The sequence below is a fragment of the Sminthopsis crassicaudata genome, chromosome 2 (genome assembly GCF_048593235.1).
Source record: "Sminthopsis crassicaudata isolate SCR6 chromosome 2, ASM4859323v1, whole genome shotgun sequence".
Classification (NCBI taxonomy): Eukaryota; Metazoa; Chordata; class Mammalia; order Dasyuromorphia; family Dasyuridae; genus Sminthopsis; species Sminthopsis crassicaudata.
The window spans coordinates 565,430,079-565,502,167 of record NC_133618.1 but is presented as its reverse complement, the minus strand read 5'-3'; the positions used below and the strand labels follow the sequence as shown (position 1 = coordinate 565,502,167).

The 72,089-nt window shown below is 38.7% G+C and overlaps 2 protein-coding genes across 5 annotated transcripts; both read right to left on the bottom strand.

Moving 5' to 3' along the window:
• Positions 1-33,785: 33,785 nt before the first annotated feature.
• Positions 33,786-45,309, bottom strand: ISG20 (interferon stimulated exonuclease gene 20). Its single transcript, XM_074295120.1, has 3 exons — positions 45,073-45,309; positions 39,283-39,483; positions 33,786-34,059 (listed from the first exon to the last, which is right to left on the bottom strand). The coding sequence occupies exons 1-3, from the start codon at positions 45,307-45,309 to the stop codon at positions 33,973-33,975; spliced, it is 525 nt and encodes a 174-aa protein (XP_074151221.1). The 3' UTR covers positions 33,786-33,972.
• On the bottom strand, positions 33,786-62,098 carry AEN (apoptosis enhancing nuclease). 4 transcript variants are annotated; one of them, XR_012486999.1, is made up of 7 exons: positions 62,003-62,098; positions 56,286-56,901; positions 54,897-55,100; positions 53,586-53,781; positions 45,073-45,334; positions 39,283-39,483; positions 33,786-34,059 (listed from the first exon to the last, which is right to left on the bottom strand). XR_012486999.1 is itself a non-coding variant. In XM_074295116.1 (4 exons), exons 1-4 carry the CDS (start codon positions 62,035-62,037, stop codon positions 53,578-53,580), a joined length of 1,059 nt encoding a protein of 352 aa, XP_074151217.1. In that variant the 5' UTR covers positions 62,038-62,098; the 3' UTR covers positions 50,684-53,577. The 4 variants fall into 4 exon arrangements, 3 of the variants coding, with proteins under 3 accessions (XP_074151217.1, XP_074151218.1, XP_074151220.1); XM_074295116.1 differs by lacking the exons at positions 33,786-34,059; positions 39,283-39,483; positions 45,073-45,334 and having other exon boundaries at positions 50,684-53,781; XM_074295117.1 differs by lacking the exons at positions 33,786-34,059; positions 39,283-39,483; positions 45,073-45,334; positions 62,003-62,098 and adding an exon at positions 60,755-61,624 and having other exon boundaries at positions 50,684-53,781.
• Positions 62,099-72,089: the final 9,991 nt, after the last annotated feature.

Sequence of the window (72,089 nt, the reverse complement as noted above, 5' to 3'; positions counted from 1 at the left end):
GTAGGATTCCTTCTTATTTTTCCAAATAGTTTTGCATAATATTGAGATTAATTGTTCTTTAAATGTTTGGTAAAATTCACATGTAAATCCATCTGGTCCTGAAGATTTTTTTCTTAGGGAGTTGATTAATAGCTTGTTTAATTCCTTTTTCTAAAATGGGAATATTTAAGTAATTTATTTCATCCTCTGTTAATCTAGGATATCTATATTTTTGCAAATATTCCTCCATTTCATTTAGATTATCGTATTTATTGACATACAATTGGGCAAAATAGCTCCTAATTATTGTTCCAATTTCCTCTTCATTGGTGGAAAGTTTATCCTTTTAATTTTTGATGCTAACAATTTGATTTTCTTCTTTCCTTTTTCAGATCAAATTAACTACAGATTTACCTGTTTTAATGTTTTTTTAAATAAAACCAGTTCTTAGTTTTGTTTATTAGTTCAATAATTTTTTTTACTTTCAATTTTATTAATCTTCCATTTTATTTTCAGAATTTCAAATTTGGTATTTAATTGGAGATTTTAAATTTGGTTTTTTTTCTAGCCTTTTTAGTTGCATACCCAATTCATTGATATTCTCTTTCTCTGTTTTATGCAAGTAGGCATCTAGAGATATAAAACTTCCCCTAAGAACTGCTTTTGCTGCATCCCATTTAATATATTGTCTCATTACTGTCATTCTCTTGGATGGAATTATCAATTGTGTCTAATTTGTTATTTCACTCACTTATTATTTAGGATCAGATTATTTAGTTTCCAATTAATTTTTGGTCTATTTCCCTCGGATTCTTTGTTACATGTGATTTTTATTGCATCATGATCTGAAAAAGAGACATTTTCCATTTAGGCCTTTTTGCATTTGATTTTGAGGGTTTTATGCCCCAATACATGATCATTTTTTGTGTAGGTTCCATGAACCGCCAAGAAAAAAGTATGCTCCTTTCTGTCTCTATTCGATTTTCTCCAAAGATCAATCATACCTAACTTTTCTAAAATTCTATTTATCTCCTTAATTTCTTTGATTTATCTAGTTCTAAGAGAGCAAGATTGAGATCCTCCACTAGTATAGTTTTGCTGTCTTTTTCTTCTTGCAGTTCTCTTAACTTCTCCTCTAGGAATTTGCATGCTATACCACTTGGTGCATATATGTTTAGTATTGATATTACTTTATTACCTATAGTATTCTTTAGCAAGACAAAGTTTCCTTCCTTATCTCTTTTAATTAGATCTATTTTTGCTTTTACTTAATCTGAGCTCAGGATTGCTACCCCGGCTTTTTTTTTTTAACTTCACCTGAAACATAATAGATTCTGCTCCAGCCTTTTACCTTTACTCTGTATTATCTCTCTGCTTTAAATGTGTTTCTTGTAAACAACATATTGTAGGATTCTGGCTTTTAATCCAGTACTTTCATTTTATGGGAAAGTTCATCCAATTCACATTCACAGTTAAAATGACTAATTCTGTATTTCCCATCATCTTATTTTCCCCAAGTTATACTTTTCTCTTTCCTTTCCCCCTTTCCCTCCTCTCCAGTATTTTGATTCTGACTACCACTTCTCTCAAATAGGTCCTCCTCTTTCTTATACCTTTTCCTAACTACTTCTGTTTTCCCTTCTATTACCCTCCCCCTGTCCTTTCCTCTTTCTCCTCCCACTTCCCTACAGTAGGGTGAAATAAATTTCTCTGTGAAGCCAAATGTATCTGATATTCTCTCTTTGAGACAAATCTGATGAAAGTGAGATTCACCCAATGTTCATCCCCTCCCTTTTTCCCCTCAATTATGATGTCTTCTTTGCCTTTTTGTGAGATGTAATTTACTTCATTTTACTTCCATTTTCTTCTTCCAGTACAATTCCCTTTCCACTTCTACTTTCTTTTTTTTTTATATTATCACAATAAAATCAAATTATAGCTGAACCCTCTAAGGATACCCATAATAGAGACATAGTTCTTAAGAGTTCTTTCCTTTTTACCTTTTTATACTTCTCTTGAATTCTATGTTTGAAGATCAAATTTTATGTTTATCTCTGGTCTTTTTATAAGAAATAAATGAAATTCAGGGCAGCTAGGTGGTGCAGTGGATAAACCACCAGCCCTGAAGTTGGGAGGACTTAAGTTTAAATCTGACTTCAGACATTTAACACTTCCTAGGTATGTAACCCTGGGCAAGTCACTTAACTCCAATTACTTCAAGATAAAAGTAGAAAGAAAGAAAGAAAGAAAGAAAGAAAGAAAGAAAGAAAGAAAGAAAGAAAGAAAGAAAGAAAGAAAGAAAGAAAGAAAGAAAGAAAGAAAGAAAGAAAGAAAGAAAGAAAGAAAGAAAGAAAGAAAGAAAGAAAGAAAGAAAGAAAGAAAGAAAGAAAGAAAGAAAGAAAGAAAGAAAGAAAGAAAGAAAGAAAGAAAGAAAGAAAGAAAGAAAGAAAGAAAGAAAGAAAGAAAGGAAGAAGAAAGGAAGGAAAGAAGGAAGGAAGGAAGGAAGGAAGGAAGGAAGGAAGGAAGGAAGGAAGGAAGGAAGGAAGGAAGGAAGGAAGGAAGGAAGGAAGGAAGGAAGGAGGAAGGAAGGAAGGAAGGAAGGAAGGAAGGAAGGAAGGAAGGAAGGAAGGAAGGAAGAAGAAAAAAAGAAATGAAAAGAAGAAAGAAAGAAAGAAGTAAAATTCTTCTGTATCATTGAATATCCATCTTCTTCCCTGAAAGATAATGCTCAGTTTTGCTGGATAGTTAATTCTTGGCTGTAATCCAAGTTCCTTTGCCTTCAGAATATCAGATCCTTCAATCCTTTAAGGTGGAAGCTGCTAGATCCTGAGTAATCCAGATTGTGGCTCCTTAATATTTGAATTGTTTCTTTTTGGCTGCTTGCAACATTTTCTCTTTGATCCAATAATTCTGAAATTTAGTTGTGATATTTCTTGGAGTTTTCATTTAGGGATCTCTTTCAGGAGGTGTTGGTGAATTCTTTCAACAGCTATTTTACCCTCTGGTTCTAGGATATGAGAGTAGTTTTCCTTGATGAGTTCCTGAAAGATGATGTCTAGGCTCATTTTTTTTTAATCATGGTTTTAAGAAAGTCTAATATTCCATTAGATTGTTTCTCCTAAATCTATTTTCTAAGTCAGTTGTTTTTCCAATGAAGCATTTTACATGTTCTTCTATTTTTCTTTTTTTGTTGTTGTTGTTTTCTTTGACTGATTCATTTCCATTTGTGCCATTCTAATTTTTAGTGAATTATTTTCTTCAATTAGGTTTTTTTTAAGCAATTTGGCCAGTTGAATTTTTAAATGATTATTTTGTTCAATGGATTTTTTGTGTTTCACAAATTCCATTTTTCAAGGAGTTATTTTCTTTTTGTCAAATCTATTTTGTAAGGAGTTATATGCTTTTTCCATTTCACTAAATCTATTTTGTAAGTAGTTTTCTTCAAATAATTTCAGTATTTCCTTTTCCAAATTCTCCTGCAATGTTTTTATTTCTTTTCCCCATTTTTCTTCTAACTCTCTTTTAAGATCCTTTTTTGAATTCTTCCAAGAAAGCCTTATGATATGGGAACCAACTTACATTATCCTTTGGGGCTTCATATGGAGATTATCTGCTTTTAGTATATTCAGAGTTTGAGGTCTGTTCTTTTCTTTCTTCATTAAAAACTATCTATGATCAGAGTTCTTTTTGCTTTTTTACTCATTTTTTTTAAAAGGTTGAGCTCTGCTTTTTGGGCAAAGGAGAGATTGTTCAAGCTTCCTCTGCAGGTTACAGTGGCTGTGCTGGGTCATTACTGACTAACTTCTGATGCTGGATGGGTGTGGCCAGGTCTTACATTATTCTGGGAATCAGGGGTTATTTGACTTTTGCATTTGTGTTGAATGTCTCACAGCTAATCTTCTGATCTACTGGCTTGCAACCAGGACAGGTAACCAACACTGCTGTAGCAGAAGATATTTTGAAAGAACTGAAGAAAAAGTCTATTATATTCCTCCCGGTGTATTCTTTTTATGGTTCATTTCTTCATAGTTCATTTGTATGTTATCTTTTCCATTACATTGGGAGCTTTGTATAAGGGACTGTCTCTTTATCTTTTTTTATATCCTCAGGGTTTAATGCAATATCTAGCACATAGTGAATTTGATAAACTACAGTGACTCCCAATTGCCTCCAGAATCAAATATAAACTCTGTCTAGCTTCAAAGCTTTTCACAACCTAGCTCTCTCAACAGGTACTGTTCAATTCAGTGACACTCTTCCTTGGTTGTCCCATGAACAAGATATTCCAATCATTTTCTCTGGCCATCTCCCATATCTGGAATGCTCTCCTTCCTGTCTACCTACTGTGTTCCCTGGCTTCCTTTAAGTCATGACTAAAATCTTATCTTCTACAGAAAGCCTCTCCTAACTCCTCTTAATTCTAGTGCCTTCTCTCTTTAATTATTCCTTATTTATTCTTTATGAAGCTTGTTTGTTGTTTGTAGCTACTCTTTTGTCTCTGTGTATAGGGATTTAATATTTATTAACTAGTTGCCTGACAAGGGCAAATCATAAGCTAAAGTTATTTCCTTATCAAGGAATAATTAATAAAATAAAAATGAGGGAAAATAATATATACTACTTGTTTTATAGGGTGACTGAAAAGATTAAATGAATTTGTGCACGTAAAGTATGTTTTAAAGTATTATTTCATAGTAAACTCACATTTCTAGGTCTATACCATTTTGAGGTTGAGGAAGAATTTAGAAGCAAGACAATGTTAGTTTTCACTTTGCTTTTTTCTTCTAGTGAAGAGTGTAAGCTCCTTGAAGAGAAGGACTATTTGGAATTGTTTTTGTTTTTCCCTCCCACAAGTTTTTTTTTTTTTTTTTTTCCCTTTCTATCCTCAACTTTTGGACACAATGTCTTGAACAGAGAAGGCACTTAATTAATGCTGAATTAAATTGAACTGTGCCCCAGATCCTGTTTGGTCCATTTCCCAGACTTCTTCCTGTCCCATCTCTCCACTTTGGACCTCCTGCAGTTCAGAAAGAAGTTATGCTGACTCACATGACTGGATAAGATGAGATCTGGAAATGTTAATGTACTGCGCTGCCCTTATCCACCTCCCTTTCCTTCTTCCTCCTATGTTTTTCTTTTTTTATTTTTTTGGGGATGCTTCTTTTCAAATCCAAAGCGACGTTTGGGTTCAGCCATGGTTAAGAGGGCAAGACTACGGTTAACTATACAGAGAAAGAAGACACTTTGGGGATCATCTAGAACCGACCTCTCATTTTACAGCTGAGGAAACTGAGGCACAAAGAAATGACACGTCTTACTCAAGTCGTTGTCAGAGGTAGGATTCCCATCCTTTCTTTTTGTTCCCTCAAGCCCTTGAATCCCAGCTATAACCCATCTTGCCCTTCAAAACTTCAGGTTCAGTCCTCAGCTGCAGTATGGGGTTTGGGCAGCTCTGCAGCTGTGCAAACAGCCCACAAGGCACTCCCCAGAAGTGGCTGCATCTCTACGTGGGACTAAAGGTTAAATTCTCCCCGACGCTGCCCAGGGTCTCTGAGGCAAGGAGCACCAAGGTGCCAGTGCCTGGACCCGGTGCTCTCCGTGCTCTTTACTCTGCCCGTGTGTGACTCATCTGAAATCCTGGCCAATCCCATCTGGAAAGAACAAGGAGCTAGGGGAGGGGTCAGCGAGCCGGGACAGAGGCCGCTGTCTCTGGGTCTGAGTGGGGCTTTGTGAGTAAGCCAGTCCCAGAGCCTCGGTGGCTAACACTGTGTTTTCTTTTTCCAGCCACAATCTTTTTCCAGGGGATTATTATTAGCAGAGGCAACAATGCCCCTAATGACTCAGAGACTGACTGGGGCTGCCCAAGGAGTGTGCCAGGAAGCCAACGAGTCGCGGGGCCGCACACACTACTCAGCAAATAATTACTTTGGAAAGGAAGCAAGTCCCAGGGAGGAGTGGCCAGACCCAGGACTCCAGCCGGCTGCCTAGTGAAGTCAGAGGCAATGTCTGCAGCCCAGGGGTCCCTTTGAATACTTCCCGGGATTCTGACTTTGAAAGAGGCACAGTCCTTCTGATCTATTTCTCTCCCTCCTCCCCAGTTCTACATCACCTGTGCCAAAGTGATTTCCTTTTTTTAGTTTTGGACAACGCCCCCTCCTCCGCCCCTGCAATAAGGTATCCCTAGATAAAACGTTAGAGCTGGAAGAGAGTTTAAAGCTCACCAGCCCAACCAGAGTGCTCTAAGAATGGAAAGAACACTGAATTTGGAATCAGAAGACTAAAGTGTGACTTTCAACTCCGCAACATCTGTGAGATCCTGGGTAAATCTCTTCAGTATCTTTGTGCCTCATTTATCAAATAAGGATGATAAACTCTAAGATCCCTGTCACTAGATAGAAATCTTAAGAACTTTCTCATTTTACCAAGAAGGCCAGAAAATTTCCAAATGTCACACAGCCAAAATTAAAATTTTGATTTTTAAAAACTCTAAAAATAACTCTGTGGAGACAAAACAGTGGTCCAGATGTGAAGAGAGCTTAATTTTAGGTTTTAAGTTCTTGTGGTAGCCAAGAGACTACTTTGTGAAACTAGGATAAATTGGATCTCCTTTCAATTTGTTTTACAAGTATTTATTAAGCAAGCACTTCCATGTGCCAGGTGCTGGGGAAACAAAGATAAAGTCACAGTAGCCCCTGTCGTCAATGAATAAGTCTAAGAATAAAAATGATGATATTTCATTTTTATATTGTATTTTAAAGTTTACAACACATTCCACTCATGACCAACTTGCAGGATAGATAGCCTATGTTTTATTAGGCCCATTTTACAGATGCAGAAACAGGTTCAGAAAAGTTAAGTGACTCATCCAGGATTACACAGTCGATGTCAGAGTGGAGATTTTGGATAAGTTCAGTCTGTGACCTTGGATAAATCATCAGTTCTGGATCTCCTGATTCATCTATCACATTTTCCATTATTCATGCTTAACTGTATGTGATTGTATCTCTGTGTACTAGTTAACTTTAGGGCTGTTGTTCCTTTACTTAAAAGGTAATTTGCGTTGATTCAAAATTTTAAAATTCTGACTTGCCTCAAATTTAACTAAATAGTTAAGTATATGCCAAATGTTGATTATCATCAATCAACAAACATTTGTGAAACACACTACTACATAGTGTGCCAGACACTATGTTAAGTGCTACAAAGGTAGGGATATTAGGAATTGCAATCTCAAGTGTTTTATAAACACTTTGCAAAATAAAGCATTATATAAATGTATTATCATTATTATTAGCCTATAGTTGCCAGGCTGCCAAGCTGAAGATGACTTCATTCCCTGAGTTTTCTAATGTACTCCTGCTGAGCTTAAGCCGTGTTTATACAGCAATACAAGGATGTACTGGTCAATATTTAACAACTGGCTGGGGATGTGTGGTGGAAATGTACTGCAGATCACAATTATAAGTTAAATTTACATTATTAAAATTTTCTCCATCACTTTTTAAAAACAAATATATATATATATATATATATATATATATATATATATATATATATATATATATATATATATATATGTATATAAAACTTGGCAGCTAGATGACTCAGTGAACTGGCCTCAGATACTTACTATTTATATGATCCTGGGCAAGTCACTTAATCTTGTTTGTCTCAGTTCTTCAGCTGTAAAACGGGATGGAGAAGGAAATGATAATATCTTCACTGTGACATTTTTAAAAGTTTGAGAGATGTAATTTCCAGGTAATTAATCATTTTATTAATAATGTTAGCATTTTGTTAATAAAAGAGGTCAGTGGCATTCTCAAATGCCAGAGACCCCTCATGGTGGTAGACTCACAGTTTAGATGTCCTTAGAAGAGTGGTGTTCCTGAGGGTGGCAATCAACTCTGATTAACTCTTAATGAGAGGCAGACTTTATAAAGAGAAATGAGGTCACTCCAGTGAGGGACTTTAAGAGTGACATTATGTCACTTTTGCACAAAGAGACTATCTCTTTACTCAGAGCACCCCTAGAACTGGGCAGTCTGGACAAAGGATCTATCTCCACTCAAACTAGCTTTAGTGGAATAAAATGGACAGGATTCACCTTGTAAGGCTGAGTGGGATCTGACCATGAATAAAGAGAAACTTAGTTCAACCTTCAGAAAGTGAACTTTTAAAATGAGAACTTTAGGGGCAGCTAGGTGGCGCACTGGATAGAGCATCAGCCCTGAAGTCAAGAGGACCCAAATTCAAATGTGGTCTCAGACACTTAACACTTCCTAGCTGTATAGTCATAAATGTGCAAACATGCTCCCCCAACATGTAGAAGGCATAATCTCCCTTTCCTTTTGCCTTACTCTAGTTTCTGGGGAAGGGAAGGGGATTTTCATAAATTAGTTGAATTTCTGGGGAATACTGTTACTTTCTGAAGTTTGGATCAGAAGTCAGCAAGCAAACTATGGCCCATAGACTAGATATGGTCTCATCTTGGTTTTGTATACCTGTGAGCTAAGAATGGCCTTTACATATTTAAATAAAGTTTCATTAATTTAAAAATATAATAATTAGTCTTGGATCACAGGTGAACAAAAACAGACATTAAGCCAGATTTGTTACTCCAGCTATAATTTGTTGACACCCAGGACAAGAAAATCAACAATGCAGTAAATCTAGCCCTGATTGTAGCTAGCTGATTTCAGAGGTGTAAGTGCTCACATTAAAAATTTAATAGTCAGTGGTTCCAGAAAACTCTTATCAAAAGTGAAAAAGAAAAGGAAAAAAAAAGGAAAGGAAAGGAAAGGAAAATGATTCCTCATCTAAAGGAGTTTACATTCTATCAAAGAGACAACATGGACCTATATAAATGTAAGCTTTAAGCATTGAGAGCCTTCTACCTCAGCTGTGCTCTTTAAAAATTTCCCAAGAGCTAATACTGCTTTTCACTAAGGTCTGTCCACATCTCCTGCAGTCTGTGGACTACAACCTGGAAAAAACGATGGCCAGTCTCTACTTAGAAGTCCTGGGTCTCATTGTCATGCCAATTCCTTCCCAGCACCCTGTGTTGCAGCTCCAGCAGATGTGCTCAGGGCCAACAGCAACCCCACAATGGAACCTGAGTCATGAAAATGTCCTCTTTGAGTGGCTTTCAGACTGATGAGGAGCCCAAGGGAAGAAATCTAAGGCTAGTGTGTTTGAGAGGTGGCTGGGGGAGGGGAGAAAGAAGTGGGAACAGAAGGGAGCCGGAGGCCAGGGATGATACAGTTTACAGTAAAGTAGTAGATTCAGAAGGAATTATGGCCCAACCTTCCAGGTCTCTCTTCCAAAAGGCCTCATGGTATAATGGCTCCTGTGTGTCTGGTGCCAAAGGAGTTGGTCAAATGGATCTTTGAAACAGAGAGCAAGGAGTTCACTGCTTCTCACTCTAGGGCACTGAACGAATGGGGAGGGAATGGAACCCTCAAAAGAATGCTTCTGGGGAAGCAACATGCCCTCTCCACCCAACACTATGGGGGGGCAGGGGGTCCTGAATTAAGAACATCAGATTTAGATCTGGATGAGACCTTAGAGATTATCTTAGTGTTATCAAATTCAAATAGAACCAGGGCTACTAAACCATAAGCTGCATAGTGACTTAGAAAATTATCTGCGTTTCATTGTAATTATATTTATTTTGTAAAATATTCCCCAATTATGATTTAATACGGTTTGGACTGTGCTTGAGAGAATGTCTTGGGTCACATGCAGCCTGCTGGTATGTTTATTGTCTCAGACTAACCTAATCATCTCATTTTAACAGACAAAGAAGCTGAGACTCAAACTTGCTCAAGTTTATACACTGTTAGCACAACTGGGCAGCTCGGTGATGCCATAGTGCACAGAGTGCCAGACCTGGAGTCAGGAGGACTCAGCTCCCTGAATTCAAATCTGGCCTCACACACTTACTAGCTGTTTGACCCCAGGCAAGTCACTCATCCCTACTTGCCTCAGTTTCCCTACATGTACAATGAACTCGAGAAGGAAATGGGAAATCACTCTATTATCTATCCCAAATGGATTCATGAAGAGTCAGACACAATCGAGAAGCTACTGAACAATAACAAAACAACAACATAGCTGCTATTGATTCCAAATATAATGTTCTTTCTGCCAAAAAATAAAGAGGAGGATAAAGAAAAAGTATGGATCTTTGTCGCAAAAAGAAAGTGATTGAAAAAGATTGAATTTTCTCTATTATCTCAAGTGTGTTGATATTTCTCTCTTTAGAAGCAATGAGGATCATTCAGGTAAGACTGGGGCACTGCTACAGGTAGTATCTTCTTAGAATTATAGAAAATTTACAGAATCACAGAATCTCAGGAGTTGAAAGGGAAGTCAGAGACCATCAAGTCCAGTCTGTGTATGTGATAAATGGTCTTCTACTTTTTGCCTCAATACCTTCAGTGAGAAGGAACCCCTGCACTGCCAAGGTGTTCAGTCCTTTAGCCTCCAGTCAATTAAGATGAACAGAGGTTTTTTTTGTTTGTTTGTTTGTTTGTTTGTTTGTTTTTAGATAGCTTCCAATCTGGGACAGTTAGAAGTCACAGTGGATAGAGCACCAGGTCTGAAGTCAGGAGGTCCTGAGTTCAAATCTGATCTCAGACACACACTTCCTACCTAGGTGACCCTAGGCAAGTCACTTAATCCCAATTGCCTCCGCGAAAAGAAAGAAAAGAAAATAGATAGCTTCCAACCAACCTTACCTTTTCCATCTTGATATAGAACATCAGAGCAAGAAGAGATTTTAGACATGATTTAGTTCACCTACATAAAAAACTTCTAAATGAAAGCTAGCCTGATCTTTATATTTGCTACGGTCTTCTCCCAACCAAAAAAAAAATGTGTTAATTTATATTTGCTTATTTTTGTATTGTCTCTCTTGATAGAAAAACAGATTTCTCGAAAGCAAACACTGGTTTATTTCTGCCTTTGTATTCCTAGGATCTAGCACAGTACTTGGCACAAATGTTTAATAAATTCTTGTTAATTGACTCACCTCCTTCATTTCTAAAAAGAGAAAATACAGGCCCAAGCAGGTTAAGTGGATCAAATTGTCATTCACATAGTTCCAGAGTTAAGAATAAAATCTAGACCTAGTAACTATAGTGTTTTTCCAGTATATCTGATAAGCTGGGCTAAGGGTCTAGAGACAACTCATTCTGTATTACTATGGAACAGACACTTCTCTGTTCTGTGTGTCAGAGTTTTTCTCATCTGCAAAATAGGGAGAAAAAATCTGGTTCTGCCATATGTGATTTTGTGTACTCTACATGCTCTTGTCCTGTTCTAGCTTTGGGGAATCTGACTTAAATTATATCACCTTTCTTTTATTTCCACCTGCTTGGTGGGAGGTGTTTTTCTCCTGTTGGACTGCTACAATTTAGATTGTTTCTACTATTCCCCCTTTCTAACTATTCAGATCACTTTGAACTGTGGAAGATCTCTACTACTCTCCTTCCATTTCATTTGCTATAAATTTTCCTTTCATAAAATGTATTTCCCCAGTCACTCCCCAGTTTTCAAAACCGTATAGTACTTTTCCAAAAACACAAATTGCTTACATGTCTCTCCAAGTCCTGAGCTTTCCCAAACATTTCTGTTTCTGTATATATTCCACTTTCCTCTTTTAAGATTCTAATTACAATAGCTTTAGTATTCTCAACCTTTTGGGGAATCTCATCTTTCCTGGTGCACTCAAAGCAATTTCAGTGGAGAATCAGAAGTAGTATTATATCCAGATGACAGGCAGAGAAACTGAGCCACAAATCCAATATCAAATTCCCCCTTTAAAGATCAGTGAATTGTTTTGTGCTATTGGATTCTCATCAGATGAGACCTGGGTTTATATCTTAGCTTCCGCATTTGCTATACCACTATGAATCAATTCTTCCATCTGTAAAACGGGGCAAAGATCTGTGATTTAATTGGTAAGGTAATTCCCCCTACCACCAATACAGTTCAGTGCCCTTCTTTCACTTTGAGTTGCTGGGGTCAAAAAAACATAAAGAATCAGAGAATCATTTAGTGGAATGGAGTAACAATTGGAACCCAAATTCAAAATATGTCATGTTTCATCTCTATAGATACTTGCTTCTCTTGCCATTGTCAGACAAATGATGACTGAAATTTTAATTATGGAAGTACAAGGGGAAATCTGAAAATTCTCTAAAAGTGTAGAGGTCTAGACTAGGTCCCCTCCCCATAATCTATGGTAATAGATCACAGAGCCATCCCTGGAAATTTTGATGGCCATATCTACAAGAAAATTTCTGCCAGTTTATCCTGTGAGTCTTGTGAATACACGTGTACCCTGTGGGTACACCATCATATTTACCACACTACCTGCCAATTACTTCTATCCCTGGACAGCAGGCTGAACTTTTTCATGGTTCTGCCCTTTTCCCAGTATACGATGTCTTAAAAGCATAGTAGGCAGTGTGAAAAAAATGGCTCCTTTCTTTTCCTGAGCAGTGTTCTGTTACCAAGGCTGTACAGAGTAAGATTTTATGGTTTGATGGCCTTGCCTCTCATATCATTTTTAATTAGGATCCCAATTTTGGCTCATGTTTTCAACTGCTATTATTCATAACTCTCCAGGTAAAGATGCATCTTTCCACAGCTTGTTAACACAATGATTTGATACAATACATGTCTCATGAATACTGTCTCATACTATATTTCCTATCATGCAAATGATTAAGTACCTCACTTCTCATGCTAGAATTTTGTTATAACTTGGTCCACCCTGTCCTATTGTGTGAAATGTGACTTGCCACTCAGTTTTTCTCTGGGTTCAATACACTCAGTTCACTGAGTCAGTGACTACCTGATGAAGTGGACCCTGCCAAAGCCGATTTGCAGATTACTCTCTGATCAGTGTTCTATACCAATGGCATAGATGTGGCTATAAGTATCGCCACATAGGTATCCAGAGATCTCTTCTTAATGAAAGAATAGTTCTAATTATCCTCCTGTAACCTATATTCCAGATCATCCTAGAAATGGATAGAATTAAGCCTTCCATAATGGAGATATGGGCTATGGTATTGGTCTGTTCACCCAATGTCTACTAAGTGTCTTTCAGTACCCAGGGACAAACTGCATGTTAGAGTAATGAAATAATCGTATAATTGTCAAATATATTGCTGGGATATTGTCAATGATCTTTGAAAGATCAAGAAGAACTGAGGAAGCTGTTGTAGGATTGAATAAAGGCAAATGGTTTTTGTTTTTGTTTTTGTTTTTCAAAAAAAGAGGAAAGTAAGTTTGCAAACTAAAGAGATGCCAGTAAAATTTAATAAATTCTTAGTAAAATTTTAGAATATTAAAAATATAAAGATATAAAAAATAGAATATTAAATAAATTTTATTATATTAAAATATTAAATGAATATTAAAGGAGTAATAAGTGAATACCTAGAAATGGAAGCAATATACATGGAAGCAATGTATGTAATAAAATAGCATGGGTTCACTCAGGAAAGAATCCTATAAGAATAAGCCCATTGTTCTTTTCACAGAGTTATTAGACTGTTATATCAGTGAAATGTTATAAATATAAATTATATAAATGTTAGCAAAGTTTTTGACAATGTCTTATAGGTGATCTGGCTAATTAAGATTAGTCATTGGATAGCTCGATGGCACAGTGGTTAGAGTGCAGGGCCTTGAATCAGGGTGACTCATCTTCCAGACTTCAAGTCTGGCAACAAATACTATGTGTGTGACCCTGGGCAATTGACTTAACCCTGTTTGCCTCAGTTTTCTCATCTGTAAAGTGAGATGGAAAAGGAAATGGCAAACCTCTCTAGTATTTTTGTCAAAAAACAAACAACAACAACAACAAAAAAAAAACAATCAAGTGAAGTCACAGAGAATCAGACATGCCTGAAATGACTGAACAACAAAAAAAGAATAGTCATTAATAAAGTTATGACCTTATAAAAGAGTGTTCCAAATCACTATTGATCAGAGAAATGCAAATTAAGACAACTCTGAGATAACACTACACACCTATCAGATTGACTAAGATGGCAGGAAAAAGCAATGGTGATTGTTGGAAGGGATGCAGAAAAACTGGGACACTGATGCATTGTTGGTGGAGTTGTGAATGAATCCAACCATTCTGGAGAGCAATCTGGAATTATGCCCCAAAAGTTATCAAAATGTACATAGCCTTTGATCCAGCAGTATTATTCCTGGACTTATATCCTAAAGAGATCTTAAAGAAGGGAAAGGGACCTGTATGTGCAAGAATGTTTGTGGCAGCCCTTTTCATAGTGGCTAGAAACTGGAAAATGAATGGATGCCCATCAATTGGAGAATGGTTGGGTAAATTGTGGTATTTTATTGGAATATTATTGTTCTGTAAGAAATGATCAACAGGATGATTTCAGAAAGGCCTGGAGAGACTTACATGAACTGATGCTGAGGGAAATGAGCAGAACCAGGAGATCATTGTACACTTCAACAAGAAGACTATATGAGGATCAATTCTGATGGACGTGACTCTCTTCAACAATGAGATGAACCAAATCAGTTCCAATTGATCAGTAATACACAGAACCATATACACTCATCAAAAGAACACTGGGAAACGAGTGTGGACTGCTTGCATTTTTGTTTTTCTTCCCAAATTATTTTTACCTTTCTAAATCCTATTTTTCTTGTGCAACAAGAGAACTGTACACATATGTACACATATATTGTATTTAAGATATACTTTAACATGTTTAACATGTATGAGACTGCCTGACATCTAGTGGAGATGGCAGAGGGAAGGAAGGGGAAGGTTGGAACAGAAGTGAGTGCAAGGGACAATGTTGAAAAATTACCCATGCATGTGTTCTGTCAATAAAAAGACATAATTATAAAAAATAAAGTTATGACTTTTTATAAGACAGTCTTTAGTGAAGTCCCAGATAGAAAGCCTTGGTCCTATATTGCTTTATATATCATCTGGAAAAAGATACAGATTTCATAATTTTAAAATTGTGACATGACATAAAGATAGGAGGGATGGTTAATATGTTGGTTGACAGAGTCAAAATCCTTTTTTTATTTGTTGGGTTTTCTTAGGCAATTGGGGTTAAGTGATTGGGGTTAAGTGACTTGTCCAGGGTCACAGAGCTAGGAAGTGTTAAGTGTCTGAGGCCACATTTGTACTCAGGTCCTCCAGACTTCAGAGCTAATGCTCTATCCACTGCGCCACCTAGCTGCCCCGACAGAGTCACAATCTTAAGAGATCTAAATGTGGTACTTAATCAAATAAGATGATATTTACTAGGGATAGATGTAAAATCTTATGCTTTGGCTTAGACTTCCCCATTTCCACCTCATCTCTTGGACTTTGGCATTCCTGAATGTAAAGGGGCAGGATTTACTCTGCCCTAATTGTAGGATGGCATGCCCTATGAAAGAATACTAAGATATCACACAAATACAGGCACAAAAAGAAAACAACAAAAGAGAGACTGACAGTGGCCTCTATTTATCTTGACCTATCTCACTAGAAGCCTTAATGCGCTTTCTCTCTCTCTCTCTCTCTCTCTCTCTCTCTCTCTCTCTCTCTCTCTCTCTCTCTCTCTCTCTCTCTCTCTCTCTCTCTTCTCTCTCTCTCTCTCTCTCTCTCTCTCTCTCTCTCTCTTTCTCACACACACACACACACACACACACACACACAATGTACACACATACACACACATATACACCCTAACACATTATTACCCTTTATAAAATGCACTTGTCTTGATTCTTGCTTATTATGATCTGACATTTCCTTTGCCAATCATATAATCTTCACTTCACTGAATTTTTCCTTTTCTGCCTCTCTCTAGTCCCTCTGATGCACACAGTTAAAAGGGGAGGAGGGGACAGAGAGAGAGAGACTGAGACAGAGACAGAGAGACAGACAGAGACAGAGAGACAGACAGAGAGAGAGACAGAGAGAAACAGATAAATCGTCCATCTTCAATATAAGCATCCAGGATAGAATTCCCTACCATAGAAGGCTATCAAGGCACAAACCAATGTGCATTTTCCAAGTATTCCATAATCATGCAGCTCAGGTCACCCCTTCTCCATTCAGTTAGATGTGGATAACCAACCTGGGATTCCCTTAGAAGACATGCCACCTCTTCCTCAAGCATGAGGATGGCTAAGATTTCCCTTAATGAGGCCTCTCTTCCCCAGCCTATTTCTTTAACATGCTGTAGACTATACCAAATATAAGAGGCAGAATCTGTTCTGCCCTGATTATGCCAATTATAGGATGGCATTCTCCAAGAGAATATTGAGATGCCAAAGAAAGAGGCGCTTGTGAGAGCTTGGTTATTAGTAGATTTTATTAGGGCTAATTAGGGGAGTTTACTCACAAGAAACCCAGTCCTTGGCAGTAGAAGGCCAGAATAGTGGATCCCTGCATGAACTCACGACAGCTATTATATAGAAAAAGAACAAAGAAAGTATAGTATCAGGAATAGCTTAGTGTCATGTACAAGTTCTCCCATGTGATAGTAAGAGCTTTTTTGCTGTTTATATTTTTTATGAAGTCATAGGTCACGTTCCCAGGCTCTGGCTACTCTTATATATTGAGAAGCTTCAATCTAGGCCTAGCTTCAATCTAGGCCTATATTGTGTTTTATGTTCTCTCTTAGATCCTGGGTTTAACACTGCCTCTCCATTCCCTGATCTGGTATATACTTTAATGCTTGGTACATTTTCAGCTCCCTGTGAGAGATATTACTTGGCTTTCTATGTTGGTCTTTACCAGGCAAAAGCAGTTACAGCTGCATCTGGAGAACAGAAGAATAATAGCAACCAATACTCAGAATAAGATGCTATTATTCATCTTAGTCAAAGTCATTGCTGGGCACAAAGGTCTAGCTAGAGACAAGTAGTTTCATTGGCCAACCAGGACTACCTTGGACTTCTAAAATCCAAGAAGGGCATTAGTAGAAGCAGTAGCATTGATGATGACATCATTGTCACCATCTCAGGATCCTCTCTTTCCCCTTCTCATTCCCAATCTGCACCCCAGCTTGAAACATTTGTCAGTAGAACACTAAAGTTTAAATCTTATTCTTTTATTTCCCTTCTAGTTCTTGGTCCCTTTACAAACCATCTCTTCCACAGTTCTCATTTTCTCAACTAGATTGAAAGCTCCTTGAGTATTTGGAGTCAGGGGACCTTGTTTCAAATCTGACCTCTGTCATTTACTATGTGATTTGGGTACAAATCACTTAACTTTTATGAGCCTCAGTTTTCTCTTTTATTTCTAAGTTCCTGCTATTTGTTTCCTTGTACTGCCTACACCACACCACACATTTAGTAAGTAAATATGAAGATTGATTGATAATTTAAAAAAACACTTAGCTATAACTTCAATAGTTATTACTTTCCTCGATACAGAATGTGTGGCTAGACACACACCAAATCAAGTCAACAGACAGTTTCTCCTTCAAGCTCTATAATAATAATAACTCACTTATTTTGTTCCTTACAATTTATAAAAAATATATAATTTTCTCTCCCAAATTCTGTGAAATAAATAGTACAAGCATTATTCCCATTTGATCACTAAAGAAACTGGGATCCACTAGTAAGGAAAAAAAAAATTTGGATTCCAATGCTCCTCTGCCAGATTATGTGGCTGGAGAGTAAATGACTACCTAATGTCAAACACAGAGCTAGTAAGCTAGTACTATAACCCAGATTTTTAAACTCCAAATAAAATGCTCCTCCTGTGATATTGCAGTTGACTTTGAAGGTTTGGTAACTAGTTTGTTGCTGGCAGGAAATCAGAGGAAAATTTTAATAGTTCCACCCTTCTACTCCAGACTTTTAAAGTGAAATTCCAGTTATTTCCATTAGCAAGGGATGTGATGGAAATAGAATTCAAAGACAAGACTAAAATCAGTGAGTAGCCAATCCAAGGCAGAAGAAAAACAATAAAAAAGACAAGCATAATTCCCAAAGGATTGTCTGATTGGCTATCTCTTGAGACTAAATTAAAGAGTTGAGATAATCCATAAAGTTATGAATTAAAAGACTTTTCCAGACACCTTTCCCTATAGTGGAAAGGAAAAATAGCTTATAGAATGTAGCAGAGAGCGAGCATATCAACAAATCAGCCGAGAACAACTGAGCTCAGACAGCAGATAGAAGTAGAGTAGAGAGAACTGACCACAGAACACTACAGCAGAGTGTAATGGTGAAGAAAGCAGTTTGCATTCCAATGATATCAAGACCCAAAGATGATGCTGGTGATTCCTTGGGGAGTTAAACAGCAGAATGAAAGACAGAACAATATTTCAGCAATGATACAAACACAGGAGGATGAGTTACCCTGACTGTATGCATTTCTTGGCCATAAGTGTTACTTAAGTCTCTAAATAAGTTCCTTGGTACCTTTTATTCATTATGCATGTGATGCTCTGGCACACTTCCTTGGCCAACTGGTTTATCTTATATTTCTCTTCCATTGATTCTATACATGGAATGAAGATAAATTTGCCATTTATTTTTGCTATGCTGTTTAATATACTTTGCTTTGAAATGGTATGTCTTCTTGATTCACTAAAAGAAACAATGGTGGGGACTCACATGTAGTGGTATTGAACAAATAATAACTCAAATAGTACCTTGAATCTGAAGTAAATTTTAAGGAGACTATGTAGAGAGAGGTCCAAATTTTCTACTTCTTTCAAAATATTAAAATTTTCTCAGTCACCTGAATTTCCTTCAAGGATCATGGTGATCATCTGTCTGCCAATAGCAATAGCAGCCAGTGACTAAAGAGGAAAATTGTGGCACATTTTCAATGTGTGTTCAAATTTTAATCTAACCAAATCTTTCTCTGATGTGTTATGATGGCATTAAACTAGATGCAGACCAATTTGGTTTTTGATTTTGGCAACTTTCAAAGGAGATATGATTGATACTGGTGAGTGAAACACCACTACCAGTGAAATATGTGATTTGTTTGAAGTACAGCTTAGTTTCTGGGCTCCTTTCCATAGCATTTCTCATGTCATATGGCATGGTATAACATGTGTAACACTGTACCACAAGCTAAATAATTATTGGAACTAAATATACTTGATAGAGATACTAAATACTTTGGTGGGGGATCAGTTCTGAGCTTCTTACTGGCTTTTTTGAAAAGGAGATGAAATTCCTACTGAGAACAAAAAATAAGAGACCTCAATCTTGAGAATGGTGGAGAATTATGGGATGATGGAACAAGAACAACATCCAGTAGAGTCCTTAATATGAACTTTTCCAGTATCAAAAAAGACTGCATGACTCATAACTCACCAATCAGAAGAGCACTGGAGAGGAGCCATAAAAACTGAAAAAATTGCAATGCAGAAAGGACAGCCTAGGACATGCAAACACAAGTCTGACCCACAGGAGTGGGTATCAGTTGGTAAGACCACTCTCATGCTCCTCTGTAAATCAGGACCCATTCTCCATGAATTTGCTATCATGTACTCTCTTTCTTGATTAGCCCCTCCCATGGAAAGCAGAATGAATGAAAGGGATAGCAGTCTGGTTCAAATTTTCTTCTCTCCTCATTTGCAAAGAGGAGGAGTGGCCCTCTCCCTAATTCCTTTAAGCAATATTGTTTTCAGTTTTCTCATTATGTGTGATGCTGTATTAAAAGCTAAATGACTGTTCAAATGTGAGTTAATTCCGTTTACTAGATTACATGCAAAAGATTAGGAAGGGAAGAAACTCAGAGGAGCAGATTTAAATTATAACAAATTTGTAAATAAAATTAAAGCTGCCAGAACAATGTAAATTGTGAATGGAGAGTGGTGGTAGAGAGTGGTTGTCCTGATCCAAAAAATACATTTAATAGAGATGAGAGCACATTACAATAAGTAAGAATAATCTTTTAAGTCTGATTTCCTCTGATATTTAAAATAATTGTTTTTTAAAAACACACAAAAGAGGTATTTTTGTGAACAAGCCAAAGACTTTCTAGCATTCCTTAAAGACAATGCAGCAGAGGAGGACATTCTGTTGCACAAAGTTCAAAAGAAAACCAAGCTTTCATGATGAGGAGGAATAAATTACTTGATGCTCTTGAAAGGGAATAAGCTATTAGAAAAACATAATCCACTGAAAGGGCAGGAAGAAAGTGTCCTGGATATGGACAATCATCACAGATTTAGGGGATGATTAACAACTGATCCTGATCTGCTTCCTGTATCCACTAAGTCTCAGTTAATGTATAACACTGGAAAGTATGCCTTGTATCACGGAATCATAAAATGTTAGACATCTTTCAGTCCACTCCTCTCCCTTTATAGGTTGTTGTTTGTCCTTTGTTTTTAAGGAGGACCAATGATACCTGAGTTATACAAAGTCACCAGCCTAACTCTCTTTTTGAGTCAGCAAAGTCCAGTGCAAGACAAAAAAAAAAAATGAGTTAAATGGGGATGACACCAATTGACCTTGGATTCTTTGATGTCTGATTAAGTTTTACTTAAAGCTTGATCCACAATACCTTTAGCTGCCCCCATGGTTTCTGGAACAAATTATTCTCATCTTCCCATTCCTCTGAGAAAAGTCTTCACATATTTGGGTTAGACAGCCCCATAACTCACTAATGGATTGGCCTGTTGTTACCCTCTACCTGGTTTATCCCCTCTGACAAAATAGTTTACTTGGTGTGGCTGTGCCCATGCTCCAGCTTCATGGAGCTATAAGTAAGAGTTGGATGAAAGGTGGACAGCAAAGGTGGATGAGCACTGAAAAGAGTTCAGCAAATCCTTAAACCAGAGGTAGTAGTCCTCCCTGAACCCTACACACTCCATTTACATGTAACCTCAGATTCCATAACCCCTACAGAAACTAGGGATGCTATTACTATGTCTTTAAGAAGTTTAGGAATCTTGGGAAATGGTAGTTTAATTATGATTCTTTGAAAAGTCACTGGTGAGGACATATGTTTTAATCTCCATCACTGAGGAGTTGGCAAAGAGACAAAAGGCTTTAACTGTCGTTTGCAAAGAGATGGATGTTAACTGTAATTCAGGAGAGACTGTTAGCAGTAATAGATGAGAAAAATTGAGGAGTGATAAAGAGAATAAAAAACAAATTCTTTCTAGATGGAATTTTAAAAAATTCTTACCTTGTTATGAAATAATAACAACTAGTATTTAAAGGTTTGCAAAGCATGTTGTGTGTATATTATTTCATTTGATTCTCAATACAATCCTCTGAGGTAGATACTATTATTATCCCCATTTTAGAGATTTAAAAAACCTGTCTGAATAATATTAAGTTGCTTGCTCATGATCATATAGTATCCGAGACTGGATTATGAACTCAAGTTTTCCTGATTACAAGTCATACTCTCTAACCATTAAACTATCTAGCTAAGAAGATTCTTCAGAAACTTTTGCTATAATCTTGAAAGCTAAATGAGGGACAGGGGTGGAAGTGATTTCTACAAGTAAGGAGAAGCTAAAAGTTAGAGTCAAATTTAGAAATAACTCTAGTTGTGATTTTTCTTACAATTAAAACTTTGAAATTCTTTGTCTGTTATTGTTCATTACATTATTAATAAAGTATATAGCCAACCTCTTATATTTATTTAAAACTAGAAGATGAGAGATATATTAATACAGATACTTATACATATACATGAAAGATATTTATCTAGTTTACTTAATTTAATAATAACTAATTAATTTAATAAATAGTGACAATTAACTAATGAAGAATTATTATATTACTAATAGATACAATCATAATATAACTGACAATATTTAGTCGATGGAAATATACTCAGATGATTGATCAATTAATGAGAGGTTTTTAAATATTTAAAATTAATAAGAAAATATCTAAGTATATCCCTGAATTTTCTTAGAATTTGGGAGTAAGGAGAGTAAATATGATAGTGTCAAGTAGTAAGCTCAGGGATAGTCATCTCATTTAGGTTATATACATGAGGTTGATTGACTCATAAAAGCTCTACTTTTTAACATATGAGGAAACTAAGGGAACAGAAGTAACTCGCCCAAAGTTACAGTTAATATCAAAACTAGAACTAAAACTTAAATCTAACTCTATATTTATTATACTATGTTCACCTTCTAGTCCAGTACTGTTATTATTATAATATCACTTTGACAGATGGATTTCAACCTCTCAGCTCAAAAACCAAAGGAAACATTTTATGGGGTTGGAATCTGGTTGGGCAGATCTTTTGATACAAAATTCTGTGCTCATTCCAATACATCATGGCTGTATTTCCATGTGTTTTTATAGAGTCTGACTATCTTTATAACTTCCCCGTAGCAAAGCAAGCATGAGTATCTCTACTTTATAGATTGCCCAGATTTACAGAGCACTTAAGGATCTGAGTAGAACAAGAATCCAGACCCTTGGCCCAGATCCATGGATCTTTCCACTGGGTTACAAGGCCTGTTTCTACAGAACTCTGGTTGCTGAGACCTTTTCCCCACCTCATCATGTTCAGTGCCCTTTGCTAACAAAGAACCCTTCTCTCATCTCCTTTTTCTGCACAAAAGCCTGACAGATTCCTGAGAGAACTTACAGAGAGGGCTCATTGGGCCAGTGTCTAAAATCCCTTTCACTTCCTCTCTACTCTGAAGAGCCTCTCTGGAAGGTGCCAGGACCCCAAACAAGAGCAGCATATATAGGAAGTTGAATGAAGCCAATATTCAGTAGCCAGCATTGAAAAGAACAGAAAAAAAAATGTCTGCTCGTTTCTTCCCATGAGCATCCTAGCTCCATGGTTTTTCCAAAAAGTGCTTCTTGGAGCATCTGTGTCTCTGTCGCTAGGCTGGATAAACTCAGGGAACAGGGTAACATTGGCAGGGATTGAGGAAGTCTTGTGGGGACTGCAGACCAAGGGGCTTCTCTGAGCTCAGCCATGTGAGGGCAAAGGCTGCTGCTTCAACAGTTTTAATTTTCTTGTCTGCCAAATTAACTATAGCTCCCAAAAAGAAACAACTCAGATTAGGAAAAGAAAGAAAAGTACATGGAGAAAACAATAGCAATCTTTGTTTCTGTTAATGAAAAAGCCTTTGGAAGGCTCCAGCTGCATTGGTTAGCTCCCTTCAGTCCCCATCAGTTGAGTGACTAGGAGTACTACTTCATCATCAGAATAATGTACCATATTAAAATTTGTCCCCATTCTTCCTGCTGGTTTCAGTCATTTCAGTATCACATCACCAATGTCTTTCATTTCATGTCATTTGATGTTCAGAAACTGTCTTTATGTCAGTTTTGGCCAAACTGTTCTCTGTAAAAATCTGGCATTCCAGTACTGTGAATATTTTGATTCTAGCAATCTTTTCCCATATAAAATGGTGTATTTCAGAATATTCGTGATATAAAAACTCTTAACAGAAATATTAAGCCACTTTAATAGCACTTCATGAAGTGCTTGCTATAGTAAGGGGGAAGAGAGGAGGGAGGGGGAAAGGGAGTGGAATCACCTAGTATCCAAACTTCTGATACAAATACAAGTACAGAACTTTTGTACCTAAAAAGTCTGATCTAGATAATAAACATTTGGCTCATCCCCATGTCTGTACTGAATTCTTTTTTGAAAGATCTATACAGGAGTATTCTCGAGCCAGTTTCTACTGGTTTGAGAAAGCCAAAAGCTAAATTTTCAGTGTGAGCATTTATACTTTGGAAATGGGCGAATACTACAAATCAAGATTAGATTTACTACTTTGTTGATTGTGTAGCCCAAAATATTATGAAGAAAATAATAATGCAGATTAAATTTGAAAATCAGAACCTTTTTCCTCCAAAGAGCCTGTTGTTACACATTTACATTGTTACACATATATCATTACTCCTATCAGATCTTATGCTCTTTGATAGCCTATGGTTACTTCGATTCCTTGAAACCAGAACAGAGTGGCTCTGTTGGAGAAAGAAATTATATAAATATATATACATAATATTCTATATTATATGTAACATTATAATACATGTAATAATATATAAATTAATTAATTTTTTCAGGCATGTCTAACTCTTTGTGACAATATTTGAGATTTTTCTTGGCAGGGATATTGTAATGGTTTGCTATTTCCTTCTCAAGCTCATTTTACAATGAGGAAACAGAGTTAAGTGACTTGGCCTGAGTCACATATCTATTAAGTGTCTAAAGCCAGATTTGAACTCAGGAAAATGAATCTTACAGACTCGAGGTACAGCATTGTATTGCATGAAGCAATATTTTGGTATGAAGGTGACTTTATGTCATTTTTGCTCCAAAATTACTCTGATTTCTCCCTTTTTTTGGCAAGATCTTTCTGATCAAAAATTTGTAGATTCTATCGATGTTCTTTTAAGCCCAAAAAGGTTCCATGGTCAGTTTAGTTGGGCAATCCATGCTCTAGATAAATCCAATTTACTTTCATAAGCCACAGATCAAGTGTGAGTCTTTCTTGGAATTGAAGAGCAAAGGGGAATGAGATTCTTCTACAGGATACATACATAAAGCATGGAATAAGGGCTATTTATTTATTATTTATGGTTTATATATTTATTTATTTATTATATATGGTTGCATATGGAGGTTCTAGTAGATGTATGGAGATGCAAGGAGAAACATTTTCTCCAGCATCAGGAATGATATAACATTCTTTCCATACAGAGGATAAATTGTGCCACATATGAGTAAACCATTTGGCTCCCAAGCACATCTCAACCCCACAGAATGCTGTGCGGGAAATTAGCCAGTGATCCTGGTATTGAAAACAGAGGTCCAGATGTAAAAAATATTTCTCTGACAATAGTGTCCAAGGTAGAATTTGGGTGGGGAAAATGGATCATTATATGACGTGTCAGATTATACTAGTCTACAAAAATCAAAAAGTGTTGAGAGTAAAAAAATGAGGATGAGGAGAGGGAAAAAAATTAAATTTCTTTTCCTCTGGTTATAGATATTTTTCTCCATTCAGAGACATTTTACTAGGTGGAGACATCAAAAAAATATTGTGGAAGAAAACACAAGGGGATTTTGGCACTCTGTCCTCAGGAATGCCAGGTTTCAAATCTTTTAATCTTCAAGTGTTGGTTTAGTGCTTCTTCTGATGTAATATTTTTTTCTGCTCAGCATGTGACCTAGAATGGGGGCATGTTAGTGTAGAAATGTGCCAATTTAGGGCCAGAAGACTGAACTTCAAGGCCTGATTCTGATACATACTATCTGGGTAACCTCTGGTAAGTCATCTAACTAATCCAGGACTCAGTTTGCTCATCTGTATGTAGTGTAGATACAGGATGATCCCAGGGGATAATCTAGTCCCCATATGCAAGAGCTGCTTAGCTGATTCTGCCAAGGACTGAAAGCTTATCCTCTGAATTACTGTAAAACCTGCTGGGGCTCTAATTCCTTTCAGCTAAGTCTAAGACTGAAGATTCAAAATGTTTCTTAGTTCTATCACAGATTCAGTTTGTTATGCCCCCTCACCCTTAAAAATTTATCCTTGGAAAGTCTCCAAATAAAATTCCTCATTACGATTCTTATTTCTGTCCCAGAAGACATAACCCCAAAGGAAAATACACTCATAGTTTAGCTATATTTGTTGCAAGAAACAGAAAGATAATAAACTATGGCATAGAGATTCCCCAAATGGCTGGTCAGTGGTTAGGTTGAAAGGTCAACTATGTCCCATTACAGTTCCAACGCTTCTAGACCTAAATGGCTGGAGTTCACATTTATTCTTCCCAAAGAGGTCATCGTTTAGACAACTCCTGACCCTATTCCAAAGTTATCAAGTGAGTCCAAACACTTACCAGCTTTACCTTTAAAATCTCAGAAAGGAGGTAAAATTGTCCCATTAACATCTCTATCAGCTCCCCTGCTTAACTCCCTTAAACCCTCCAAATCCCAGCCCTACCTCCTTTGCCATTCTATTCTCCCATGGCTATTCTCAGACAGAAGATAATCTTCTACATTCTGAGCAGCAAGGACCACTTCTACCTGAAAGATGAAAATGAATACACTACTATACAAAATGACTTTTCCTCTCCCAGAGCACCATGTAACAATTATCTATGCCTGTCCTTCAGTGCTCCCTCATGACTCTCAATGGCCCCCCAAAAGCAGGTCAGTCTGACTTTTCGAAGTATTGCATGCAGCACACATTTTGCAATGTCCTACCAGCTTCTAGTTGCAAGAACTTCTCCTAGGATGCACAATTGTAGATAGAGACCAGAGAAATTTAGAGGAGAGTTTTATTTAAATATAACAAAAAATGAACACGAATAAAAGCATTTATTAAATACTTATTATATGCCAAGCTCTGGACTAAGCCTTTTCTATAGAAAAAGTGAAATGGTACCTGCCCTCAAATTGTTTACATTCTAACAGAAGAAACAACACGTACTGTGGATGGTGTGGATAGCTCAGGGAGTAAGTCATAATAGTCTAATTGATGCAGATGGATATGCTAAAACTTAAAAAAATATTTCCAGGGTAAATTCTAGCATCAAGCGGCAATTCAAGGGGACTTCTGGAGACATGGCTACAGGTACTGAAACATGAGACCAGGGAACAAGGAGAAACTTTCCTCTTAACTCCTCTATGTCTCATCCTGGTGTTTATTTATTAATATATTCATATAAAATAAGGAGCTTGAACGAAATGGTCTTGAAAGTCTTTTCTAGGTGGCGTAGCAGGTAGAGTACCAAAAACGGAGTCAGGAGAACCTGAGCTTAAATCTGACTTCAGACACTTACTAGTTGTATGACTAATTCTGATTATTTCAAAAAAGGAAGGGAGGAAGAGAGAAAGTTTTTTCCAGCTCCAAGTTTATGATTGTATGGTCATTCAATTCCATTTTTAAAATGTTAAATGCCTGTCTATAAAGTAATGTGCTAGGTGAGATACAAAACAATCTCAGGGCAGCTAGGTGGTACAGTAAATAAAGCATCCTGAAGTCAGGAGTTCAAATATGATCTCAGGCACTTAATACTTCCTAGCTATGTGACTCTGGGCAAGTCACTTAACCTCAATTGCCTCAGGGGAAAAAACCCTTAATCCCTATTTTTATAAACCTTATTAGTTACTACAAAATAAATGTTACACAAACACACACACACACAAACTCTGAACACAACAAAACAATAAAAAAACAACCTTTTATTCAATGAAACTAGTAAAAGTAGGATTCTGTTGGAATAGGATATGAGGGAAAAGAGAACCCCTAGTTTTGGAGGGTCCTGGCAGAATTATAAACAATCATCAGGCTCTGGGGGACTCTATGAGTTCAGAAGTCAAGAATAACCTTTCCTGGAAAGGAGTGGAGGATTTTTTGAGCTAGAACAAAGGTTTTAGAAAGAAGGGACTGAGAGAGGCTGAAAACGAGAAGGGTTTTTTAAAGCATGTGGCAACTCAGAAGAACTGACTAGAACATCCTGTGCTGAAGAAGGAGAAACGAAATTCTGGGAAATTTTAGGGAATACAATCCAGGGAAGATGGTTCATGTGATTTCTAGGAGAGCAAGTTTGCTTGGTATGAGAGAATAGACCTGAAGTCCAGAACATGAACGAGGTTTTGATCCTAGATCCATGCTGAATTTCAGATTTTAGGCACAGTTGCTTATTCAAATAGTATTATAGATTTAAAGATCAAAAGCTAAGATTATCTAGTTCCTTCTTGCATTTAATAAGTGAGCAATCTGAGACCAAAATCGGTAAAGTGAATTGTCCACGATCACACAGATGGTGACAAAGCTGAGTTATGAATCCAATTCCTTAAAACTCCAAATAAAGTCTTCTGTCCACTATGTTTGAGGCACCATGAGAGGCAGAGGAGCTGTGACTGCCCAAGGTTCGACACTGAATCCAATTTAAGGTGAGAACAGAAGGCCAGCCATCTTCCCCTGTGAATCCTAGGACTTTGAGACAAGATGCTCCAAAGCACCAGGGATGCTTCCCTGAGCAAGGATTCACTTTTTCCCCTGCAGAGGCCCCTTGGCTCCAAAATCTCCCAGCTCCTAAGCAGCAGGGCCTGGGTGTTCTGATTGGAGAGTCTGCCTGTGGTTTTTCAAACCCTTGGCTTTGTTGGCTCTTGCCAGGCTTACTGCTGGGAAGGTGGGTCTGTCAGCAAACAGGCCTGAGTCAGAGTTTATTCAGGCTCCTTTAGGACCACAGGGCCATTTTTAGAACCTCTTCTTTGACTGTCCTCTTGAGTAGCCCTGAAAATCTAACAAGTCTTCCTTTGTGCAGCACAGCTTTATATCTCCTCCTCATTTTAGGTGACAGTAGGTGACTGTTTCTAATTGGCAGCACTCATTTTGTGTGTTCTCTCAATTTCGCTTTTCTGGAAAGAAGGGGCTCTCTTCTTCCTTTCTAACCTAATGTTACTTAGGTTCGATGATAATGGCACATTAGCATCTGCTTGTCTGAAAATAGCTTGGTAAAAGTCCAAATGGTAGATTGAAAGCTCTTTTGGGACAGGATGAGTTAAACTTTGTCTTTGTATCCACAGTGCCTGGCACAGTGCATGATACTCAATAGGTGATTAATAAATGCTTGCTGAATTGAGTTGAAGGAGATAAATAAAATCCAAAAATAACTAAATGCTATTGGGACACAATTGGTCCAGGGACACATGTAACAATGTGTGAACCAGTAGCAACTATTTATTTTTCTCATTCTAAGAACCTGATAAGGAGAAGGATAGCATGCTATGGTGGAAAGGCCACTGGTTTGGAGTCAGAGGTTTTTCTGGGTTCTCTTCCCAGCTCTGTGTAACCTTGAAAAATCAATTAACCTCTCTGGGGCATAATTTCCTTACCTGTAAAATGAAGAGGTCAGACTAACCTCCCTTCTGGCTCTAAATCTAGATTTGTAAACTTCACTGAGAAATCTAGCTGTGCTGGTGACCTATTAGAAAAGCAGACTGGAGAAGCTGATGTGACAGGAAGGCTGAAGACCCAATCTAGAGTTGTGTTCCTGGGACCTTCTAAATACCAAGGAAAGTTCAAACTCTTTGGAATTGTGAGCATTGAGATGTTTGCAGGCTTTGAGCATCCTGTGCTGATAGCAGACATCCCCGTGCTTAAAAAAACCCAAATTCACCACCACCACTTCCTTTCATTCCTTTCCCAATAAGCCAAGTTCATCAGCTGGAACCTGATACTTTAACTCTTTAGAATACTTTAATATCACTAACCCTAACCTGAACTTTCCGGTTTTTCAACCTGGGTAGTGATATTTACATAAAATCATGGTAGAAAAAATTCCATTTTAGAACTGCCTGATGCACACCTATCTGTGTTTTTTTTTTCCAGGAAGTATGGTTGAGTAAGAATTTGTAGGATCACAAAGGTCACAAAACTAAGTCTGGAAGGGATCTCAAGGGCCAGCTAATCCAGCTCCCTCATTATATAGAGGAAGAAACTAGATTCTGGAGAAATTAAATGATGTGTCCTGCCTAGGTCTCTTGGGTTTTAAGAAGCAGGGCTGGAATTCCAAGTCCACTGCAAGAATTTGGTATTCTTCCACCCCACCACACTGACCCCTACTCCAGTTTTGACTAGCTCAAGGCTGCAAGGCGGCACAATCACTAGAGCCATGGACCTGGAATCAGGAATACTTGAGTTCAAGAAATTTATTACCTGTTTGACCCTAGGAGAGCCATATAACCCCTGTCTCAGACTCCTCGGCTGTAAAATGGGAGTAATGACACAATATCAACCTCAGAGTTGTGGAGAAAATAAAGTGGGTTATTTATAAAGTGCTTTCTTCTTAAAGTACTATATAAATGCTAGCCAATTACATTATTGGGCAAGTCACTCACTCCCCAGGAGTTATTTTTTTTCACCTCTAAAATACATTATGTGATCTCTAAAATTCCTTTCAGCTTTAACATTCTAAGCCTGGTTCTTCATCCCAATCAAGTCTTCTACATCTAATAATCTGGTTATGTGAACAGACGGGCCAAGAGCACCACCTAATGTTCAGCCCAAAACACGTACACACACAGAGACCATATCCTGGACTCATCCTGTCCAAAGACACACCTAAAAAACCTAGACACAAAATAATAAGAGAAGGTCACTGTCCAAAGATTCGAGTCCTTAGCTGTACCACATTTGATAGGAAGAGATCAAGAAATCTTTCCTATCCAAGGCAATTCCAATAGATTTTAGATAGAAAGGAGATTGAATGTAAATCAACACTTGAGGAAAACTAAGGCAAACAGGGTTAGGTGACTTTCCCAAGTCATCCAGCTTAGTAAGTGTCTGAGGCTGGATTTGAATTCGAGACCTCCTGACTTCAGGGCTGATGCTCTCTGCTCATTTCTTCACTAAGCTGTCCCATTTACCTATTATCTAATCTGTAAAATGAGGATATACAATATACTACTAAACCTTAAAAGTTATGTTGTTATTAACTAATCTAATAATTTCAATAAGCAAAAACCCAAAAACCCAAGTTGTTCACTTCTTTTTTTTTCCCCTCCTCCATGGTTTTTCTCTTTTGTTCTGATTTTTCTTTCCTAACATGATTCATGAAGCAATGTGTATTAAAAAGAAAAACAAGAAATCTCTCCTGATACCTTCCCATTCCCATGTCCTTCCTGCCCCAACCTCACCTCCAGACCAAAGAAAGTTTCTAGCCAAGATCCTGGTAAGATTTACATCTGTAAAATCAGAAACATAGAGTTTCTTCATGGGCACACTTTTGTAGACAACTTGGGTTTTTGGGTTTTTGCTTATTGAAATTATTAGATTAGTTAATAACAACATAACTTTTAAGGTTTAGTAGTATATTGTATATCCTCATTTTACAGATTAGATAATAGGTAAATGGGGCAGCTTAGTGAAGAAATGAGCAGAGAGCATCAGCCCTGAAGTCAGGAGGTCTCGAATTCAAATCCAGCCTCAGACACTTACTAAGCTGGATGACTTGGGAAAGTCACCTAACCCTGTTTGCCTTAGTTTTCCTCATCTATAAAATGAGCTAATAAAGGAAATGGCAACCTTCTCCATTATCTTTGCAAGAAAACCCCAGATGAAGTCATGAAGAGTTAAAAATAACTGAAACACAAGAATAATGTCAGAATTTAGACCAAGGTCCTATGATTCCTGAGGCAATACGTAGTTCATTGGATAGATCACTAGCCCTAGAGTCAGGAAGATCTGAATTCAAATCTAGCCTCAGACACTTAGTAATCCTTGAGAAAGTCGCTTAACCTCTGTTTAACTCAGTTTCCTCAATTGTAAGATGGAGATAATAATAGGCCCCTCATCCCAGAGCTGTTGTAACAAATGAGAAAACATTTGTAAAATGCCTGGCTTGTAGTAGTGTTTAACAAAAGCTTGTTTCATTCCATTCACCATCTAAATATAGAAAAAAAATTATTTCTACTACATACCAGTTTTTTACATAGCTCAAGACTCCATGATCCTCCACTCTCCAAATCTACTCCCACCTATAGTTCAGAGAATCAGATTCAGAGCCAGAATGCACCTCAGAGGCCTTGAATTTAACCTAGTTATTCTACCAATGAAGAGGGTAAATGGCTTGTGCAGGGTCATAAAGCTAGTACTTAAGAGGCAAAATTTGAATTCAGGTCTTCTTGCTTCTAACCCTCTCTCCAATTCAAGGATATTCCATCCACCATTCCATAAAGCCTTCTCACTTAAAACATATTAGAAATAAAGATACCTTTAGACCAAAAGGGCTTCAGCTGTCAAATCAGAGTTGATCCTCTGCATTATTTATGGATTATAAATTAGAATAGACTTCAAAGATCATCTAGTCCAATCTCCTCATTTTACAGATAAGAAAACTGAGGTTCTAAGAGAGTAAATGGTCTATCCAAGATTACACAGGACATAACATCCTGGAATTTTAAGAGATTCTCTAGTCCCAACTCCAGTTCTCTTCTACTAAAACATCAGTAGAAATGATAATATTTCTTCCTCTAGACAAAAAGTCTATATGTCTGGGATAAGGTAGAAGTTTGGCCAACACCAAAGGGGTCAGCTATCTCAATGACAGACATTGGGCAGTATTAGTTTCATCCTTGCCTCTGGTGTCAAATTTTTTCATCAACACTCTTGTCATTACTAAATCAGAAAAAAAAAAAAAAAAAAAAAAAACAACCCACTACCACCACATATTTAAATTTCTGAAACATTTAGTTATAGTTAATCAGGCTCATGGACCATTTGGAACCCAGAATATCCCTCTAGTGTGTCATTAGAAACAGCCTGGATCTGAATTAGCAGCTTTCCAAAGGGACTGGGTAGATGGAAAATTAGAACTAGCAAAAATTAATATGGGATTTAGTTTAAAAAAAAAAAAAGGGCTGAAGGAATTAGTCCTCAGCACTCCATTTCCCATTATGCTCAGACCCAGAGAGCATCACTCTTTGAGGAGAAAAAAATGTGATATTCCACATCCCGTGAGACTGTGAGTTGTTTAGACATAATGTGAGGACTTTAAGCAGTACAAGAGACTTCTGAGATGCAAAAAGTTTACAAAAGAACAGTGTGTGGAGATTCATTATGATGAAGGGGTAAGGTTGGCCTGCAATATAATCCCCAAACCAAGAATCCTAAATGCTGATAACCTCTCAAGACAATACTTGCACAATAGGGGTTTCGGAAGACTTTCATGTTATCTGCTGAAAAAAAAAAATAAAAGGTTAAAGGGAGGAGGTGAAGAGGACAGGGAATAAGATGGAGAGAAAGAAGGATGCAGAAAAAAAGAAGGGAAAGAAAGAGGAGAGAGACAGTGAAAGAGGGAGGGAGAAAGATACAGAGAAGCAGAGCCAGAGAGAGATGAGAGAGACAAAGTCAGAAAGACAGAATTGTGAGGATTCAGAAGTTTTCCGGTTGTAATAAGAGTTAAACACTAGCAGGACAATATAATCATTTGGGAAATGGGTGTTGAGAGTGTTTCTAACAAACATTTTGTGTTTCCTTGTCTGTTCCAATTAAATGTTTTTATTGATTCTGTGCTACTGAATGCTTAGCTTTCTGTTATCACAGAATTAACTGGTTATTTAGTTTTCCAGCTGACTTGTGAATCATCCCATTTCACCCTCAAGCTCTGTGAGATATACTTACCAGAAAAGTCTCCACAAATATGAACCCAAGTTCTCTTAAAGGCAGGAGCCATAGCAGAGAAAGGTGGTCAGGAAGTAAATAAGTTGGCAATTTCCTTTTACCAGTCTTTTATGCAATGCAAATAGACTAACTCAACATGAAAAGGAGAAGGCAAAGAAAGTAATTAGGTCACATGTCATAACTCCCAAGATATTGGGAAAAACTTCTCCCTAGTGATATCAATAAACTATTCATAATACAACTTGGGTTCTTTGTTACTGCAATAATACTTTGAACTATTATATGTTCCCTGTCTTAGGGACCATAAAAATGTTGATGATATGAAGATGACAAAGATCTTGATCATGATGATGATAGCAGCTAACATTTTAAAAATGCTTTGAGATTTTTAAAGTACTTTACAAATATCTTATTTGATCCTCACAACAACCTTGCAAAGTAGGTGCTATTATTATCATCCCCATTTTACAGGTGAGAAAACTGAAGCAATTAATGAGACTTGTTCAGGATTACACACCTAGTGTGTGTCTGAGGATACATTTAAATTCAGGTGTTCCTGTCTACATATATATATATACTGCCTCATTGGGCTGTATCATCAAATAAGCCTTTTCAAGCATTAACTCCTGTATGCCAGCTCATGGTGGCAGAAAAATAAGATCTGAGTAGAGAAAATAGAGATCAATTTTATTATCATAAAACAAGCAAGAAAGTAAAAGGCTTTGCGAGATGCCATTTCTAAAAGAAAGAAGGTTTCCCTGAAAGTTTGTGGCTTCCATCCATCATCTTGAGATCGACTTTTGAACAGCAAGAGAGCTGTGTTTAGGCCATCCTCCCCCACATTCTCCTCTTTTTAACGGTTCCTTATCATTCTGGATCTTTTATAGAGTTCCATAGTAGCTCTAGCATCTTCCACAGAGGAGTGTCCAAAACTGCTATTCTGTAAAGATAGAGAGAGAAATATCGTCACCAAAGTGAAGAGAATCAGCCAAAGGATGATTGGGAGAAGTCCACCATGGCTGGTCACAAGCTCATAAAGGCACTGTGTCATCCCTTTCTCTGGTACCAAAGGCTCTGGGTGCATAAATCTCATCTCCACTCCAAGGAGCCAGGGTTTGGGTTGTAGATGCCCAAGATTTGCCAGACAATATGATATAGACTTGGATTTAGAGAGGAGTTGGGGCAGCAAGACATTCAGTGACTGGCCAAATAATTTACCCTTCTGTTTATGATAGCTCGTGACACAGTGAATGGTTATTAGACTTGGAGTCAGGAGACCTGAATTTAAATCTGGCCTCAGGAACTTGTAACCTGTGAGATCTTAGGCAAGTCATTTTACTTCTATTTGCCTCAGTTCTATTTGCCTCCTTTTTAACAGGAAATGGTAATAGCACCTACTTCACAGGGTTATTGTGAGGATCAAATGAGATTTATAAAAGCAAAGGAGGCAAAGAAAGAAGGAACGACTAATTAGGTCACATGCCACAGCTCCCAAGATCTTGGGAAAACTTTTCTTACTATGTCACCCAATAGACTGATCATACAACAAACTGGGCCATGTATTACTGCAGTAACAAATATTTTGCATAATTAAATGCTTCTTGTCTTGGGGGCCATAATAACATTGATGATGATGATGATGATGATGAAGGTCTGACACATAATAGGTGCAATATAAATGCTTAATCCCTTCCCTTTTCTCTACCTGCAATGTAGGTTCAATAATCTTTCAGTATCAGCTGTGTGACAGTAGGCAAGCCACTTAGCTCCAATTTCCTCATCAAAGAAATTTTTTTTTTAGTTTGAACCTTAGGGACTATAATGAGGAGAGATTTATAAACTATAAAGTCACATATTAAAGTGAGCTGTTGCAGTTAATATCACTTCTTAAGCCCAAAGTCATAGACTTGCTCTACAGTACCTCCCACTAGAGAACCAAAGTCTTGGAAGGCCCAGGAGGAAGAGATAGGGCTCTGCTTAAGGAGAGGTCTAGGCTGCCATAAGACAGCCCAAAGGTACCTCTCTCCTCAGTTGTTTCAATTGTATTTGGCATTTTCTTGACAAAGATACTGGAATGGTTTTCCATTTCCTTTTCCAGCTCAATTTACAGATGAGGAAACTCGGGCAAAGAGGCTTAAGTGACTTGCCAGTGTCTGAGTATTTGTTCACTATTGTGTCCTTCTAGAAAGTTCTTTACATCTGCAGAGTCTTCTTGCTAACATATACTCTATTCCCTGTGAAATGTTAATTCTTCCAATAATTCCTTCTTGGTGACAGGAATAGATGGGAAACCTCTTGTTCATACTAAGCCTAGAGCACTGTGGATGCTCAACATCATGTTGGTAATGTGAACATTTATAATGTGCTTTAAAGTTTACAAAGTGTTTCATATATATTACCATTATAACAACCCTTCAATGTATCTGTTATCCCCATTTTTCAGATTTGGAAACAAAGGCTGAAAGATGGTAAAATGATTTGTCTTGGGTCACAAAGCTAAACATCTGAATCAGGATGGAAACTCAAGTGTTCCTGCTTTCAAGTCCAATGATCCATCCACTGCACCACCTGTCTAGCTCTAGAGGTAAATGCTTCTAACATTTACCAAAATGCTAAGGAATCCCCCCAAGGCATTTAGATAAAATCCTTCAGTGTCATGGGAGGTGGAAAAGGATGAGGGAACTGATTCTGAGCCTCAACTTCCTGTCCTAGAGGAGGAAAATTTGGTGGCAACTGTGTGTTAAAGGGAAAGCCAACGAATATGGAAAACAGCAATAAACCCAAAACCCACTACTGACATCAACACCACCACCACTGGCAGACTCATATACCATGTTCAGGGATCTGAAGTATCCACAGACTTTTTTTGTCCTCATTAAACTACAACATATTATTTACAATAATGCAAAATTCCTTTTTCTCTCCCTATCAGAGGGCTCCTGGCAAGAGCACCAGTGGCTTTGTACACTTTAATGTTGTCATGCTGGTTGATCAAAACTGTTTGGCAGTTATTTTTTAATTAAGGAGCCCAGAATGGAAGGAAACAACTCAGGCTGAAAGTAAGCAATGAGGTGTTTCATTGACCTGGCTTTCCTGGTGTGTCCTGAAAGCAAAGAGGCTATAATAGTATCATGGGGTCCACATTGGCAAAGATGATAGAAGCAGACAGAGGTGTGAGGCAGGATTGATCTCACAACAACCTTAAAATAAATGCACATATTGCAGGGAACTTTCAGAAACACTTTAAGTCTTGCCATAAGAAATGGAGTTTCTTACCATAGAATTACAGAATCATGCTAAGAGCCAGAAAATATTTGTGCCTAGCACAAACTTTAAAAGATCATACAATTTGCCTAAATTCATACAAAAAGTAATAAAAGAGTAGCAACTGTAAAATAATAATAGCTAATATTGATATAATGCCTACTATGTGCCAGATACTGTGTTAAGCAATTTATATATATTATCTCATCAGATCCTCACAACCTTGGGAAGTAGGTACTATTATGACCCACATTTAACAGTTGGAGAAACTGAAGTAAATAAAGTGACTTGAACAAGGTCACACACTAGTGAGTGTCTGAGATAAAATTTGAATTCATGTTTTCCTGGAGGACTGGCTAAGTTTCCCCAAAGGCAGGAGCAAATCCAAGAATTGCTAGATTTGGAGTTGAAGGACTTGGATTTGAATCTTAATTCTGCAACAAAATCTACCTTAGGCAAACCACATAATTTCTCTGGATCTCATCTATTCCTTTATCTGTGAATTGAGAAGACTGAACTAGAAGAACTAAAGTCCCTTCTAGGCTCCAGATCCTATGGTCTTAAACTGTCTAGCATTTGGGTTTTTATAGTTCTGTCCTTACAAGTTTCCAACCATCTTCTTTCTAAAGATCTCAGAGAAGATATTACCTCAAGCTCCCTCAGGAACTACCCCATTCCTGGGTCCACCAGAGCTTTGAATTAAAAACAAAAATCCCTTCTTTGTTCTAATTTGTGTCTGCCATGACTATCTCTAATTATTGCCCTGACATGTGCCTCATGAGTCAATGATTGGCTGCTGAGCGCTTGGGCTTCCTTAACTGTCATTTTCAAGAAATATCAGCCACTGGTTGGGTGTCCTCAAGCACTTAATCTTGGTAAAGAGAATCTGACAAAGAAAAAACCAGATTTCTCAAGCTGAGGATCACTTCCTCTGCAAAGAAGACATGCCTTTCAGAGTGTTGTTGCTCAGAAACAACTCTAGAAGTTACCTTGCACTCCTCATGGTATGGGGCAAAATCCCATAGTAATGTAGGCAAAGGACTGAGGGTCAAGTCTATTTTGTGCCATCCTCAGTTTTCTCATCTCTAAATTGGATCTCTAAGTTACCTTTTTAGTTCTATATCCTGGGGTAGGAATTCTATGCTATATAATAGGGTTCTATGCTATCTGGTTAGAGAAATATTTAAACAAAAGTTGAGCAAATGATTTAAGGCATGAATGTCACCAAATATCACATCAACCTGGTATAATGTACTGAATGTTAGATTCAGAATAAAAGAATCTGATCTTGAATCCTAGGTCTGATACTTAATAGTCTGAGTAAATTACTTCATATCTCTGGGCTTCGGGTTCCTTTTTTTTTTTTTTTTTTTTTTTTTTTTTTTTTTTTTAATGAAGATTGCACCAGATAGTTCTTCCTAGCTTTAGCATTATGGTCCATCAGATATGGACCATATTTCCAAGGCTCAGGCTTGTAGCCATGTGTCCTCAGGAAACCCAGTTTAACATCATGATCGTTGACCTGAGTCTCAAAGCCTCCAAATCTAATGTCTTCTTTCTCTCTGGACATTAAAGGATTTTATCACCACACTTTATCAGGAAGAGAAAGTGAGGTTCATGAAGAGTAATCACGCTTCTCCTAAGCACATCAGCCTAACCACCACCCAATAGATGAATGGGAGGGATTGGGCAATGTCATCTCTTGGTAACGGGATCCTCCAGGAAACTGAGGTAAAGCTACCTGTCACCATCTCATCCTATTATGGCAATACAAAAAATATGAGTGGAAAGAAGGGAGGGGCTTTAAGAACAACTTTTATGTAAAGGATAAGAATAGTACAATACTGATTCTTTGCAAATGAAATGGAATTGTACTCAGAGCACAGAGCAATTTTCAGAATGCTTTCAAATATTTTCTAGTCCATTTGAGTCTAATAGGCTCTTGTGAAACAGGTAGGTTTACATTATCCCCATTTTGCAGATAAAAAAAAAATTGAGACACAGAAGGAGTGATCTGACAATGATTAATGTAGAAGCTGGGACTAGGTCAGGAATTCTTGAGGTTTTTTTGCATCATTGAGCCCTTTGGCAATACTGGCTTTTCCCTAGACCTGGAAGTCTCTTCCTCTTCATCTCTACCTCCTGGCTTCCTTCAAGTCCCAATAAATATCTCACCTTCTACAAGTAGCTCTTCTTGATCTCCCCTGACACTACTACTTTTTTTTTTTTCTGAGACTATCTCATCCCTTCTAGTTCTTATTTGTATATAATTGTTTAAATGTATTCCCCCATTAGAATGTAAGCTCTTTTGAGTGCAAGGATTGGTTTTTTGCATTTTCTCCCCCTGTATCTCAAGCAATGAGCACAGTACTTAATACCTAGTAGACACTTGTTAACTTACCAAATAATTGAAAGGTATGCTAAATTTCAATTAGATATTAATATAATATAATATAATGCAATTTTTTCCTCATCCAAGTTCATGGATCCTAGGTTAAGAACCTACTTAAGAATTCCCTGAATATATAATCTCTAAAGTCCTGCCCAGCTCTAGATCCTTTAGTCCCAGGACTAGAATGACTATCTTCTAGTTTCATTTCTAGTATTCTTTTTACACCATCATAGGGCTAGTTGATTGATTTTTTATCACTGGCTGGCAATCCAACTATCTTTCTGAATCACTGCATTATACAAGTTATATAGGGGCAGATAGGTGCTCCAAAGGGCCTGCTGGAATGAACATCCTGATTTATCCTCTTTTAGTTTAAAAAGCTGAAGAATGCTACTATTCAGTAAATGTCTGAGCATCATAATGGATCCTAAAGTGGTCTTGGTTTTTCTGACCATAGGCCATTGAAGAAGAGATGACATCCCAGTCCAAATCCAATCCCAATCTCACCTGAATTCTTCGCTTAAGGATCCTCTCACACAGAACCTTGAGGGACACCCTCCGGCAGCCAGCCAGACCTCCCTCTGCCCAAAGCAGCCTGTCCTGGGAGGTATCATAGATCTTGTATCTTGTCATGTCTTCTTTCAGTGCCCTAAAGTCATACCGGAGGTCATGGCCTACCACCATCTTGCCTCGGAGGATCTCCAAGATCTAGACCAGGGGACATAAGACATATGCATCACCTTAGATATTAGATCCAAAAGATGAAAGACTTATTTCAAGCTCTTGTTATGGCTTAACAGAAGAAAAGAGAATATGTTCCCCAATCACTGTGGGAGCCCACTGGGCCAGATATAGCTCAAGGAAAAAAATCATTTCCCTGGTGATAGAGCACCTAAGCAGTCAGACTGTCTACTATTTGAAAAAGGATGTACACCACCACCACCATCATCTCATTTCAATTACCGTTTTTTCAACATCTTGGACCATCACCATGACACCTGTGATTTGATATCAAAAAATAAATATTACTGAGCCAATTGAGAGTAAAATTTTTTGATGTTCAAAAGTTATGTAGTATTTCTATCTCCCTCTTTAGCCATCAAAATGAGAGTCTATACACTCTTTACAACCAAGGGTGCTGCAGGTTCAGGTTTAATTGTGGGGAGGCAGTGTATAAGAGATGGAGTCAGGGTGAGGCTGCTATAGGAAAGAATCAGCCCATACTCTAAGTCAGGATGGTGAAGAGGGTGTGGTCAGCATGAACTTCGAAGCCGTTAAATCCCCACCCCCTTCATTTGTTTTCTATCCAAAGTCCATTTGTTGCTCCTAGTTGTAGGAAAAAAAAAAAAAAAAAAAAAAAAAAAAAAAAAAGTCACACCAGAGGAAATACAGTGATGAAATAAGAATCACTCTAATATAGAAAGAGGAATTCTAGATTCGGGACAATTGCCCCATTGCCCCACTCAAGCATTGTTGGACTGATGGCCACCAGATTGTTTCCTATTTCATAAGAGCCTCAGCACTGTGTGTGCTCCACACCATGAGTAATTAGAATTTAGTAGAAAAAAAGCACTTGATGAGTATTGAAAGCCTGGGTTTGAACTCTAGCACGATCACTTAATAGTTGCTAATCAAATCACTTAATCCCTCTATGCTTTAGTTTCCTAATCAATAAATGGAGATAATAATACTTGGATTTTTTTTTTTATTTCACAGAGGTGTTGTGAAGTTAAAATGAAAGAATGAATACAAAAGCACTTTATAATTGCAAAGTCCTATTAAAAAAAAAAACAACCCCCCCAAAAAAACAAACTCTTCATGCACAAAAGCACCAAGCCTAGAATAAGAAAGACTTATTTTCCTGAGTTAAAATGTGGCCTCAGACACCTATTAGCTGTGTCACCCTACACAAATCACTTAATCTTGTTTGCCTCAGTTCCTCATCTATAAAATGAGCTGGAGAATGTAATACTAAACCACTTAAGTATCTCTGCCAAGAAAACCCAAAAAGGGATTATGAAGAGTCAGACATGACCAAAATGACAGAGCATAACAATGGAAAATTATCACATGCTAATGAGAGGTAGCATGGGATTATTAATAGAGAGGCCAGCCCTGGAGTCAAGAATATCCAGATCCAATAAAATCACAGGTTCAAAAAGGCTAAAAATAAATAAATAAATAATGAATGAATAGCTACATGATCATGAGAAAGCTAATTATTCTTTCATTGTCCCCAACCAATTCTCTTATACTAAAATTTACAAATGACTTGATCTTCATTAGTGGAAGGAGTTTCCATATCAGGAGTTCCAATAAAATCAAGGAGAGATAGATAAATGGATGGATGGAAAGAGAGAGACAGACAAAGTTTCTATGGTAAGAATTCTGATAAAATCACAGACTTAAGATAAATGAGTAGGTGAATGAATGGATAGATGGATAGACAGAGAAGTAGATAGGCAGGAGTTTTGGTAGAAATCACAAGTATAGAAAAATAGATTGATATCTAAGTAAACAATAAGCTTCCATGGCAGGAGTTCCAATAAAATCACAGGTTCAGGATAAATAAATGGATAAGTTGAATGAATAAATAAATGCATCCATAAACAGAAAAGTAAAAAAAAAAAATTAAGTTTCCCATGCAAGGCATTCCAATAAAGTCATAGATTGGGGATGAATAAATTAATGAATAAGTAGAAAGATAATTAAGTAAATAAATATCTTAAAGTTTTTATGATAAAAGTTCTAATGAAATCACATGTTCAAGATAAACAAAAATAGATTAATATATATAAATAAATAAGTAGCTAAATGAATGGAAAGATCATAGAAAAATTAAGTGAATAAATAAAAGTTTCCATGCAGGAATTCCAATAAAATCACAGGTTCAGAATGGATAAATAAATGAATAAATAAATAGATAAATAAATGTATTGATAATAAATGAATAGATGAATGAATGAAGATAGATAAGATTATGCCTCCTGGACATAGGCTTCCATTTCTCTGAAATGAAATGTAAGTAAAGCTCTGAAGCACATACCCAGCAGAAGCCATGTGGTATGATGGGGAAAAAGTGCTGGATTTAGATTCAAGGGACCCATATTTAAACCCCAGATTTGCCACCTCAAGGAAAGTATCATTAACTTGACCTCAGCTTCTTCATCTATAAAATATTAGGGGGAGGAGAAATTAAAATGGAAAGAATTCTGCTGAAGACAGATGACTTGGATTTACATCTCTACCTTTGATCCTTAATACCTGTGTGACTTTAAGTAAATCATTCCATTTTTCTGGGCATCAATTTCCTTATTTGTATAGTTTCTAAGTTGTCTTAACATTTCTAAATCTATAATCTTATGATTAGATAAAACTCTAAGATGCCTTCTAGCTCTAAACTCATGACCTTTAGTTCTCTTTTCATTCAAGATTCAATACACATATATGTATACATAAATGCAATCATGATTCTAAAAAATTCAAAAGAGACTTTTTGTTCCCTTTGATGTAAATAGAAGGAAATGAAAGTGCCACTTAATCCTGAAGGCTAAGGCCAAGTCCAGAAAATGAAACAGTAGAAAATGAAAACACTTTAAAATGAGAATTTTAAAAATACATCAATCTGACTCGTGAGACCAGCAATGAAGGGATCATCTTTCTTTCCATTTAGTTCATCACCGAGACAGCTGTTACATTCCTAATTACAGTCTTCCTCAGCAAAGCTCAGAATGGACATGGGGAAAGTGCACTATGCACTTGACTGAAAATTTAATTATGCTTGACAAGATGAGTGCCTGAGAGCTGTGGGCTCCCAAGTAATTTGGCACCTGGTTAATGTCATCAATCAGCAGAAACACAATCATTCCTATTAAAAAGAAGTCAGGTTTTTAAAAAAAGATCCATTTTGAGAGCTGTCAATCCATGCAAACTTTCACTAGTCTTTTTCTCATTGATTAATGTCAGAGCAACAATACATCTGATGACAAAACTATTTGGAGCTAACCTGAAGAAAAATGAAGGGAGGATGGAAGAGGATTTTCTTCTCTAGGCCTTTTAAAATACTTCCATGTTCATGCTGAAATGGATTTTGGGTTCTGATTGGACTTAATGGTCTATGCTGTTAACAATTAACAAACTAATATGTTGGCTCTTTTTGGTGGATGGGGGGTTAGGGTGGAGGGATTGTTCTTTCAGAAGGGCTGGATCTAGGTTATTTCCAAAGGCTTCTGAATTTACCTAATGAATGTACTCGGGACTCTCAAGATCCTCATCTGGTCATAGGGTCAGTGACTGATAGAATTGGAAGAAACCTCAAATCATTTGGCTCAACCTGCTCTTTTTTGAAGAAGCTTAGTGATTTATTCATTCCTTTCACATTTATCATGCACCTGTTATATGCCAGGTAATATACTAGGCCTAAAATATACAAAGGCCAAAATGAAAAAGTTCTTGCCTAAAACAAATTCCTCTTATATTCTACTGGAAAAGGGAAGGAAAGAAGGAAGGAAACAAGCATTTTTAGCATCTATTATTTAGTACTTTACAACTTGTTTCATTTGATCTTCACAACCACCCTAGAGATAGTTTCTATGAGAAGCCCTATTTTATAGTTAAGGAAACTGAAGTAGACAGAGGTAAAGCTATTTGTCCAAGTTAGTGATAGCCAGGACCATATCTCCAGTTCCCCAACCTTGAGGAGTCTAACGCTGAGATACATAGCACTTTTAACCATCCCAAGACTGATTAGCCAGACAGACTGGCCTCACTGGGCCAACCAGGTGCTATTTGATCCCTCTGGAGGTAGGGTTTGTTTCATTCTTTGTATTTATAATTCTAGCACCTAACTAGTGCCTGGCACACGGCAGTATTGAAGAAATACCCATCCAGCATTTCATTACAAAAGTTTCTTACTGCTTTGTCTTGCTATGACCACTTCCTTTAATTGTTCTGCCTCTTTGGCTACCCTTTCTTTTCCCTTTTGCTGGCTGCTCTCTCACCATTTCTTACTCTCCCAATTACGTCTCCAGGCAGGAAGAAGCTGGGAATCTCCTGCGTCTGCTTTTGCTTTGGTTCAATGCCAAAATAAGTTTTGGAACGATCAGATTCTGAGAATAGAAGGGAGCCTCAAGGAGTCATCCATCAGGAATTCTCTCCAGCTGGCTGTCCCCCATGCCTGGAATGTTCTCCCTCCCTATCTCTCTCTGAGAGTAGGGACTGTCTTTTGCCAATTTTTTTTGTATGCCCAATGTTCAGCATGGTACCTGGTACTCAGTAAGTACCTAATAAATTGACTGATTGACAAGTAGCAACTAGACACCCAGATACCATTACAACAGTTCCAGTGGGGGGAGTGGGGTAGAGAATACTTCCAGTGAAGGGGAACCCATTGTAAGACCTTGATTAACCATGTTTTCCTTATTGAAACAGAACTCACTAAACAGAAAACTGAGAGCTGTATTCCTTAGCTTCATCTAGGTCACTGGTCCTGACAACAGTCATGGGAAGTGAGTGACTAGCCAGTACAAAACTTTGATTTCAGTAAAATATGGAAATCAATTTGCAATAGATCCCAGTAGAGTAAAGACAGTGCTCAGAGAAGAACCTTGGTAGCTATATAATTGTTCTAAAATATGGATAGGGCCTCTGCTTGTCCCTTAATCCCTTCATCCTGTATGAGAACAGTATGGGATAAAATTCCCCAGGCCTGCCACAGAACTCCAATCTTTACCTCCTTTTGCTATAATATGAAAGGCAGAAGGCCTAATTCATATTCGAAGGAGATGCCAACAAATCTAGCCACAAATGGCATCCTGTGCTTAATGGATCACCACGCCCTCTCCAATTCACTCTTTAAGCCCTGTGTGAGGACAGGCACACAGTAAGTTGTCTTATGAGAAGAATGTTAGAGTATCATGATCACAGCAGTCCTATCAGGTACTGTCATAGTGTAATGAAAAGTGCTTTAAACTGACAACTAAGACTCAGTTCCAGGACTGGCAGTTCCTGGCTATATAACAAAACTCAAGCCACTTTATTTCTCTGTGGTCCAATTTACTCATCCAAAAACTTCAAGAGTTGTGATTACCAAGGTGTCCTCCAGGTCTGTGAGGTCAGAGGGACTGCACTGTAGCTCCCATACAATTAGGTTACCTGGGACTTTCTCCACTGCTGTGTGATTCATCATTAGTTTCAAATTTATAGTTTTTCTCCCCATAAATTCTATTTAACAAAACCATTGAACCAGAAATGTTTTCCACCTGCCCAATTTCCTACCAATCAAGTCCCCTCACTTACCTCTTCTTTGGCTCTTGCAAAAGGTATGGCTCTCAGCATGTGGCTGGGTTGTATCCCACTCACATGGGAACGGTAATCTGTAATCTCCCCTTCTGGCTTGATGTATTTGTCATACACCACCAAGCCATTATAGTCCACGAGACTGCACCGAGCCAGGCCGCTTTCCTGAAGAGGTCCCACTCCTACCATCTCACAGTCCATGGCGATGATCTCTTCCTCCCTGGCATAGTCTCCCATGGTCAGCAGCGGCCACTCAGATGCTCTAAGAGGGGAGATTATGGAGCAGTGATTGGAGAGTCTTTGGGTGATTAAACCATCTTTAGAGTTCAATGGTGTCTGGACTTATTCAGGGAAACTAGCTCTGAACTAAGCTCTCTGAAGCTTAGCAGTCAGGTTAAATAGTCTCTGCCCTTTGTCACAAATGCCACCTGGCAACGGTAGAAGGTGGCACCCTGCCAAACCAACCAATTTCCTTATACATGAGGGGGAGAGAGAAAAGAAAAGAAAGAGGGAGGGAGGGAGGGAGGGAGAGAGGATCGAAGAGACAGAGACAAAGAAAAGAGAATAAATCCTGGCCCCTCCCCAATCAGCCAAACAAGAACAGGAACAGGTTCTGGCTGGCCTCTCAATCAGGTGAGATCAATAAAAATAAAGCTTAGCCACAAACAACATATCCAAATCATTATGTTCTCACCTTCTATCTCTTTAAACAGGACCTCACTCAGCCAGCCACCAAAAGTGCTATCAGCTCTCAAAATAACTTACTATTTGCTGTCCCTCTACTTTTTAGTTTCTGCAGCTGGTATCACAAATGACTCATCTCTGACGATGGACCTAGGAACCCTGAAATTTTAGTTTCAGTTTCCTTTCCTTCAGTTTTAGTACCAAATGGAGTCAGAGGAGCCTGGAGCACATCATTTAAGTTTCTGTATCGATTCTCTCTCTCTCTTGATGACTACATTTCTTCACAGGGCACTTGGCTGCGCTTTTCTCCAGTGTTCCATTTTTCCACATACTCTCCTCCATCAAAACAAACAGGAAAGTCCTTTGCTCTATCATCCTGAGTCATTTGAATTGACTGATTCTATTGCAACATTTTCCTTCCTTTTATCATCAGTCTCCTCCTCCCTGAATCATCCCTCTACAATAACTGTAGTAAAGTTTGGACCCAATGGGAGAATATCCTACAACATCACAGGGCTCTTGCCAGTCTGACACTATAGGGAGAAGAGTTGAGGACATTTGTTTGGTCATAGTAAAGAAATTGGATCTCTGTGGCTATTAATTTGGAACTGGAAGGAGAAAAACAGGTCAGAATGGTGTATAACAGAACATTAGGTCAGAGGATTCTGGGCTTGCTTCACCACCATGCACAAGTCACTTACTTAATCTCAGTTTTCTCAATTGTAAACTGTAAGGGTTTGAAGTTGACCTCTAAAGTCTCTTCCAGCTTTGATCCCTATGGGTTTAAAGGAAGAAGACCCACACTGTGATTTATCTAGAGAAGGTGGTCTAGGCTCAAGAGATAGGTAAAGTGAGCCAGTCAGTAGATAACATAGTGAGACTACCTTTGTATAAAGTTCAACGGGATGAAACAAAAATCTTTAAAGAGGGAAAGGGTAAGTAAGGGCAGAAAATAAGCATTTATATAGGCACCTACTATTGCCAGGAACCATTACTCACTTTTTTACAAATAATTCATTTGTTCCTCATAACAACCTTACAAGGTATGCACTATCATTTCACTCATTTTTGAATTGAGGAAGCTGAAGGAAATAAAGGTGAAGTGACTTGTCATAGGTCACACAGCTAATAAGTACCTGAATCTACATTCAAACTTAATCTTTCTGATTCTAGACCCAACATTGTCCACCATACTACCAGCTGCCACCAAAGCTCATAATACCATAAAGCCCAGGCACAAGATCTCCTGCCCTACAAAGATACACAGATACCATCTTTTCAAAGCCAGAGGAGACAAGCTTGTTCTATAAGTCCTTCTTTAGTGGAATCATAGGTATCCAATACATCAGGGGTAGGGAACATAATATAAACACTACAGAAAAATCTGAGATCCTCAACAAGCAGCACTATGAGTAGGTTATTATTACCAAATAGTTTTGGGGGAGTAGAGTACAGCCTTCAACCAAGAGCCAAGCCAATACACATTCTCTTTATAGGAAGCATTTGCAGATGGAGGAGTCAAGATAGAATGAAGAATATCAAGGAGGCAGAAGGAAGAAATTTGCCTTTTAGCCACAAGCAATAAATATAGCTGGTATTGCTCCCTAACATGATTCAATACCCACAGCTCTAAGTTGTAGTCAACAGAAATGTTGTTTGTCAGTGTCAGGGATTAATGAATAAATATTATTATTAACACAATGCTTTAAAGTGCTTACAATGTGATTCCCTCACAACAGCCATAAGTGGATGAGGAAACAGTCTTGGAAAGGTAAAATAACACTCACTACTGTCACTGTATTCAATCAAGAAAGGGAATATTGTCAAGGGAACTTAATTTTCAATTTAAGGTTAAAAAGTTCCTAGGGGTAGGGCTAGATTTTGGATGAAATTATGGGCTAGCTATGTACTATATGTCTAACCCATTTCACTGTTGCTATGTGCTTGTAAGATTCAAATAGCTAACACAGTCAGTCAATGGGAGATTTTCTTCAAGGGCATGCTTTACCTCCTGACCTTCGGTGGGTGGTAGGGGAGTGCAAGAGGTGGGGTCTATCACCATGTAAGTTTGTTCCGTTGATTGCCCAGTGTGGTCCTAATAAGCATTAAGCAAAAAAGCAAGTAGGCATTTATTAAGTACCTGCGTTGGGTGTTGGGCGTAGATACATAGATCCCAGATGGTTTTCATCAGCATCTGGTATGCAGAAAGTGCTTAAGTGATTGCTAATTGACTGAAGAAGTTTAAATTTTACTAAGGGCATTTTTTTTAATAATTGAGGGATGAACTTGATCAAGCACAAATGAGATGAGTCCAATAATTATAAGAATCAAAGTGGACACAGCTTCTAACAACATAAAATTAGAGCTTCACAGCAGCTGAGGCAAATGAGCAAGCAGTCATTGACCCAGGTGAAGCCTGTCCTTGAATCCTCCCTGACCCGAAAACTATCAAACCTGCAGACAATAATTGTATCGGCTAAGGACTGTCTGAAGCAGGAACATCAGCCCAGGCACAAGCTCTCCGGCCCTACAAAGTTATACACATGCCATCCTTTCAAAGTCTGAGAAGATAAGCTTGTTCTAAAAACCTTTAGTGGAACCCTAGCTATCCAATGGGTCAAGGGTGGGGAACTTTTTTTCTGCCAAAGGCCATTTGGATATTTACTTCATCATTCATGGGCCATACAAAATTATTAACTTATAGAACTCAAGCAGGGATTGTCATAGCTTTCAGTTCATTATCATCACCATCTGTGGTTACCTTAATAAATGATTACTCCAGCCTTATACAGCTTCCTGGCTGTTCCTCACCCCTACAAGAGCTCAATGAATATTGAAGATCTGAGTCCTTGGCTCAACTTTGGAATTAGAAAGGTCTGGGTTTTAAATATCATCTGTCCCTTATTAGCTTACTAATAGGTAGCATTTATATAGCACTTCAAAAGTTTAAAGGCCATTTTCTATATGCTCTATCATTTGTGCCTCACAATAACCTTGAGAAGTAAGTACTATTATTATTCTCTTTTTACAGATGAGAAAACTGAGGTTCAAAGTTCAGCTGCCTTGCCCAGGGTCACACAGCTACTGTAGTAGCTAAGGAAGTTTCCAAATTCATATTTTCTGGACTGTGTTTTATCTTTTGGGTTCTACCTACCACACCACTAAGCTGCCTCTATGATTGGTGAGTTTACTTAACCTCTGGGTGTCTTGAAGATCCTAAGTCAAGAAGCCTTTCTTAAACACCTATTCTATTGACAGGAACTGTGCTAAGTCAAAGGTTGTTTTGTGTGTGTGTGTGTCTTGGATATATTGGTTAGCCTAAAATCTAAGGATTCCTCAGAATAATTTTAAATACAAAAAATAAAATATGTAGAATCATGAAGTAAATAATTACATTGAAAAATTGTCATTTTTCTCATTCAAGTTTAGTCCCACTTAAATCTATGCATAAACAAACCCTTTTAGGATTTGGACCCCACAGTTAAGAACCTCTGTTCTGTTATAAATGAGCTAGTAACCAGCCCTGAAGTCAGTTAGACCTCAGTGCAAATCTGACCTCAGACACTTAGCACTTCCTAGCTGTGTGACCCCAATTGTCTCAGCAAAAAAAAAAAAAAAAAAAAAAAAAAAAAAAAAGTTAGACAATAGTGTTCCTACATCAAATGAAATCACTCTTCTCAGATCTACTTCAAGTTCCCAATAATTTGGGATTTAATGAGACTGCTTTATGTATTGAAAGAAGAGATGGAGAATAGAGATACTTATGACACAAAATTTACATAAAGCCAGTCCCTGACTACACAAAGCATATAGTTCTTAGAAATTTTTAATGATAGATTGGGCAGGGTAGGATAAGGTCCATGGATATAAATAAGAAAAAAAAGATCTTTATTTTTACTAACCTATCTGAAATTCAGCATTTCAATTATGAATAGTTAAAAGTGTATTCTGAGGAGTCTATAAGCTTCACCAGATTGCCAGACACCAAAAAGATTTAGAAGTCTTGTTCAAGACCATGACTCAGAAGATTTAGCTTGCATGAAATGAAGAATGGTATCGTATACAGATAGTTCTTTAACATAAATTTGTATTATACAAATTGAATTTTATGTAAAGTACCCTGAAAGAAATCCACATTCCAATGCTATTTTGGATGCTATGCTAACTATGCTAACTAAAGTTAATATAGTATTGTGCTCTTTATCCCTCAGCTTGGTGCTAAATGGTCTCTCAACACCCAACAAAAATGCCCTCCAAGTAAAAGCCTAAGAACAGATTTGAGGAGAAATAGTGGTCCAATTGGATTGAGGTCTTGGTGTCAAGAGACCTTAACCCCACTCCATCCACCCATGTCTGACCCCAACCTTTTTCCATATATTGGTACTAGCTGCTGTATCACCAGTCCTCTTCCATCTTTATCCAACCCCCGTTATGCCTAGCCCGACCCTTGTATTCCTCCTATTCTTGTTTCTCTGTCCCTGACATCATGTGTCCTTAACCAGCCCCCTCCTTTCTTCCCTTCCCCACATCCACAGACAAATTCTCAATAAGTAAAAATCAATTTATATAAAGGTCTGTAGAATGTTCCACTTTAAAACATGAGAACCATTTATATTTGCTAGAGGGCTTCACCCAGAGAACAGGTATCCACCACTAATTCTAGTCAACTGTCCCACAATCTTGAGAGAACTAGAAGAAAAAGTATGGATGGTATAACACAAAGCCACTCCAAAAACCAAACGCAAAGCCTACTGCTGGAAGGCTAGGAGAGCCTCTTTCTAAAGACAGTGTTTCTTGGAACTAAGAGATGAAACGGGACTGTGCATCCCATCCTCTACAAGGGGCCTGTTGCTTCCATATGGCTCCACAGAGGAAGAACTAGAAGATAAAAGTTAAATCAAAACACACATACACACAGAGCCAGATATTTTCAAATGAGCTTTAATCAGTCAATGGCAACAGTTTCTAATAGGTGGTTTCAAATATAATCTAAGTCTATCCCAGTCCCTCCCTTTTCCCACCAACACAGTAACAGAGGTCAGAATATAGACATCCCTCCCTGTCCTGTCCAGCCAGCAATCCAAAATCTTTTAACCTGCTTTTTTCTTCCCCTCTTGTCAATTCTGGGCACAATGACTCCATTGCTGTAATTCCCAGCCAACCTGGAAAAGCTCAGAGGAAACTAGAAAGCCCCAGAAACAATAGGACCCGCTGCTGCCATATTAAATGCTAGGAAGTTAGTCTTCACAAACCATATCGGTCCTGATGTAAGTAAGGTCGTGGAAGATTAGCACTCTGCAATTTAAGTGAAGAAAATCCTCAGGAAAGGCAAACAATTACTATGTTATCTAAAATTTATATAGTTAACTCTCAATCATCTGCATAATGGTTAGAAGCAGTGTCAAAAATAAAATTAGTAAGAGCAGATAATCCCAGAGCAACTGATATCTGGCTTTGAATCACATCATGTGATTTTATTCATAACTGCATCTGGATCTAAGACATCCTTCAATCAGGACATATGAAAATCCATTTCATTCCTTTGACAGTTGGACACAAAGGAAAACCTCAGATTAAATCACTAGAGATGCAGAGAAAAGCAAATAAGCAAAAGCTGACTACAGCAACTATCACTGGCCAATCGATCAAGAAGCATTTTTTGAGTGCCTATGTGACAAGCATTGTTGGGCCTGAGGAGTCAAAAACAAAATGTCCCTAGTGGCCACAAAGATCCTACCATCTAAGAAACCTTTTATGCCCTCTCCCACACCACCTAAATAAAGCACCAGCATAAATGACCCACTGATTACCTGGCGACAGGGGATGAGGGATAAAGGATGGGGATTTTCAGGCAACTAGGAGGGTTAGGACTGGATCCCTAATTTCTTAACAGCCCAGGCCAATGTTCTATTAATTGATTATGAGGCAACAAGTGTTCCAGTGCCTGAAATGAGAATAAATAAAACTACCAGATAGTGATCACATCTGAGTCGGGGTCACCTGCTGGAATATTCAAGTCTAAACAATAAATAGTTCTGTCTAAGCCAAGGGTTCTTTCCCATGTTTTCTGGGAAATCCTAGCATGCTCAGACATTTCTAAAATGTGTTCTTAAGAGTGAAATGGCTCTTGAGAAGACTAAACACAAAAGCAAAGAGCTGAAAGAACTAAAGGGAGGAGTGTAAGAGGAGGAAGAAGCAAGAAGAAATGAGGGGAAAAACGAAGGGAAAGGAAATGTTCTTTAAAATGAAGTGAATTATTGCCAATCAATGTACATCAACATCAAATGTAATGAATGTACACCAAAGGGGATGATCTTTTCATAGGATTAAGTATTCTTCAAACCTAACCCGACAGTATATCCTTGTTCTCCAATTAATAGGTTTTACAACCAACTAGCTAGATGACCTTAGTCAAGTCAGTGCCTCCTAAGATTTTACTTTCCTCATCTATACAGAGATATCGGGGAAGCCCATGTGTATCAATATGCCACTGTTTTGGGGGTGATCCCATATAAGACTTCAGCACTAGTGATGGGGAAGAATTCCTGATTCAAGCCAATGGAAGTGTAGGAACACTGAAATCTGAGCAGTTTTCTCCTCTTCCTTCTAACACACCAGCAAGCATGTAAACAAGGTCATCAGACCATATAAACTATCACAGAATGACAGGAGGCTTCAGAGATGGATTAGTCCTTAGACATCGGTCCAACCCTCTCACAAAACAGAGACATGAAAAATTTAAACCAAGCCACACAAAGTAAGCAGCAGATATGAACTTCTATCCAATTTGGACTCAAAAGTTAGTCCTCCTATTATACGACACCTAAAAAGCTTAGAGGTGCTTCTGGGTGGATTTCTTTCCTCTTGTAATATTCATACTGGTCCATAGAAAGATTGTAGGAATTTAGAACTACTGGGGCTCAAACTCCTTTACTCCATTGTTGTAATAGAGAATTTCATACTTTTAGTCTGTTACAGCACCTATAACCTAAGCTCAAAACCCCAAAATTTTGCTGTAATTCCTCTACTCCCTGAGATCATAGGTCTGAGTTGGAAGGGACTTAGAGATCCATCTAGTCCAGTCCCCTCAATTTTATAGATAAGGAAACCCAAGCTTAGATCAGTTAAATGATTTGCCCAAGGTCACAGAGGCAGGTGACAGAAACAGGATGTAAACTAAGATCCACTGACTTTAAATCCAGTGTTCTCTGCCTGTAGCTGCAGCCTGCCCCTGAAAGGCAACGACAAGTACCCCCATTTTAGAGACGGGAATAAAAGTTTTGCATAGGAATAAGTACAAAGGAACAGTGAAAACACATACCCTGTGCACAGTATATTTTTAAAAACCAGAGTAACTCGAGGGTAGGGAGGTGATGCAGTTCATTGTGCATCATTGGCCCAAGATGAACACACAAGCTCTTGGAGGGTCTTGTGAATTTCACAAAACACTGTTCACCAGGAGACATCAAAAGCTGTAACCTCACCAGCAGGCTGGTTTGACAGTTTACTACCAATATGTCTTCCAAGTAATGTGGCTGAAACCAGAGGAAGCTGGCTTCTAGAATGTCCACAGAGGGTGGGGGGTTGGAGGAAGAAAGTCTCCAATCCACGGCATTCTAGAAGCCAAAGCCTTCTCATGCTACTACCTGACAAAGGATGCTAAATGGGAGATCTCTTCTGATCAGCCCATTGCCTCATTTGCATGAATGGGCCCAATGGCCAGAGTACCAAAAGAGCCATTCTTCCCACACATATTACAAGGCCAATTTTACTGGGTTACCCACAGAAACTCATACTCTTCCCACCCTGGGAGCCCTTCAATCATTTACAGCCTTCAGTCTCCTCTTCTAGCCAGAACTGATCTTCCATGTAGTGCTCTATGTCTGTGCCGCTGTCCTGAGGGCTTTCCTCACAATTTGAAGGGGGGCTGCTGGCCTTTTTCAGCTCCCACTGCACCTCGACCAGCCGGTAGAGCTCCATGGCAGTTGTAGCGTCTTCCACAGATGAATGCCCATGCCGGCCAACCTGTAGAAGAAAAAAGAATCAATGTCCTTGGAGGCTGAGGGAGATTATGAGCTCCCAGAGAACAGAGATATAGGCTGCACTGGTGGCTTCTGTCCAGGACCACAAAGGAGCAGACATTTTAACAAGTAATTCCTGATGGAGATGAACTGATTTTTGCATCTTTTTAGGGCAGAAAAAAAAGGCTAAATCCAGACAGAAACATAATTGAAAGGGTAAAATGGAAAGCTGGGAGAGACTGGGGCCTGTGAAGGACCTCAGAGGAATAAATGAGTAAAGGAAGGATCTGAGCTGGAAGGGACCTTAGAGGTCATCTATAGTCCAGCCCCCTCATTTTATAGATGAGGGGACAAGGCTCAGATTAGTTAAATGATTTGCCCAAGGTCATAGAGGTAGATGATAGAGGCTGGACTAGACAGGCTGGAAACTTGGGTCCATTGACTTTAAATCCAGTGTTCTCTCTCTGCATCTGTAGCCTGCCCTGGAATGGCAACAATTATAGAGATGGGAGTAAGGTTTGCAAAGGACTAAATACAAAGGAATAGTGAAAACATGCACCCTGTACATATTACATTTTTAAAAAACCAGAGTAACGTATCTCACAGGGCACAAATAAGGGGAAGGTAGGCACAGGCAAAGAGCACAGAATGTAGTAGTACTCGGGCCTGTGAAAAAAAGAAATCGTTGCCTAAAGTACCCTGGACAAGTTGGGGAAAAATGGAATTTCAAGAAAAAGTAAACCACAAATAGTAATGGAGAGGGAGAGATTCAAATCTCAATCCTGCCATTTTATAGCTTTAGGTGTTTATTTACAAAAAGAGACTCCAAATCCAGGATCCTATGATCACACACACACACACACACACACACACACACTCTCTCTCACTCTCTCTCTCTCTCACTCTCTCTCTCTCTCTCTCTCTCTCTCTCTCTCTCTCTCTCTCTCTCTCTCTCTCAGATTGACACAGACACAGAAAGAGACAGAGGGGTATTTCTTCAGGTTATAGCCACACCTGGGACTACCACCCCACCTGATATGCCATAAGCTTTAGCTCCCATTCTACAATGTGAATTCTCATTTGTCTATCCATTCCTTCCTCCCCCCAACCTTCACACACCTGGATTTTTTTGTTCAGCAGCTGCAGGGCCAGGTTCTTGAGAGAAGAGGATTGGGCTCGGACAGGGAAACCAGTTTGGTTGATTAGGCTAGGGACAGAAAGGGTGTCCCGAGTTTGTCTGCGGGGATGGAAGTATTTGAGAGCCCGGAAGTCATTATGGAGTGCGTGGCCCACCACCAACTTGCCCTTCAGCAGTTTAAGGATCTAAGAAATGTGAAATGCATCAATGAGATTCTTACCACTTTACCAATGAATACCTGCTATAAGTGGGCAGCATCTTTTAAGGGTTCAAGGAGTGCCCCAGGGAGAGAACAGGCTTGTAAGAGGATCCATGACTACCCTCCTCCTAGGGTCCTTGTCCCACACCTGATCGACCATTCTAGTGTAAGAATACAGTCTGATATCTCTTATGAAGAGGATTCCATCTACTAACTGTTCAGGGCTTATTGGACAATAATCGCAACTTAGTCATATTCTACATATCTTATTGATTTCTTTCCTTTCCCAGACTCATACATGGCATAGCAGATAGAGTGGAATCTAGAAGACCTGAGTTCAAATCCCACATCAGACACTTAACTATGTGACTGGTAAATCATAATCCCATTCAATCTTTCCTCATCAGTAAAATGGGAATAATAACAACTTATCCCATAGGGTTACTGCAAGACTAAAATCAAACAGCATATGTAAACTATCTGGCAAATCTTAAAGCATTATATACATGACAGTTAATGGGAGTTTATATTATAGCCTGTTTTGAATATGTATAAAACTTGTCTCCTTAACTAGATTATAAAGGAGTATGCTTTTCCTACTTATTCCACCCCTTCCTAATTCCCCAGCTTTTGATGCTTTTCCTCTTATCTGGCCTAACCCATCTTCTTCCAAAGTATCTAGTCTAGGACAACTTCTTCTAGTGGAGTGAGGATTTTTCCTCATCCTCCATTTATTAACCTATCTAAAGCCATTTACTGAGCACTACACACCCCACAGTATGTTAGAAGATGCTATACTGAACTGGTGATTTCACTAAAATTCCAGAAGAAATTCCCTCTTCTACTATAAGCTGGCCCTTCTCTACAACTTTTAGTCTTGGAGAGTTGCCTAGAGAATTGGGAGATTCAGTGATTTCCTCAAAGTTATGGCCAGTAAGGGCCACAAGAAATACTAAGTTTTCCTGACTTTGAGGCCGGCTTTCTTTGCACCATTTGACATCACTAGCCTCTATTACTGGGGGTAGGAGGATACAACAGTCTAAAGTCATTCTGAAAGCTAGTCTATCTTCCACATGATGAAACCAGGACAATAATCCTCTTTGGAGAAAAACCACTAGGGGTCCCTTAATACTTAGCCCATCAGCAGAACTTTCCGCAGTCATGTTCCTACCTCCTTCTGTGCCACCCTGAAGGGGATAGCATTCTGCATATGCCGGCGGGTTATACCGCTCCAGCGGGTCCGATAATCCACAATGGGTGTCTCAGGCCGGATGTATTTGTCATACAGAACATCCCCGTAGTAGCTCACCACTGAGCATCGGGCCAGCTCACTCACCCGCCCTCCAGGGCCAGTGCCCACCATCTCACAGTCAATGGCCACACACTTGTTGGGCACAGCGTGGCCAGAAGTAGTGCTTCTGCTGGGTTCAATCTTCTGAATGGGCTTTTTTCTGGGCTGGGTGGCAGGATGTACATTATTCCTGGTCCTCTCTGTTTCCTCTAGAACCTCTGAGCTGGCCAAATGGAAGGTGCCCTCTGACTCCAGGGGGGTACTCAGCACCCCTCGCTTCTCCAGAAGGGCCTTGTGCATCATGAAGCGCTGGTGCCGCCGGCTCCTCCTCTTGTGCCGCCAGCGGGGTGCATCCTTGCCACTGGAGTTGGTAAAAGGCGTGCTCGAGCACTGAAAGTATTTGGAGCTTTCTTTTGGTGCCATTCCTGCCAGCTCAGTGACGGGAGTATGGGTGGCCATCTCTCTATCAGGCTGTGACCCACTATTGCTCAGTGCCCTAGGAAAGGGATAACAGAAAAGTCAAAGAAATCACTAGAACTCATTCGATCATTAGAGTTACAAGGGATCATGGAAAGGACTTTATCTGCCCCCTCTATCCACTTCATAGTTGTGTCAGTTGAACCCCAGAAGGAAATCTGCCCTGTCATTAAGTACAGGATCACACATATAGTAAATATCAGAACCTAGATCTCCACATTTAAATCAGATAGGGATGAACTGTTTCCTCTCCGGTACAATGGGAACACTGATGGAATCTTTAGATACATACCCCTGAGTTTTGTTTACTTGAGGATACTGCTTGTCAACTCCTCCCTTTCACTGTTACTAAAGAAACCCCATGTACAACTTGCTGATGGACGAAAGCTGGTTAGATCAGGCCTCCTCCCCCAGAGATAGAAGCAGGGCACATAGACAAAAACTGCTACAAATAAAAAAGGGAAGAGAGACTGCCACATCAAGGAGTTTAAATTCAGCACAAACAGGGGAATTATGGTTATAGACAAGACAGAGGAAGAAGGAATTTGAAGTGTGGAATGAAAGCCAAAACCTTTGGCATCAGAGGGGTTCTGGAGGATGCAGGTGGGAGAGGTAGCCCCAGGCATGACTACAGCCAACCCTTCAGTTTTGAAAATATAGTGAGTTGAAACCAAATGAACGTACCCTCTTTCCAAAAGCAATCTGATTACAGATTCAGAACTAGAAATGAAGAGGGATCATGAGAGGGAAAGGAGATGAGGCACTAAGACGGCTGTCCAAAAAAAAAGAAACATGGTCATGGGTCTACCTGAAATAGTCAGCCAAGTGAGTCACTCACCAGTCAAGGATAGTGGGAGCCCCAGATCAAAGTTTTTACTCATGACTGGTATTCAAAGGTAATAGGCTCTAGGAACCCTAACAGGATTGAGCCAATGAGTCTGGATACAACTTCCTGGGTTTTGTCTGTGTGTACTGCTTTGCTTCCCCAAACCCAGTCCCATCAAGGCTGCCAGTGAGACTGCAGCATGTCTCCTGGAATCATTTGGTGAAAATTTCCCTCACTGTTTTATATACTATGAATAATCCCTGTACTTAAGAGGTGACTGTCAGTATTTCTATCCTTGTCAGATCAATAATACTCAATATCATAAGTTTTTTAATTTTTCCTGGTTAACACTTTCTATACCATCTCTAGATTTTATGGATCTCATGTTTATAAACTGTGGTCAAAATTCACCTCTTCTAATTAACCTATATTAATCATTGTCATTATACTCCCATCCATATTTTTGCCTTTTTGTTATTTTAAACATTTTAATGGGTTCAAGAGTCTTTTGACTCCTACCTCTTAACCTTAGTTCAGGCAAGTCACCCAATCTTTTTGAGAGTTTTCTCCTCATCCTATAGTTGAGGAAACTGAAACCCTGAAAATGACTTTCCCCAAGTTAGAAAATAGTGGTGATGTGGTAAATAGGTAATTCCTAAGGATTTTCAGTCCTTAGGAATATTGTGGTAATAATTTGGCCTTGAGAATGACATAGGAGAAAGCCCAATAATAGAAGAGATCCCAACACTTTAAAAGAAAGCCCAGATCATGCAGTCTTGGGAATGATGTAATCACCTTAAGAAATGTAGGTTTGGGGAGTAATATGGCACAGCCTGGGAAAATGAGTGTGAAGAAAGGGAATTGGGCCTGATATCGTTATTCCACTAAACTATCTTTCAAGGATGCCTGCTTGTCATTCAAAAGTCTAGGCTGCTATTCCATACCTGAACTCAGACAAGGAATACTTTTTAGTTTAAGAAAAAGGGTTGTTAGCCCCTGTTACCAAACTTCCCACCCATTATCCCAATCATGGGATAATCTTTTTCTGTTCTCTCCAGAAATTTAACTGTTTGCTCTTTGCTTTTTGCCATCTTCCTTTCTAGGAATTTAGACTGCTTTAATTGACATTACAATTACAATAAAAATCTGCCTCTCGACTTGGAGATTATCTAATGCTCTAAATTTCTTTGGGTCAAAGGCCCAGAATACCAATATTCTGGAGTTCCCCTGAACGCCAATAGTAGAAGTAGTGGAGCTGAGATTTGTTATTTTCCCTGACCTTATCTCAAAGATTTCTCTTATAAGCCATATCTGGCAGAATTAGAGTACTTCTTCAGGCCCATGTATAGCAGGCAGAAATCCTAGGGACCAGTAAGATTTCCCTACTTCCATTCAGATCCTTTTTTCCAGCCTGTTGCCTGAAAGGAACAGATCCTAAGTTTGAACTGAACCAAGTGTTTTTTCTAGGGGAGTAGAGATGAGCAACAGAGAGACAGTACAGCAGGATGACACACATGAATTATACTCATTTGTGAGTTTTATACATCCCCACCCTGAAGCAGTCAGACTTGATTCACAATCTCATTTAGTCATTTTCCTTCAGGTCAAGAATCTAGTAGATTGACTGACTGACCTTACCTGAATTTTACTTACAGTGCAAGTGTAATAGAAAAACCCTAAACAGGAATCAGGGACATCTAGATTCTATTTTTAACTTTTCCATTTAGTAACTGTCACTTTGGCCAAATCATTTAGCCTTGGTAAGTAAGCCTTGGTTTCCTCATCTGCAATGTAGCAAAGACCCAATTTAAAGAGTTTTGATAGCAGTGCTTTTTCTTCCTACCATGCAACTGAAGACTGAGAGGCACTGAGAAATGAAATAACTGAGAACCCCCTCATCCCCCTGTGTAAATTAGTCACCAGAACTGGCTTGCTGAAAACTCTGCCGAGGCCATGAGGAAGGCCACAGCCCTTTTAACGTGTTCTCTTTATTTTCAGACACTACACATTAATTTCCCAATGTATCCCTGACTGCAAAATCAATACAATTATCTGGTAACCTAAAAACTAAATAAACATGAGCCACCTGACCTTCTTTGGGCTCTGTAGAAGTCGGGAGGTTTATAAGTGGGGCAGAGACTGAGCTCTAGCGGGCAACCCCTAAAGCTGTTTCAGTAGGATCCCTACATAAAATCACTGTCAGGTACATACTGATAGACAGTAAGACACCTTTGGAGAGAAGGTAACTATGGCAGGAAAGTTTGGGAATCCAAGTTGAGGATCCGGGAAATAAATCGTGAATAAAGTGTAAGAGAATCTGAGTTTGCCTGGATAGAGGCTTACAAGGAACCAGGAGGTAACATTCTAGACTGTCACCCTGCCAAATGATAGGAAAAGCATGCGGTCAGACTACCCAGCTTGGCCCCCTCCCCTCTGGAACGGTTTTCTTCTCAGCTAAGTGAGGAGTTTAGACTAAGCACATGGGGCCACTGGAAGGAAGCGAGGGAGTGATCTATTCCAACTTCTTAGTGTAACAGATGTGCAGAAAACGGGACTCAGACACTAAGGGATCTGCCCATGACCATGTATGTAGCGGCGGTGGAGCCCGAACCCAGACTGCCGATTTCCTTCTCAGAAATCATTTCCTTCCTAATCCTAAAGGCTGAAATTTCATTCTATTACGATACTTATGCTCTTTAGATTTCAGTGACTGGACTTTACATGAGAAATCATCCCACAGAAGAGGTGAAACTGACTGCTATGACCTCATCAAGGGATGGGCTCTCTGGGTTCAGAGTAAGTTATTAGTGCTGACAGACCTCTGGGTGACTAATGCTCGGAATGGCAGTGCAGACTTGGCGCACTCTAATCGGGACCTCAGAGGGGCTTCAGTAAGGACGAGTCATTGGCCAGGCTCTTTCCTCGTCTTCTGGACCCAATTCACCACCACCATCCCAGAACTCTGGAGCATCCAAACAACATAATTCTCGAATGGCAGGAGGCACTACTATAATCTGTAATCACGGGTTCTGGGTTCAAATCTTACTTCTGCTTTGTGTTTGTCCCTTTGCTCCTGAAGAAAACCGCCACATCAGAGAGGGGGTGCCAGGCATGACATGCAGGTGAGCAGATTTTGAGGGAGGGAAGGAGGGCTGTGCCAGGTCACTTGCTCCGAAGCCTTCTGGGTCCAGTGGTTAAATACACATCAGAACCGGAGAAAGCCCCCGGATGCAAAGATAGCCTTCAATAGGTCTCAAGTCCGACTGAGGCCACACCCCTTCAACAATTAAGGCTAAGCAGAAATCGAGGCAAAGACTGCCCATTTTCACTTAGTGAAAAACGAACAAAAATGACATAAACCAATCTGGGAGAAGGCCTTCCGGGAAAAAGGCTGCAACTTCCATTGGCTCTGGGGACCCTGAGCAAGTTGCTCTGCCCCTCCAGACCCGTGTCCTCTGCAAAACTGGGAGACTGGCTAGGAGGTAAGTTTTATGGAAGACGAAGGTCGAGTCTCCCAAAGAGAGGCCTCCGGGCGGGTGGGCAGCCTTCCAACGGAAACTCCCGGAGCCACAAGGTGGGACCCAAATGATCTTTTTTTTTTTCTTTTACTTAAAGCCCCCAAAAGCCCCTTGTAGGTCCTCTAGGCCACTGCACCCTTAGAGCAGGGGAAGCTGAGGCCAGATTAGGCAGTGTGGCGCTATGGAAAGAGCATGGATTTGGGGTCATGAGGTCAGGCTGGAGAAACTGGAAAGCCCCAGAGAGGGACCTGGCTCGCCACAGTAACCAGTACCAGAGACGGCACTGACGTCAGGTGCTCTGATTCCGAGAGCCCAGGTTTTCTGCCGCACCTCGAGTCAGGGAACCCAAGTTCAAATCCTTCCTCGAACCCTGACCTCGGATATGCCGGTTAAACCTTTGGGGGCGGGGCGGGGCGGGGGGGAGTGTCTCCATTTCTTCCTCGGTAAAGTGAAAGGTCCGGCCGAGATGCCCCCAGTGCCGCTTCCTCCCGCTCGGGGGAGGGTGGAATCCCTCTCGGCCCACCCTCCCTGCCGGGGCTCTCTGCCGGCTCAGATACGCGTGGCCGGGCGGCTCCGCCAGGGGCCCGATCGGGGAGCGTGAGGCCCCCACACCCGGCCCTGCCCCGGCCCCCAGCCGCACGCCGCTCCCGGCCAGGCCTTGCCCCGCCCCGCCCCGAGGCCCCGCCGTCCCCAAGGGTCTCCTCCTAGCTCAAAGTCCTGACTCCCTTCCCCAGAGGCTCTGCATTCCGCCCCGAGCCCCCGACTGCACAACTTACCGGACTCCCACCAGTCCCTCTTCCGGCCTCCACATGGTCGCGCGGAAGGCAGTGGCTCCCACATGCCCGGACTAGCCCGGCTTCTGCTCGCAAGGGATTGGCTCCCGCTACTGTACCACCCACCCCCAAGCTCCTCTGATTGGTCACTAGATTGGCATTCGCGAGCCGGCTGGAAGCCGGAGGAGGCGTGGCTTCGGGGAAGGGGCGGGGCTTTCCTGGATCCTCGGGCTTATCTTTAGTGCGGATTTAAAGGTAAAGGCTACGGGAGCGGGGCAACGCACAATAATGAAGGAAAAGGGAGAAAACTTCGGAACTCCGAGCTTCACTTTAGGGACTGACAATGAAAGGTGGTGGACCCTAAATACGAAAAAGGACACTTCTGAAGAAAAGGAGTGGACCCCAGACCCGGAAAGGGCCACGCGCTTTCTGTTATGGCCACTGTAGGGAGTTTGATATTTCGAGAGAATTCTTGAGGGGGGGAGGGGAGCAGGGAGTTTGATAAATGACAGGTTCTCAGAAAAAAAAAAAAAAAAGAATGAATGAAAAAAGAAACACCTAATTTTTTTTCCCCTGAGGCCGGAGTTAAGTGACTTGCCCAGGGTCACACAGCGAAGTGTCTGAGATTAGACTTGAACTGGGGTCCTCCTGGTTTAAGGGCTGGTGCTCTATCCACTGCGCCACCTAGCTGCCCCAAGAAACGCTTTCAAAAATAAAAATTTCAGAGTATAATCGCCAGTCTCCTCTTTTTCACTCAGCCTCCCACGTGTTTTTTGCCGTTGCTTTAACCCAGTGATTCTCAAACTTTCTGGTTTCAGGACCCCTTTGCACTCTTAAAAATTAATGAAGATCCCAAAGAACTTGTGGTTATTCCCCATGTTAAAGCTTTAAACTGGTAATTGAAAAATAGTTAATTTATACTAAAACAACAGTAATAAATTACATGTTAAGCAATGTATTTGTGAAAATTGTTTCCTAATGCAAAAAAAATCAGTGAGGGGAGTAGCGTTGTTTTACAAGTTTTTGCAACTCTTTTTTGAGTCTGACTGGATAGAGATCGTGGAATTCTCCTGTCTGCTTCCGCGTTCAGTCTGCTGTAGAGGAAAAACGGAAGAAGATCTGGCTCGACACAGATAGGGAGATGGGGAAGGGAGGAGTATTTTAATAGATAAATAATACCAAATATTAAATATAAACATATATATATGTAAAATATAAATTAATATAAAAGTATTTGGCTTCATTGACCCCAAAAAAGTTTTCTCCGAGGGGATTTCTAGGGGACCTCCAGGGATCATGGGACCACACTTAAAGGTCTCTCCCCTAATCCCTGCCTTTTGATTCCGGAATCTAAACTAGAGCCGAGTGGAGAGGGCTAAGAGTGGCTGAATAAGTTATAGTATATAAAAGTAATGGAATATTATCCATAAAAAGGATGAGCAAGCTAATTTTAGAAAGGCCTGGGAAGATTGACACACATTGATGCTGAGCAAAACAACCAGAATCAGGAATACGGTGTGCACATAACAGCAATATTGTGTGACCATCGGCTGTGAAGGACTTGGTTCTTCTCAGTGGTTCAGGGATCCAGGCAATCCTAATAAACTTTGCACAGACGTGTCATCTGCATCCAGAGAGAGGACTGTGGGAAATGAATGTAAATCAACATGCGCTATGTTCATTTTTTTTCTATTTTTTTTCCCTTCTTGTGGTTTTTCCCTTTTGTTCTGATTTTTCTCTCCCAACATGATTCCTAAAGAAATGTGTATTTTTTTTAGAAATCTACATATATAACCAGAAAAAAGAAAATAATAATAAAAATCATTTTAAAAATGGGTTAGTAAAATGATGAAGGGGATGGTGACTGGGAAGACTAACACTGATGAAGAGTGAAATAAGCAGAACCTAAAAAACAAATTATATAGTAGCCATAATACTGTAAAACCAAACAACTTTGAAAGACTTTAAAACTCTGATCAAGATTTCACAAAGGCCGAGAGAGACTGAACTGATGCTGAGTGAAATGAACAGGACCAGGAGATTGTTGTACATGGCAACAAGAATACTATCTGATGTCAATTCTGATGGGCGTGGCCATCTTCAACAATGAGATGAACCAAATCAGTTCCAATAGAGCAGTAATGAACTGAACCAGCTACACCCAGCAAAAGAACTCTGGGAGATGATTATGAATTATGAGAAAGAATTCCCAATCCCTCTAATTTTGTCCGCCTGCATTTTTGATTTCCTTCACAGGCTAATTGTACACTATTTCAAAGTCCGATTCTTCTTGTACAGCAAAACAACTGTTTGGACATAGAAAAAAACAAAACAAAACAAAAAAACTCTGATCAATACTATTTCATATGCTCTGGTCTCTTAGTTTGTCCTCTTTCCACTTAGTTTGTCCACTTTCCTTTCCTATCTTGAGAAGATAAAAAGATGCCATTGCTTTTATTCTCTGTTTATCTCTTGGCTTAGCCTGACCTTCCTGAAAGGAAAGGAGGAAAAACCTATTTCCTTAGCTCCCTACACTAGTTCCTATCCAGAACTGTCTAAGAACCTGAAAGCATAGAACCCTAAAATTGAATACCTAGGGATTTTATCAGCCTTTCAGAATTAAGAACTCATTTGACAGTGATTAAAAAAACACCCAAGCCCATCATATCCAGACCATCCAAATGATCCTGAAATGCTCCTCTTTCATTATGCAAAATCCATTCACATATACCCCTCCTCATCACTGACTGCAATGCTCCATTCTGAAGCTATTTATCTTCTTCTCTGTGCTCCCTGGAATACATGCTCAATAGCAAATACTTTAATCTTAAAAACCTTTCCTTTCCCATTACCTTCAACTCCTGGCTCTCACTGGGACCTAGATACCTATGTGTAAAGGGCAGGAACGCTGGAGAAATCAGCTCAGTATGATTGATTTAATCCTACAACAAGGTGTTAAATCAGTGGAATTGATAATACAATGATTCTCTAGTTTACTTAGCATGGTAATGTAATAGTTCTACAATTGATGCAATTGTAATAGAGTATTTAAACCTAGGACAAAGTCAGCCACAGAGATTCCATTTTTGATCAGGTGATTCTCCTGCCTCCTACACTTTGGAAGAGACTAGTTCAGACTGAGAAACTGAAGGAGACAATAAAGACTTTAGACTCTATTCCTGACTATTCTCATGGTTATTATTCTGTTGAGACCAAGTCTAGTCCCGAGACCTCCAGAAAGCTAACCAGGACATTACATCTATGGTCTACAAACATAACCATGTCTCCCCTACCCTCACTTGATCCATCCATGCTTGCTAGTGATGGTGCCATTTCTTTCCTCTGTTTTGTGAGAAAACTACTTGAGAAGACTTTTCATAATAAATGCTTCCACTTTCTTTCCTTTTCTTTCCTCTCCTTTCACTCACTTCTTCATTTTCTATAATCTGATATCCCACCTCATCATTTAAACAAAAATGTTCTCTCCAAAGTCACTAACAATATTAATCACCAAGTCTGGTGTTTGGTTTTTTTTTCCCTTGTTGTTTTTTTATTTATTTATTTATTTATATTTCCTTTGACATGTCTGTCACCTCTTCTTTATATTCTCTCCTCTCTAGGTTTTTGTTGTCCCCATCTTTCCTGGTACCTATATGATCATTCCTTCTTAGTCTCCTTTACTGGATCTTCATCTAGATAATACCCACTACCCTGGGTGGCCTGAGGCCTTTCTCTTTTTCCTCTATTCTATTTTATTTGATCTCACCAGTTTCCATAAGATTCGATTATCACTATGCTAATGATTCTCAAATCTATTTATCCAGTCCTAACCTCTCTGCTGATCTCTCATATCCCATCTCCAACTGCCTATTAAATATCCCAGACTAGATGAATATGGAAGTTAAACTCATGTCCAAAACTGAACCCATTATTTTCCCTCCAAACCCTTCTCTCTCCTTCTCTCTTAATGTTGAGAATGTCATGTTCATGGCACCTACCTGATGTTATCATGTCCTCTTTGAGACTAAAGGAAAACAACCTTTGAGAGTAGAGTAGCCATACTGAGCCAACTGGTCAGTTGGGTCCTTCTTTCCCTTCTTTCTTCTTTCCCTCCCTTCCTTCCTTCCTTTCATCCTTCCCTTCCTTCCCTTCTCTCCTTCCTTACCCCCTTCTTTCTTTCCTTCCTCCCTCCTTTCTTCCCTTTCCTCTTCCCTCCCTCTCTCTCTTCCTTCTTCTTTTCCTTCTTTTCCCTTACTTTTGTTTTTATAAAATATCATACCCTTATCTGCAGATATTCTTAAAATATACATATTTTTAAATCTCTGAACCCTCCCAAGGGTTTACTAGCTGGATTTCTTAAAGACTATGTCTTAAAATCCGATCACTCTGATTAATTGATCAGCCAAAAGTATGCCATAGACAAAGTCTCAATTGATCATTATTTGGGTTCTGATTGACTCACAGTGAATGTTAATAGCAATTATTTTTGTTGGGTCAGAAAGCCTGAGGGTCTTCTCCTCCCAGATTGATTGATTGATTGATTTATCTGACCATCTACCTATCTATCTATTTGACTAGGGGAAAGAGACCATTCTTTGCCTCAATTGTTACTTAGCCTTATTCCCAGAATGAGTATGGTCTCAGTCAATCTGAAACATGTTAAGATTTTAGCTTAAAAAGGCCAGGATCTCTCACTGCATCCAGGGTCATCTCCAGTCATCCTGATTTATATCTGGCCATTGGACCCAGATGGCTCTGGAGGGGGAAATGAGACAGGTGACCTTGCACAGTGCTCCCTCACTTAAATCCAATTCACTTGCACATCATCCCTTCCCTGATGTCTTGGTCCTCTTTGAGAATTTAAGGATAAACAGCAACATCTCTTGCCAGATCATGTGGGATGTCTACTTCAATATGGTGCTTTTATCCCTAAATAATACTATCTAAGAGGCAGACAGCAGGTGCTATTGAAAGCATGGGGTTCTGTGGGAAGTTGCTGTCTTTCATCCTCAAAGAAGATCAAAATGTCATCAGTGCAGCATCAGAGAAGATGCTGTGTTCCATGAACAAAGCAGAAGTTAACAAGAAATTTGATGGCTCAGGATATAGTCTTTGACATCTGATTGAACTCAAAGCACTCCACAGCAACCCCATCAACCACCTTCCTGGTTGTTGGTACAAATTATTCTCATTTGTCCATTTAGCAAGGGGAAATTTTCTATGTTTAGACACTCCCTATAATTCAAAATTTCTTAAACTGTGAGTTGCAACTCCATGTGGGGTTGTATGGCTGAATGTTGGAGGTGGTCATGAAATTGTGATTTATCATCAATAAATGTTTGATTTGTATACTTATTTTATATGCCCATCTACCCAGCATTGCATTAAAATCTCTAGAACAAAAAAGGGTTGTGAGTTGAAAAAGTGTATAAAGCCTGATCCTATCTCACCTATGGGTTTAAGGCCAGTCAGACCATAATGTGAACAACCAGACAGGGACATAAATTAAAAACTAGAATTGGGTAGATGGAAGCTAATGATTCTATGAGACATCAAGAATCAGTCAAGAAACTAAAGAGAATGAAAAATGGAAGAAAATATAAAATACCTCATTGGAAAAACAGTCAACCTGGAAAATAGATACAGGGGGAACAATTTAATTGGCCTACCTGAAAGCTATGACTAAAAAAAAAGGAGCCTGGATAGCATTCTTCAAGAGATTATCAAGCAAAATTTCCCTGATATACTAGAAACAAAGGCAAAATAGTTATTGAAAGTTATCTCTAGTTATCTCTAGAAAGATATCATCCAAGGAAAACACTAATTGTTGCAAAACTCCAGAACTATAATTTCAAGAAAAAAAACTGTAAGCTGCCAGAAAAAAAAGAAAACAAAAGAATTCAAATATCAAGGAACCATCGTTAGGATTACCCAGAATCTGTCAACTTCTACAATAAAGGATTGGAGGACCTGGAATACCATATTCCAAAAGACAAAGGATCTGGGATTACAACCAAGAATCAGCTACGCAGTGAGACTGAGCTTCATCTTGCAGGGAGGAGATGGATCTTTAATGAAGTAGGAGACTTTTAATCATTTCTATTGGAAAAAAAACATAACTAAACAGAAAATTTGATCTCCAAATACAGTACTTAAGAGAAGCATAGAAAGGTAAAGGGGAAAGAAAAAACATTTTATTTAAAGATTAAAATGTTTACATTTTTAGGCGGAAAATCATACTTCTAACTCTTGATAACTATAACTTTTATTAGGCTAGTTAAAGAAAGCATCCATAGATAGAAGATGTGGGTATAAATTAACTCTAATATGATATCAAAGAAAAAGACATTAAGGAGTAGGAAAAGGATTATACTGAAAGAAGAAGAAAGAGGAAGTAAATTGGGATAAATTGGATCACATGAAAGGGCACAAAATACCTATTATAAAAGAGGGAAAAAAAGAAGAATGAACTTTGTCTGAAGCTTAATCTCATCAATTTTGGCTCAAAAAGTAAATAACATTCATTTGGGTATAGAAATTTATCTTACCCTGTAAAGAAGTAGGAGGGGGAAAGGGAAAGGAAAAAAAGGGATAGATAGAAGGGAAGGCAAAAAACACTTGGAGAAAGGGGTAAGGGAAGAGATAAGGGGTGATAAAAGGGAGGGGAAGTTGAATACAGGATGAGTGAGAAACAAAAAACCACTAAGGAAAGACAGTGGAAAAAGAGAACAAAAGTATATACAGGGGAAGAAATAGGATAGAGGGAAATACACAGCTGGTAGTCACAGTGGTGAATGTGAGTGGGATGAACTCCCCCATAAAATGGAAGTAGCTGAGTGGATTTTTTTTTAAAAAGATTTTTCCATCTGAGCAATGATGAAACCTTAATACCTGGACATCCAGAAAAATTCCAGAGAACTTACTGTTACCTCTTAGGAGCTAGAATGGGAGAAAATCCTTTCTATTAGTATTGTTAGCTCTACCTTGGGGTAGGTGAATAGCCCCTATTTTCTTCTTTTTGAAATTTTAAAAAATTGGATCTAATCTGAGTCAATCAATTTATCAACAAGCATATATGGCTATTATATCCCAAATATAGTATAGGGTTCTGGGGATACAAAAAGGTTGTGGAGCCTTTTAAGGGGAGATAACTGATCGTTAAATTTTCAATGTGAATGTTTACAGTGAAAATCTATAACAAATCTGAGATTTTTAATTTGCTTATTGCTTAGACAAGAAAGGGACAGTAAATGAGGGTTTCAGGCCAAATGCAACCTACAGACTATTTTTTCAAATGTAAAAAACCATTCTTGGCTCTGTGGTCATATAATAACAAGTTGGTTGGGTTTGGCCTGAAGCCATAGTTTTCTGACCCCTGGTTTAGACTTAAGAAAGTGATGAAGAAAATGTTAATGATTAAATTTAACAGGTTAAACTTAAACATGTGCCCTGCAGTATATTACCCATGCCCCTCAACAGGTTTTTAAATCTTTACGAGCATACCAGTGGCTACAAAGAATGAAGCAAGCCTTACTCTCAAAAAGCTTACATTCTATCAGGCTAATGAAATTTCTGTACCTACTTGAATTAACAGTTAGGGGTTTCTAGGTTATGTAGTTCAGAGTAGAATCCTTTGCATTTATTTGTATTTCCTATAGCACCAAGCAGAGAAAAGTATCTAAAGTTCATTAAATATTTGTTGAATTAATAGCTGAATCACAGGTAAATTTTAACTTCATTTCCTCCTGTGTCCCACTTCAGAATTCACAATGGCAACTTCAGACAGAACCTTTTGTTCCCTTTTCACCTCACACTTTGAGTTCTTATTGTAACTCATGGGACCCGACTCATACAAAATTAAAATATATTACAGGGAGCTAAATATTCTGGCATATATCTTTAGAGTTATATCTATATACATCCACATGAAATATGAGCCTTTATTTTTAAAATTTAATATTAAAAATGCTTCCTTCAGAAGTATGCAGATCTTTTTAAAATAGTTTAATTACACTAAATTTCATTGGCTTTGTTATTGCTTTAAGTTAAGTTCATAATAAACTACTTATTTCATCCTTATAAGCATTGCTCAGTAAGAGGGCTGTGCTCCCAGTATCTGATGGCCATAAACTCTTTTCCTAAAACTGCTATCAAGAAAGAAAGAAAGAAAGAAAGAAAGAAAGAAAGAAAGAAAGAAAGAAAGAAAGAAAGAAAGAAAGAAAGAAAGAAAGAAAGAAAGAAAGGAAGGAAGGAAGGAAGGAAGGAAGGAAGGAAGGAAGGAAGGAAGGAAGGAAGGAAGGAAGGAAGGAAGGAAGGAAGGAAGGAAGGAGGAAGGAAGGAAGGAAGAAAGAAGAAGAAGAAAGAAAGAAAGAAAGAAAGAAAGAAAGAAAGAAAGAAAGAAAGAAAGAAAGAAAGAAAGAAAGAAAGAAAGAAAGAAAGAAAGAAAGAAAGAAAGAAAGAAAGAAAGAAAGAAAGAAAGAAAGAAAGAAAGAAAGAAAGAAAGAAAGAAAGAATGACAGGCAAGGCCAAATACCCCCCAAAGGAAATTATATTTTAATAGGGAATAATATTTTAATCCAAAGGAAATAATTTTATATCTGCTGCAATTCAATTAGCATCTATTAAGGAAAGATGAAATCATAGAATTCTAAATTGCTATCTGGGTCTGTGCAATAGCTTGGGGCAAACAATAAATTTTTTTCCAAAATTGGAACTAGTGCTATTTGTAACCTAGCATAGATTTCTAGTGGTTCACTGCTGACCTTATGTATCTGCCTGCTCTCTCTATTTTCTCTAATATACAAGTCTAGCAATAGACTGGGTGAATCAATCAAAGAGCCTGAGGAAGAAAGAATATATAAAAATGTTTACATAAATATGTTGTGGTCCAGAGCCTAATTAGGAGCAATAGTAATATTCATAATTATCTGTTATGGTTATAGCATCATCTATTTGGAAGGCATTTTGTACATCCAGCTCCATTCTCCATCTCCCACTCCTAGCAGGTATATCTCCCTACAGTGTACCTGATAGAGAGATATTCTGCTCAGAAAACTATACCTCAGTGCTTTTTGAGGTAAACTATTAGGTAGTAAAATAAGTAGAACACCAGTTCTGTGGTCAGGAAGATATGAGGTCAAATCTGGTCTCAGACATTAGCTGTGTAACCATAGGCATATCACTTAATCCTATTTGCCTAAATTTTCTTATTTGCAAAATGAGCTGGAAAAGGAAATGGCAAATTACTTTAGTATCTTTGCCAAGAAAACCCCAAATGGAATAATAAAGAATCAGACACGACTAAACCATAAGAGTATTCCATTTCCAGGCAGTTAAAATTATTAGAAAATTCTTTCTATATTTGTTGACTCCATCAGAGCCATCAGAGGGGCTATCCGATCTTGATCCTATAGAAAAGTTGGAGTTGATTTTATGATTTCTCTGGAAAAAACCCACTGTACTGATTAGATGTCACCATTCCCCAAGCCCCCTCAGCCTTCTTTATGAACGTTCAGGTATTGCAAAACATCGTATGTAACAGCTTCCCAAGTATGAGACTCCTTCTCCATTGAAGTGTATTTGAACCCTTCTGCTCCTCTCAGACAGTCTAGTCTGCATGGTGTCCTAAAGTGCAATTTTCTTTTCTGAATTAAAGACCTTTGTTGTTGCTACTTTGGTAGTTCTCTTTATTTTAGTTTGCTATTTTAAAATAAAATCTATTTCTCCTCAAGTCTCCATCCATTCTTCCTAATTTTCCCTATGAAGATATTGATGTAATATAGTAATGATTTTATGGTCCCCTAATTTTAAAAGGGCTTCTGTTCTAACAATAAGTCAGTAAAAGTCTAAATCTTCTGGTTTTGGAGTCTGTTCTCACATTCTCAATCTGAGAACAACAATCTGTCATATTCTGAATAGACCACTCCTCAATTCATTGCTGACTGATAATCTGGTCAGTAAGAACAAAATTCCAAAGATCACTCCTCTGGGCCATAGAAGTAGCTTGTTAATGATTAAAAAGCTGGAAAAAGGGGTCTCCTTGCTTCTGTTTCTCTGCTGAATTCTCTTGGAATTTAGTTCATTTGTATTT

Bases quoted from the DNA above. Each gene is read 5' to 3' on its own strand.
- ISG20 (XM_074295120.1), bottom strand. From the start codon at position 45,309: ATGGGAGACTATGCCAGGGAGGAAGAGATCATCGCCATGGACTGTGAG. The intron at 39,484-45,072 runs GTAAGTGAGGGG...CCCCTGGTCTAG, and splicing joins TTGCAAGAGCCAAAGAAGAG to ATCTTGGAGATCCTCCGAGG. The intron at 34,060-39,282 runs GTGAGATTGGGA...CTATCTTTACAG, and splicing joins TCCTTAAGCGAAGAATTCAG to AATAGCAGTTTTGGACACTC.
- AEN (XM_074295116.1), bottom strand. From the start codon at position 62,037: ATGTGGAGGCCGGAAGAGGGACTGGTGGGAGTCCG. The intron at 55,101-56,285 runs GTAGGAACATGA...CACATTTCTTAG, and splicing joins TCAGGGTGGCACAGAAGGAG to ATCCTTAAACTGCTGAAGGG. The intron at 53,782-54,896 runs GTGTGTGAAGGT...TTTCTTCTACAG, and splicing joins TGCTGAACAAAAAAATCCAG to GTTGGCCGGCATGGGCATTC.